General features: G+C 30.6%; 6 protein-coding genes across 8 annotated transcripts; 4 read left to right on the top strand and 2 right to left on the bottom strand.

Annotated features, from left to right (window-relative positions):
* The first annotated feature begins 2,657 nt into the window (after positions 1-2,657).
* PUB38 (plant U-box 38) lies at positions 2,658-4,978 on the top strand. The gene has a single exon (XM_068625031.2). The coding sequence runs from the start codon at positions 3,092-3,094 to the stop codon at positions 4,691-4,693; it is 1,602 nt and encodes a 533-aa protein (XP_068481132.1). The 5' UTR covers positions 2,658-3,091; the 3' UTR covers positions 4,694-4,978.
* Positions 4,979-32,461: 27,483 nt separating this feature from the next.
* LOC137822490 (snakin-2) lies at positions 32,462-33,659 on the top strand. Its single transcript, XM_068627387.2, has 4 exons — positions 32,462-32,618; positions 32,776-32,841; positions 33,064-33,106; positions 33,242-33,659. Exons 1-4 carry the CDS (start codon positions 32,562-32,564, stop codon positions 33,424-33,426), a joined length of 351 nt encoding a protein of 116 aa, XP_068483488.1. The 5' UTR covers positions 32,462-32,561; the 3' UTR covers positions 33,427-33,659.
* A 1,937-nt stretch (positions 33,660-35,596) lies between these two features.
* On the bottom strand, positions 35,597-39,022 carry LOC137821959 (Putative thiol-disulfide oxidoreductase DCC). Its single transcript, XM_068626783.2, has 7 exons — positions 38,611-39,022; positions 38,402-38,509; positions 37,946-38,002; positions 37,395-37,460; positions 37,192-37,252; positions 36,530-36,573; positions 35,597-35,980 (listed from the first exon to the last, which is right to left on the bottom strand). The coding sequence occupies exons 1-7, from the start codon at positions 38,899-38,901 to the stop codon at positions 35,942-35,944; spliced, it is 666 nt and encodes a 221-aa protein (XP_068482884.1). The 5' UTR covers positions 38,902-39,022; the 3' UTR covers positions 35,597-35,941.
* Positions 39,023-41,857: 2,835 nt separating this feature from the next.
* On the top strand, positions 41,858-44,608 carry LOC137820941 (succinate dehydrogenase subunit 7B, mitochondrial). Of its 2 annotated transcripts, none has more exons than XM_068625287.2 (4): positions 41,858-42,003; positions 42,113-42,181; positions 42,661-42,763; positions 44,211-44,608. In XM_068625287.2, exons 1-4 carry the CDS (start codon positions 41,947-41,949, stop codon positions 44,267-44,269), a joined length of 288 nt encoding a protein of 95 aa, XP_068481388.1. In that variant the 5' UTR covers positions 41,858-41,946; the 3' UTR covers positions 44,270-44,608. The 2 variants fall into 2 exon arrangements, with proteins under 2 accessions (XP_068481388.1, XP_068481389.1); XM_068625288.2 differs by having other exon boundaries at positions 41,866-42,003; positions 42,116-42,181.
* Positions 44,609-50,010: 5,402 nt separating this feature from the next.
* Positions 50,011-53,915, top strand: LOC137820939 (LIM domain-containing protein WLIM1). 2 transcript variants are annotated; one of them, XM_068625285.2, is made up of 5 exons: positions 50,011-50,548; positions 51,733-51,829; positions 51,949-51,989; positions 52,122-52,211; positions 53,470-53,915. In XM_068625285.2, exons 1-5 carry the CDS (start codon positions 50,411-50,413, stop codon positions 53,677-53,679), a joined length of 576 nt encoding a protein of 191 aa, XP_068481386.1. In that variant the 5' UTR covers positions 50,011-50,410; the 3' UTR covers positions 53,680-53,915. The 2 variants fall into 2 exon arrangements, with proteins under 2 accessions (XP_068481386.1, XP_068481387.1); XM_068625286.2 differs by having other exon boundaries at positions 50,094-50,548; positions 53,511-53,915.
* Positions 53,916-66,406: 12,491 nt separating this feature from the next.
* LOC137822690 (uncharacterized) lies at positions 66,407-67,972 on the bottom strand. The gene is made up of 3 exons (XM_068627635.1): positions 67,497-67,972; positions 67,272-67,396; positions 66,407-66,782 (listed from the first exon to the last, which is right to left on the bottom strand). Exons 1-3 carry the CDS (start codon positions 67,792-67,794, stop codon positions 66,657-66,659), a joined length of 549 nt encoding a protein of 182 aa, XP_068483736.1. The 5' UTR covers positions 67,795-67,972; the 3' UTR covers positions 66,407-66,656.
* Between the last annotated feature and the right edge of the window lie 4,117 nt (positions 67,973-72,089).

The raw sequence follows: 72,089 nt of genomic DNA, 5'->3' as shown, positions 1-72,089 counted from the left end.
TTGAAAAGAAAAAAAAAAATTAGGTTTGATAATAACAAATATATAGGTTTAATTTGACAATTTTTTAATAACAAAATGTAAAAATTAAATATTTAATTTAAAAAAAAAGAACGCGGACTGACCCGCAAACCTGCGGGCCAGCTCTTATGCGGGGCGGGTCGAGAATTCTAGCCCGCAATAACTTTGCGGGGCGAGCCAACCCGTCCCGCATTTTTGCGGGCCAAACGCGGGACGGACCATTGCGAAACGGGCTGGCCCGCTTTGTCATCCCTAATTTTAAATTACTATTATGCAAAAGAAAAAAAATTTATATTTCCTCGTATATAGTATTGTTTTTAGTTATGTCATGAATAATAATAATAATAATAATAATAATAATAATAATAATAATAATAATAATAATAATAATAATAATAATAATAATAATAATAATAATAATAATAATAATAATAATAATAATAATAATAATAATAATAATAATAATAATAATAATAATAATAATAATAATAATAATAATAATAATAATAATAATAATAATAATAATAATAATAATAATAATAATAATAATAATAATTTTATTATTTTTTATCTTTTTATTAATATTATTATTATTATTTTATTATTATTATTATTATTATCAGAGTTACTCCATTGGTTTAATTTATGTTATTCTTATCTCATCACATTTTTCTACGACGAGATTTTCCTTTTAAATTAATATGTTTGGAAAATAATCATTTCTCTCTTTGAATATTCCTTTATTCTAATATTGACCGGCTTTTTACTTATCTATCTAGAAGCTTTAAGAATCAAGATTCTACAGTAGCCTGTGTTCGGACCAATGAAACCGTTTCGTTAACAATTTATGTGAGATATGATCGCACGCCTGAGCGAATTTTTTTTTTTTTTTTGTCTAATTATGAAATATAATGAAGATCAATATACAGCTAAGAAATCACTGGATAATACACAGTGGGTGTTGAGTTCATTTTGAAGGGTAAAACCTAAAATGCTCACTCATAAAAAATGGGGTACGCACGAGGAGCATTTGAAATAATAATTTGAGTAAGTGACACGCCAAGAGGATTGTTTTTGCCAAGAACTTTGTCTTCACCAAAAGTTAAATACTCTCATTTGCCACATCTTCATCTAATTCTTTTCTAACTTGTTTAATATTCTTTTTTCTGCACAATCATAGGAAGTTCACCTTTACACCATTCACCTCTTCACCATAAGTTGCATAATGCAATCAAGTACTCTAATATGGTATAATACCGGACATGTAGGAAGATGGTAAAAGGTAATTTAAGTGTCGAAGAAGAATGAGTTCTTTTTGACATGACATTGTGGGTCTGACTATGAGTGATAAATTTTGTTTTGTATTAGTTTTGTGTTTTGTAATGGTATTTGTAGATTTTAGTTGTAGTAAAATTTGTTTTGTGTGTATTTTTTAGATTAAATAGTGGTTGTATGAATTTAAATAAGATAATAAGTGTTGACTGTTTGGTGTGATTTGTCATTCATTTCCTTTTAGATTTGTATTGGAAGTTTGTAGAGTCGGTATGGTTAATTATTGAGCAAATTGACTTTGATAATATTGAATATAAGGGTTGAGATATCTTTAAAATGTTTATATAAGAGTTGGAATACCTAAAATATTTATATAAAGGTTAAAACACTCCTAAAATATTTATTTTTTATTGATAAAAAAATTATAATTAATAGATTACAATCATTCTTAAATGTTTATAAAAGGGGTTCATTCACAATTTCTTACGTGTCAATGAGTGTTTGTTAAAAATGTAATTAAATTGTAACTCTCATCTACAACGTGAAGATATATCTGTTAGAAAAAGAATACAATAACGTACAGAATATTACTTCTCCGAAAAATACAACGGACGTGGAAAAATAAATGGAGATTTTTTTTAAAGTTCACACTACGCAATAATTTAATTCATAAAAGAATGAGAATTGCGATTATGTCATCAACGTGATAGAAGTATAAAATTTTACTGCATATTAAATCATTTATTAAGGTGTGTTTGATTTTAAATAGAAAAAAGACAGAAACAAAAACAGAAAATAAATTAAGAAAATAGAAAAATAAAAAAAATATAATTAAATTTTTGATTATTTAGTAGAGTAAAAATAAATAAAAAATGGAAAAATTTATCTTGAAAATTATATAATATGATTGATTGGATAGAACATAAATTATTCAGATAATAGAATACTCATTATACCTTTCAATTTATATAATACAGAGAAAAAGTATAGAAATAAAATAGTAATTTTAATTTTAATTTCTTTTATTGAAAGTAAAAATATAAATTCTGATTCTCTTCCTATTCATTCATCCTCCTTACGAAATAGAAGGCAAATTTTGTAACAGTGTATTTGTCTTGAATTTATAATAATCTTCCCACATGGGCGAGTATCTTGATTTGGGAGTTTGGGTGAGTTGACTGGTGAAGGTCTTGAGCTAGATGTCAAAGACAGATAGAGACGATTTCATCGCCCTCCAAAAGAAAAACAAAGATCTCTTAAGGACTCGCCAATTAATTTAATTGCTACTGTTAGCACTTGGTTAGGCACTGACTTTTCTCGTTCAGAATTCTGGAAGACAACATAATTAGTACTGTAACTTTCAATAAAGTATCTACGTAAATTCCTTAAATACCCTCCTTATAGAGGAAACAAAGAGAACAAAGTTAACAAAACAAAAACCTAATCCGTTTTAATTTAATATATTAATTAACATATATATACACAAGCCCCTCTCTGATTTGTTTTGGTGAGTTTAGATGACTGTGTAATTTATCCATGTAATTTATTTAAGTTAAAAAGCAGTAAATGAGTGTGAAAGTGAAAGTAGCGCAACGGTTCACGCTGTTTGGAAGACTGAGTCAGTGAGTGGCGATTGCAATTGCAATTGCAATCGCAGTCGAATGGCCTGAGCAGATAGATAAGCGAGGAGAGATCCTGAGATCCAGTCTAAGAACATGCGCAACAACCTCAGACATCATCAAAACTTGATTCATTATAAAAAACCCAATTGACGACAATAAACAAACCCACTGCACACAACATGGGTGGCAATGGAAAGCACAGATGGAAAATCTCTTTCCACCGTTCCTCTTCCCAATCCTCAAAGATGGATCCTAAGCTCCCTCCCAAGGAATTTACGTGCCCCATTTCCGGCTCCTTAATGTCCGACCCGGTTGTCGTCGCTTCGGGCCAAACCTTCGAACGCCTCGCCGTTCAAGTCTGCAAGGACCTCAACTTCTCCCCCAAGCAAGAAGACGGGACTCGACCCGATTTCTCAACAGTAATCCCTAACTTAGCCCTCAGAACCACAATCCTCAACTGGTGCGACAAATTAAACACCCAACACCCGCGCCCACCCGATTTCGCCTCCCTCCAGCGCCACGTCACACAAGCAATGGCCGTTTCAGGGGAACAAAACCGACAGGAAGAACAACAACAACGAATTAGGGTTTCGGAAAAGGTGCTTCTCGACGCGGTCGCGGATAACCCCCCCGTCATTTTCTCCCACGCCGCCACTGAGTTAGGTCCCCGTGCCAACCACTTCAACTCGGGATCCTCCGAGGAATCGGTCATCATTCCGCACAGTCCGGGAACGCCGTTGCCGTTTACCATTCGTCCAACCTGCTTCTCCTCCTCCTCCTCCTCGTGCGAGATCGAAATTGAAAACCCTAGCGCGCCGGTTACAGAGGAAGAAGAAGGAGTATTGAAGAAATTGAAGAGCAGCGAGGTGTTTGAGCAAGAAGAAGGCGTAATCGCGCTGAGGAGGATGACGAGGAGCAAAGAGGAGTCTAGGTCCTTGCTCTGCACGCCTCGGGTTCTGCTGGCGCTGCGCGGTTTGATCGCTTCGCGGTACGGCGTTGTTCAGGTAAACGCGGTGGCGTCGCTGGTCAACCTCTCGCTGGAGAAGCAGAACAAGGTGAAGATCGTGAGGTCAGGGTTTGTTCCGTTTTTAATCGATGTTTTGAAGGGGGGTTTGGATGAGTCACAGGAGCACGCTGCGGGCGCGCTTTTCAGTTTAGCCTTGGATGATGATAATAAAATGGCCATTGGCGTTCTGGGCGCGCTGCAACCGCTGATGCACGCGCTGCGTGCTGAGTCCGAGAGGACTCGTCATGACTCGGCGCTCGCGTTGTATCATCTGAGCCTTGTTCAGAGTAACCGGGTGAAGCTGGTGAAACTCGGGGCGGTTCCGACGCTTCTGTCCATGGTGGTGGCGGGGAATTTGGCGAGCCGGGTGCTGCTGATTCTGTGCAATCTGGCGGTGTGCACGGAGGGGCGCACGACAATGCTGGACGCGAACGCGGTAGAGTGTCTGGTGGGGCTATTGAGGGCGAACGAGTTGGACTCGGAGGCGACTCGGGAGAATTGCGTGGCGGCACTGTTCGCACTTAGCCATAGGAGCTTGAGGTTCAAAGGGTTGGCGAAGGACGCGAGGGTTGTGGAGGTTTTGAAGAAGGTTGAACAAACAGGAACGGAGAGGGCCAGGGAGAAGGCTAGGAAGGTATTGCACATGTTGAGAACTTTGGGCGATGGAGATGATGATGAAGGTGACGACTTTTACGACTCGGCCGGGTTGACGCGGAATCGTTACCGACTTGGTGCTGCCAGGAACCACAACATCGTCAACACGACCACGTTTTAGGTTTTGATTTCTTTCTGGTTTAGTTTTTCCACAAAATTTATTTGTTGGTTTAGGTTCTGTAGGAAAATGCTGTGAAAAAAGGATGAATAGGAAACTAGTATATGTGGTGTTGCTGGGTGTAAATCATGGAGGTGTTAAACTTGCAATCTCGAACTCAATCTGTTTTATTTTATTTTTTATTTTTTATTTTTGGCTTTTGTTGATGGGTGTTATATTATAATCTGTATGTAATCAGGGTTTAGGTGAATTTTCGGTTGGATATTAATGTGTACAAAATTATACTCACTGTCTAGTGTCTTCTTTAGTCCACAGAAATGAGAAAACAGAGAGAGATCTGTAGAATGATTTGTGAATTCACTGGATTGGTTGTGTTTGTATGTAAAGGTGGATGTTACCTTGCATATAAACTATGAGGACCAACAGCTTCAGTTTCTTTTCCTCATTATGCACATGTCATTCCTTTTTAGTAGCTGTTTTCATTTCAAAAATCAAATGGCAAATTACATGCAAATTAGCATATGGCAAATGAAAAAGAATTTTACCAAATTCGTTTTATCTGAAATTTATATAGGATTCTTGTCTCTGGCAAATGATTTTCTGTTTATGAGCTAAATCTTTTGTGTTTCACTAAATAATAATCAAAGTTAATGCTTCTATATGGAAGAACCTAAACTCCTACAGTCATGGAGAGGCCAAACTATCTTGGCCTTGCTTCTCTCCCTCAACCCAATACCTGGACTCGGGCTATTTTTGTCCAACTGTACTGCACATTTACCAAGGTTCTTCGGGTTCCCTTTTTGTCAAGAATCTAAGGGGCATGACATGTGTGCTTGAAACTCCCTTCAATGTACTCAAAGTTTTGCTTTATACTACATGGTTACTTCACTTACCTTAATCCAATGTAGTCAATTTTGTCTATTATTATTGGTTTTGTTCTCCTGTAAACACCCAGTATAATGTTGGTATTATGCATGACAGGCCTTAATCTGATAACAAGTCAGCAGAATCGAGTCATACTCCAAATGCCTGTTCTTGTTTTTTATCAAAGGCCCTAACCTGTAATGTTGGTATTACTAGAAGTATGCTCACACCTTTGGCTAGTTTGGTTATATTTTTCAACAACTGTTTAAAGTGTGAAGAAAATAAAAAAGTAAAGAGATAAATTAATTAAATTTCTTCCTAGAATTAAAATTAACTCGAACACCTCAACTTGTAAAAAATTTAGATAAGAACTTATAAAAAAGTTGAGGTTTGTAAGTTAGTTTTAATTTGAGGGAAGTTTAATAAACTAACATATATGATTTGTTTTATATTATTGAGAAGCTTACTTTGAAGTGGCCCTTGATTTTATACAAACAAGCTCTTATCAAAGCATCCATCTTGCAATTATATATTTGATTGTCAACTGTCACTGTAGACTTTCACTTTATTGAATTATATATTAGATTGTGACAAATTGCAAAATTTGATGATTTTGGTGGAGGGTTTGGTGCAATTATGTTGTAAACTATCTCTTTTTAAATCATTCCTGGACAACGATTGTTTGTTGTTGGTGCTGATTGCAAGGAAGGACGTAGAAAATGTCGTTAGACAAGGAATACTTCCTTTCTTGCCTTAAACTAATTATGCTAAAGAGTATTTGTATGCCAAACTTTCTCTATATGTAGTTTGTTTATTTTTTTTTGAGAGAAGGTTGTGTTTGCTTCAAGGTTTATTCGGTTCACGACGACGGATTTAAGCAAATGTTTTATTCGGTTCACGACGACGGATTTGAGCAAATGTTGTGTGTTTGCATAACACTATAAAAAAATTATTAAATAAAAATTAAATTTAGATATCAAAATAATTAATTACTATTTGATTAAATTAGATAATATTTTGTACCGCCCTGGTAGTCGGAAGTGATGACGTGGCATCCAGCTACAGTATAAGCGTGTTGACAAGGCGCCAGGTTGGCAGAAGGGAAGGAAGTCGGGGGGCTCGTGAAGTCGCCAGTTATTAAGTTGGCGCGTTCCGATCTCCAGCATACCAGAATCGGCGATCATCGGGTTAAAGATGAAGTCGCCAGATGTAAACTCAGGCGACCAAGCGATGGGAGATCGCCAGAGCAAGCACATTGCCGGAGATGGAGGTAAAGCAGATTATGAAGGCGGCCGGCGAGACCACAGGGAAGGTGTATGAAGGCACCCTAACTCGCCAGTTCCAGTAGAGATCGCACTCCCAAGTTAGCTATGTACTGGGCCGCGCCATGCATAAATAACTTAGCCAAAAAGAGAGTCAGAAGCAGCGCCCAAGTCAAGGAGGCTCCAGATGAAGGCACGTGTACGACTAGATGCGAGCCACGTGTCCAAGTCTGTAACTGCCAGGAGAGAGAAAGTAACCAGGTATATAAGAGTTCTCAACGAACTTTCTGAGGTACGCGCGTTCAGATTACACTCTTTACGCTTGCGAGTTGTAGAGCTTACTGTGAGAGAGAATTTGCACGGTTCCTGTTCTCTTAGTATTTGGTGATTCGGTCACTGACTTGGGCGTTGGAGTGCGATCGGCCGCAGCGGCGCCGCTCTGTTCCTTTGCAGGTTCTTGAGGTGGATCTCGAAGAAGAACGGAGGTTTGAAGCGGTGCGCACGTCGATCCTTTGACGAGGCAGTTTCCAGCGTTCCGGTCAACAGGCAGGATCATATTTTATAAACTAAAAAATGTATTGATATCTAAAGTAATTTTTATTATTAATAAAAATTTATAAAATAATTTTTAAATTAGTATCTAACCATTAACTAACAAGGTTTTATCTACTTACTACTTTATATTCTAAATTAGTCTCTTTTAGTCTTTTAGAGACTAATTTATAATCTAAAATAATAATAGCTAAAACTTAGATAACTAATATAGATATCAATTTAGAAACCATTTTATTGGAAGGTGCATGAAGGTGTATGCAGCAAGTCACCCATTTCCAAAGTTCCATAACACACAAAAAGACACCACAACAAAGACATGATTTATTTTGCCTTTCACATAATTGATTTTTCCTTGCACATAATCGATTAGAGGATAAATTTTAGTGCATATAAAAAATAAGGGATAATAGATTATCCCACTTTGGTAATCGATTATGGTTCTCTATGACACTTTGTGCTTATTTTTCCAACATAACTTGTTTGTTTTTGGCTTTTTTTTTTGTTGAGTAAAATTGATAAAAACATGGTTGCGTGGTTCATAATGGTTGATATGTGTTAACTAAGTAATATGGTTTTGTAGTTCATTGGAGTTGAAGTTTGTGGTTAGTTGTGGGATGTGCATACCTGGTGATATGTTTAGTGATTGGTCATAGTGTGGTTAGCTGATGTGGTGGTGTGGTTAGTAGTTGGTGGTGGTGTGTTTAGTAGTTAGTTGGTAGTCGTGTCCAACAAATTTGAAGGAGTCTCATAATCTAAATCAGAGTCTTCGTCTTCTTCCAACTAGTGTTTAACTTTGTCTTCTTCTGGTTAGTGTTTAACTTTGTTGAATTTGTGTTAAGCATGTACACAAAAGCAAGATATAGAAAATAATTTTGTTTATTTGATTCGTATGCATGTCAAAATTTGTCATGTTTAATTGAATTGAAAATTTTATTTTTTATAAGTTAATATGTGTTTAATAATGTCATTGTGTATTTAATTGATTTATGTTATAGAATTGGTTTTAATAAATGTATTTTTTATTTTAGTTTATATTTAAAATATGTAATTGTTGAGTGTAACTGTAGCACTAATCTCAACCTTTTTATACATGTCTTTTGTCTATTTATTCTCTATCCATTCCAAAATCTATAGGTGATGTCTTAGCTCATCTTGGTTAGCGGCAGGCCATGCTTGAGGAAATGAATGCGCTTTAGAATGGGAACTTGTTGCTTTCCCTTCTAGGAAATTTGTTGTTGATTGCAGGTGGATTTTTTCTATCAAAGTTGGTCCTTATGGTATTAATGATCGTCTCAAATCTCGTCCTGTGGCTAACAGTTATACTCAAATTTTTGGTATAAACTATGGTGATACTTTTTCTCCAATGAAAAAAATGGCTTTTGTTCGCTTATTCAAAGCCATAACTGCTTTTCAACGATGACCTCTTTATCAACTGCATGTAAAAAATGTCTTTCTTAATAAGGTTTTGTAAGAAGAAATTTATGGAGCAACCACCCGGTTTTGTTGCTCAAAAGGAATCTTCTGGATTGGTATGTCGTCTTCTCAAATCCTTATATGGCCGCAAGTAGTCTCCTAAGCCTTGGTTTGGAAAATTTAGCAATGTAGCTCAACAATTTGGTATGACTCGCAGTGAAGTAGATCATTCAGTTTTTATTGTCACTTGAGTGCTGGGTGTATCTATCTTGTAGTATATGTTAATGACATTATTTTTACAGGCAGTGATCACCATGGTATCTCATAAGTAAAACAACACATTTTGTGAAAGTGTGAAAACATATTTGAGTTTTCAAGATTTGCATTCAAGCTTTTGGGTTTTCTCAAAGAAGTGGAATAGGATTGCTGTAATATTTTGATTTGATCTTCATCAGGTGTAATCCTTTCTGAATCTATTGTATTTCTAAATACTGGTGTGTAAGTGCAGAATCAGATGGTGTTATAATTTTTGTGGTGTTTGTGTGTGAATTGAGGTGTTCAAGGTCACTTCTTTGGTGGTGTGTTTGTAATGTGGATTTTGATTGCATAGTAGATACCCAGTGGTTTCTAGGGACTAGATGTAGCTCTTGGAATAAGAGTGAATCAATATAAATTGTCTGTGTGCTTTTCTCTTATCCTGAACTCATTTAAATTATGTTTTTAAGTTGTTTTCAATTCTGCTGATATAAACAACCGGTTGAATCGCAAAAACAACCGGTTGATTTTCTGCAAATCAACTTAAACAATTTTAATTGACTGCTTTCTGGATTTATATATCTATGATTTTGCTTTAAACTTCATTATACCTTCAAAGTTTGCGAAAATCTTTCATAAACAATCTCCCCATTTTATTTAAGGTCATATATTCTAACATTACCCCAAAAGCAAACACAGTGTTAGCGTTGTTTAGAAAAGGAGACAAGATTTACACGAGAATGAGAAACAATTGCACAAAGCACAGTAGCAAAACAGACGCCGAGTTGGAGGAATGGCATGCTTATATATCAGCTCAACTATGGTCTGAAATGAAGCAAACTTCATCATAGTGTATGGAACCCGACGTCCCCACAAAGGCATATTATGTAAGAAATTCTTTGATTTGTTTGATCTTAGAACTATATGATTTTCACAATATTATTAACATAAATATGCGTACCTTGATCCATGAAGATTTGTTCTTCAATATGTTGATAAAAGATGATCATAAAACTGGTTTTCTCCTTCTTGACCCTTTTCTCACTTTTACAAGACTTTCTGATGGAGAGGAAAATGTCTCACGTACTTGGTAGAAGGAGGACCAATTTCTTCCTCTTAAAAAAACCATCAGCACATCCCATCAATGTGCTTAAATATAGAAACAAAACCTTTTTCAAAATACCTTTTCAAATTACAAATTTCAAAAGTAACTATCTTTCAAATTTCAAATTTCAAAAGTAACTACTTTTCAAATTTCAAAAGTAACTACTTTTAAAATTTCACGTAGGACATATATACATATTTTATATTCTCCCACTTGGCCAATGTGGCAGAACTACATTAATTTGTAAGGTTGAAATATCTTAAGCATTGGTTATATCATTATATCATCATTAAGTATAGGCTAATATGAGTCTTAGCGGTTTTATGTCATTAGATCAACATAATTCCTTCTAAGTACTACAATATTAGTTTTCTACTTAATATGACCTATAAATGAAAGGCTCATGATGGTCCAACAATAATGTATATACAACAACTAATTAAATAAACAGGATGCAATAAATATCAGAAACAATAATTTAATGAGCTCAAAGTGTCAATTCATAATGAACATAATACTTAATCATAATGTCAATAAGGGTTTTTCGATACACCCATTCTTTCAACATGCTCATTAAATGTCTTTGGTGGCAGACCTTTCGTCAAAGGATCTGCAACCATAAAATTAGTGCTAATGTGTTCAATTGACACCCTTTGTTTTTGAACTTCTTCTTTAACGGCAAGGTATTTTAATTCCATGTGTTTAGCACCCTTTGAATACTTGTCGTTTTTAGAAAAGAAGACTGTTGTGATATTATCACAATAAATTTTCAGCGGCTTGGCAATACTATCGACAATTCCAAGTCCTGAAATAAAGTTTCGAGTCATAATCCCTGAACAGTGGCCTCAAAACATGCCACAAACTCAGCCTCCATAGTGGATGCAGCAATGACAGATTACTTCGCACTCTTCCATGAGATTGCTCCTTCAGCTAAAAGAAACAAATAGCCAAATGTAGATTTTCTGGTATCCACACATCCAGCATAATCTGAATCTGAATATCCTATCACCTCAAGGTGATTGGATCTCCTATAAGTGAGCATGTAATTTTTTGTTCCTTGCAAATATCTCAATACTTTCTTTGCAGCTTTCCAATGATCTAATCCTGGATTACCTTGATACCTGCCCAGCATTCCAACAACAAAACTGATATCTGGTCTGGTACAAGTTTGAGCATACATCAAGCTGCAAACGACAGATGCATAAGGAATCCGTTCCATTTCTTTGCGTTCCAACTCATTATTTGGACATTGCATAAGACTAACTTATCCCCTTTCTGAATTGGAACGACACTTGCAGAGCATTTTTCCATCTTAAATCTCTCTAGAACTTTATTAATATATGCTTTATGAGACAAACCTAATAATCCTTGTGATCTATCACGAATAATTTCAATTCCAATCACATAGGATGCCTCGCCCATATCTTTCATTTCAAAGTTCTTTGAGAGAAATTTCTTGGTCTCATGTAATAAGTCAAGATCATTAGTAGCAAGCAAAATATCATCAACATACAGAATTAGAATTATAAACCTGCTCCCACTGACCTTTAGATATATACATCGATCAACAATGTTTTCCGTAAATCCAAAGGAAGTGATAGTATCATTAAACTTAAGACACCATTGTCGGGAAGCTTGTTTAAGTCCATATATTGACTTCTTAAGCTTACACACCATGTGTTCCTTTTCTTTAATTGCAAAACCTTCAGGTTGATCCATGTAGACTTCTTCCTTTAAATTCCCATTCAGAAAAGCGGTTTTCACATCCATTTGATGAAGTTCTAAATCTTACTGAGCTACCAATGCCATGATAATTCTAAATGAATCCTTTTTAGAAACTGGAGAAAAGGTCTCTTTGTAATTAACACCATCTATCTGAGTGAAACCTTTAGCAACAAGTCTAGCCTTGTGTCTTTCAACATTGCCCTTAGAGTCACGCTTGGTCTTAAAGACCCACTTACACCCAACTCTTTTACATCCTTTAGGCAATTCCACAAGGTCCCAAACTTCATTATGATCCATTGATTTCATCTCTTCTTTCATGGCGTCTAACCATTTAATAGAATTATTGCTTTTCATGGCTTCTGAAAATGAAACTGGATCTTCATCAATACCTAAGTCAAAATCTAACTCTTGTAAATAAACAACATAATCATCAGAAATAGCAGGTCTTCTCTGCCTTTCAGATCTTCTCAATATTACCCCATATGGTTCATTTGTTACAGGTTCATTGGTGACAACTTCATTTTGAGGTGTTTCATCATTTATTTGTTGTTCTTGTATGTTGTCAAATGTTTCAACAAATGTAGGAACAACAACTTGAGAAGAAGTTTTAGGTAAAGGAATCTTCACCCTAACTTCTTTAATTTCCACCTTACGTGGTTCGACACTCCTACTGGTTTCACCATTTTCAATGAACCTGACATTTCCAATTTCAACAATTCTCGTACTATGGCCAGGACAATAAAATCTATACCCTTTAGATTTTTCTGGATAACCAATGAAAAAACCACTAGTTGTTCTTGAATCCAATTTCTTTTCTTGTGGATTATATATTTTTACTTCTGACGGGCAACCCCAAACATGCAAGTGCCTCAAACTAGGTTTTCTTCCTGTCCACAGTTCAAAAGGTGTCGTTAGAACTGCCTTACTGGGAACCCTGTTCAACAAATACAAGGCGGTTTTCAAAGCATACATCCACGATGACAAGGGTAAAGAAGAATAACTCAACATACTCCTAACCATATCCATTAAAGTACGATTGTGCCTTTCTGCAACACCATTTTGTTGTGGTTTTCCTGGCATTGTATATTGGGCACATATGTCGCGCTTTTCAAGGAACTTAGCAAATGGACCAGGATGTTGTCCCATTTCATCATACCTTCCATAGTATTCACCACCTCTATCAGACCTGACAATTTTTGCTTTTCTATCTAATTGTCTTTCAACCTCATTAATAAATACCTTTAAGCCATCTACTGACTGAGATTTTTCATGCAACAAATAGATGTATCCATAACGTGAAAAATCGTCAATGAATGTGATAAAATACTTTTCTTTACCAAAAGCCGAAGCTTCAAAAGGTCCACATATATCAATGTGTATAAGTCCAAGGAGTTGTGTGCTTCTTGTGGCTGCTTTCTTAATTGTGTGTTTTGTATGTTTTCCCTTAATACAATCTACACAAATACCAAGATCAGTAAAATCCAAATCAGGTAGGATTTCATTCTTTACCAATCTTTGTATTCTTTCTTTGGATATGTGACCCAAACGTTTATGCCACAAATAAGATGAACTTTCATTCACTAAACTGCGTTTAGTACCAATATTATGATGCAAGGTTAACAGAGTCTCAGCAAACAGATTATTAAGTTTTAATTTGTATAAACCATCACAAAGAACACCAGAACCAATAAAATGATTATGTTTAAACAAGCTGCAGCATCCATTTCCAAACTTAAAAGAATATCCAACTGTATCAAGTTTAGACAAAGAAATTAAATTTCTAGAAATAGAAGGAACATAAAGAGTTTGGAAAAGATCTAAATGATGTCCAGTATCTAAAATTAAACGATAAGTTCTGATGGCTTCAACTGAAGCTTTGACTCGATTTCCCATAAACACAAATCTTTCATTTGGACTTGTGGTCTGGGTCATAAGAAATCCCTACATCGTATTAGAAACATGAGTGGTACAATCAGAATCAATCCACCAAGTATTATAAGGAACTTCTGCCAAATTTGTTTCGAAACATACGAAAGCACTAGGCTTACCTTTCTTTTCGAACCATATCTTACGTTTCAGGCAATCTTTCTTATAGTGTCCAATTTTCTTACAAAAATGACACACGTCCTTCTTTTGTTCTTTGTGGATTTTGGCAGATGACTCATTAACCTTTAATGGTCCTTTATTGCCCCTTTAATTCTTCATTTCTAGTTTCTTCTTAACTCCTGACTTACCCACAAGATTGACAAAGTGATTCCCTTGCTTCTTGAGTCTTGCTTCCTCTTGAATAAGTAAACTTTGCAATTTTGTCACATTCCATTTATCTTTAATAGTGTTGTAATTTATTTGGAATGGACCATACTGAGGAGGCAAGGAATTCATGATGAATTGTACAAGGAAATTTTCATTCACTTCCAATCCCATGGATTTCAATCTTGTTGCTATGTTTTTCATTTCAGTGAGGTGCTCATACATTGTACGACCACCATCAAACTTCATGGTAGTTAACGTACCCATTAATGTCCCAGCAATTGACTTATCAGCCGTATCAGATTGAGACATACTTTCCACAGATTCCAAAAATTTCTTAGCATCATCAGTTTTAGGAGTTGTTGACCTAATGCTCTCAGTCATTGTCATTCGCATCAATGTTAAACTTAGTCTATTTGATCTTTCCCAAGTCTTAAGGAAAGATCTTTGTTCAACATTGCTAGTTTCAGTAATAGCAGCGGGCTTATCAGTTAAGAGTGCCAAATCAAGATCCAGAACACCTAAGTGAAACTGAACTTGTTCAGACCATTCAGGAAAATTAAGCCCATTGAACTTCACAATAGACAAGGCTTGCGAATGAAAAGAGACGAAATCAAATGCTGCATCAAACATATAATACAGATTCAGATAACATTCATATAGACAATAAATGTACATTGAAGTTCTCCTTTGGGTGATCCAACAATGCATTTCAATAAACATAATTGATGCTAATAAAATATATACACATATATTTTCTTACGTAAATGATAATTAAATATACTTCAATTAGACATGTTTGCAATTTTTGGATATACTGAACATACCTGATCAAATATATTAATTAACTACTATCATGTTCATGATTTTATAATACAATTAATCAACCTTTGGGTGATCCTTAAACATTTTATAATCAATGAACTTCAATATACCCATTATAAAATATAAACATGTATGAATCATCATGTCATCGCATTAATAGCATCACATAATCATGGGTAATTGAATTTTATTTAATTTTACATTTATCAAAACATTCTAATTTGGCCACTTTGGTGACTAACAAATTATTTGTAATGTACACATAATTTAATGAAGGACAATGTTCTTCATTGTGGAGTTTGTTTGTGTTACTTTCATCCTACTACCATGATTTTGAGAAAACAATACTAATTATTAACAAAATTTACGTAGTATGGCTTTAATTTCATGTCACTGTTTGCAATAACAAATTATAATTTGTTATGCTTCCACTTCTATGATTGTACTTTAGTCTTTAGTGCTATTATGTATAACTTGTTCATACTATACTATTGAAGAATAATTTATTACTTTTATATCTATGCAATCAAATAAATCTTGAATCATCATAAAGAAGAATAATCTACTTTTCAAATGCAATAAATTATTAATTTGACGAACCCTTAAAGGCGTTAAGCAGCGGAAATATATAATTGATAAAATTATCAATTTTCTCATCAACAAAATTAGGGTTATCAATTAGTGGAAATAATTGACAAAAATAATGGAAAATCATACGTTCTTAAACCTTGCTTTGATACCACAGGTAAGAAATTCTTTGATTTGTTTGATCTTAGAACTATATGATTTTCACAATATTATTAACATAATATGCGTACCTTGATCCATGAAGATTTGTTCTTCAATATGTTGATAAAAGATTATCACAAAACTGGTTTTCTCACCCCTTTTCTCACTTTTACAAGATGCAGAGGAAAATGTCTTACGTACTTAGTAGAAGGAGGACCGATTTCTTTCTCTTAAAATAACCATCAGCACATCCTATCAATGTGCTTAAATATAAAAACAAAAACTTTTTCAAAATACCTTTTCAAATTTCAAATTTCAAAAATAACTACCTTTCAAATTTCAAATTTTAGAAGTAACTACTTTTTAAATTTCACATATTAGTCCCTTTTAGAGCCCAATTCCTTCGGATTTCACAAACTTTGGGAGCCCATCAGCAAATCCTTAGCAAAACCAGCAATAACTTCAACAGACAGCGAGGCAGATCAAGGTCTTGTACTTGCTCGCATACTCTAGTCCAATATCAGAGTAATACTTCTTAAAGAACCCACAGAATCCGAATTTGCAAGCACCCTGAGCACTGTAACCAAGCAAGGTAGCCACCCAACCACGGAAAAAGCAAGGTGGCGATCATGTGAGTGAGGCCACAGCTGAGGATTCCACCGGTGGAGTGCAACGGTGATCTCGGCTCAGAAGTCTACGCATCCACCACTAACATCTTCCCCTGTCATCTTCACCATTTTGACTACTACATTTTATATTCAATAATTTAATTTATATTTTAATTAAATAACTTTAATAATTCATATATTATTATTCTTTAGGGCTGTTATAAGAATATGAAATAGTGATTTCATAACATCTTTATAAAAAAATTGATGAATTTAAAATTAAAATATATAATAAAAGATAAATTTAGAATTAAATGATATAAAAAATATAAAAAATAATAATACTGAGAGTTATAATATGATTGTATAAAAAAAATAGAAATTGTGGATGTATCAAATTTAAAGTATGTTTTTAGATTTTTCTTGATGTTTTGGCCTCTCCCTTCACGTGCCCCTGTTTTTATTTTATTTATTATTTTTTTTCCTGTTTTTGTTTTTTTAGGTTAAGCGCACTGTCTTTTTGTGTTTTCGCTTTTTTAATTTTTATTATAAATAAAAATAAATCATTTACAAGAAAAAAAGTGTCTTTCTTTTTTCAGTTTTGTAATATATATATATATATATTGTATTATTTTAATTTTCTCTTTTTTTATTTTCTATTTTATAAATTTTATTTTTTTTATTTTTTATTTTCCAAATTAATTAAACACGTATATTTAATTTGTATTAGAAATAAATTTTATTTATCTAGATGAAATTGAGTATTGTAATTTGTAATAGACTCGAAGAAAAGTATCAAAATCACCCGGTTTTCATTCTCCAATGCTTTCTCAAAACATTCAAGTGATAACTCCCTTTACTGGTTAGTAGATGATTTAGCAAAATCAGCATATATTAGTCATCCCATCACTCTTTTATTTTCCTATTCAAACCTTTTCATTTTTCGAAATATTTTCCCTTAGGTTTTTGACATATTTCATATTTTTATCCCAAGGTATTATGTTAGAATGAGTCTTTTGACATTTCAAATTATAAGGAGTTATAGTTTGACGTCTAGGAATTTCATCAAAAAACTTTTTTCTTTGGTCTTAGTTTTAAGAATCAGTCAATAAGTACATTTCTTTGTCCATTATCTTAGCATAAATAAGAAAGGTCTTCACTTGTCTTAGTTTTTGACCAATCGACATGTGTTGTTTGTTTACCCTTGAATTTGTAGTCTTGTTGATGATTCGTTGTGTTTATGGCTTTTTGCAACTCAAAAGCATTAGTTATCATGCGATCAACGATTACATTGTACCTTAGACATCTTCATCACATCATTTCTTTCAATTAAGAAAAATGACTAATGTTTCACCTTCCTTTTGATAAATCTCTTTCAGCTTGCTCATACTCTTCAATTTCCTGCTAAAGATTTTCCTCTAATAAGTTTAGCTTCATATTGAAATGAGCCAACACCTTTAGTAATAATATAGGTCACCATAACAGGCTTGATGAAGTTCACTTGTGTTTTGAAAAAAAGTCATCATCAACCTTCATAGTTTCTTCTTCAAATTTCACTTGTATTTACTCAATGACCTCCTTTGTATGTTTCTTGCAATAAATACAATTATTAGTTTTCAATGAGCATAAAAATTATAATATTTCTTATCTTTCCTTTCTTCTAAAGAAGGAAATTTATGACCATCATTTATTTTGATTTTTCTTATCCTTTAATAACATGTAGAAAAAATTTATCAATTTTTTGTAACATCCAAACTGTAAGTTTGATCAATCCTTTTATCTTTAACTTCACCTTGTTGCCAAGGTTTGCACTTATGGTGGGCGGTTTTAAGCTCTAGAGCAGTTACATCATTGCTTTCCTACATAACATGCCTTACTCAATAAATTGAATTCACGTTCCAAGCGCCTATCTCCATAAACAAAAAACTCACTTTCTGAATACCTTTCTGAATCCTTGCTTCTTTTTCAATTTCAAGTGGAGATATTCTGGATTTTTGAATCTGGAATATAAATTTACATTATATTCTCATCAGAATATAATTTTATAATTTTGTATTACAATATAATTACAATCAGAAAGGATTTTATGTATTTTGAATCGGGTACTGTTGCAAAACTATTTGGGGAAGATTTTTAAGGTTACTGTTCTAAATGATTTGTGTACTTAAAGAGATCACTACGACTCTCTTTGGATTGAGGAGGAAATTTTGTGAGGAGGGGAGGGAGTGGATTTGTGAGGATGTGTGAGGATATGTGAGGTTGTTTGAATTAAGGGATGATAGAGTTGATTTGTAAGGATAGTTTATTGTAAGTTTACAAATTTATCCTTGTTATTTAAAAATATTTGAATAATGAATTATGATTTTTTTTAAGTTTGAACTAATTAAATATTTTTAATATATAATATTCATAATTATTTATATTTTTTAATAAAAAATATAATGAAAATATTTTTGTGTTAAATTGAAATAAATTTATTAAATACATTAAAATTTATAAAAATAATATTTATTATTATATTCATTTGTTACTTTATATAATTATATATTGTTGATATTATAATTTTATTTTTTTATTTATAATTATATGTTGTTATTAATAGTATAATTAAATATTTTTGAAATTATAAATAATAAATAAATTTATATAATATTTAATTTTATATATTGTAATAAAATGAATGCAAAAGGATATTTTGGTAAAAATATAATAATCCACACCTAAATTCACTTCTCCACTCTCAAAATCCTTGAAACAAACACACAAATTACTCATTCCCTTCTTCCTCCTCTCTCGTGGAAATAAACACATCCTACAAAAGATCCTTAAATATCAACTAATTTAAAAATAAAAAATAATTAGTTATTATGTTGACTAAGGTAGATACTACTTTAGAATTGCGGTTGGGAGCAGAACTAGGGAAAACTTGAAAAGGTTTCCTTGGCCTGGGAAGATGAAAAGGGGGGTGTTGTGGATTTTTTTATTTTTTATTAGTGGTAAAATGAAAATTTCACCATGCAGGAAGAAATTATTTGAGTGCAGGAAGAATATCTCTTCTGCCTATTCACCTTATTGTCCCTGTCCCAACCATGCATTTATTTGTTGGGCCGGTTACCGCGAAAGGACCATACAGATCTGAATTTAATAATCAAATTTTAACTTTATTTTCCCTTGAAAGTTATTGAGTTTATTTGTTTTCTAAATTTTTATAATTTCACTTTAATTCTGTAACATTTTTCTTTCAAAATTCAAATGATCCAAATGAAAATAAAATAAAATATAATAATAGATAGATAGAGTTTTAGGGGACAAAAATACAAATTACAAAATTAATTCAAAGCATTATTGCTTTATTTTTAATTAAAACAACATAATTAGAATGGACATCAATATTTCATGTATTTTTAAGTATAAGTTCAATCATAGTATTATAATATTTTTAAATATTATCAACCATTAAAAATAATATGATCTAATAATACACATTATTTGTTATAAATTTAAAATAGATCCAGATGTGTAATATATTTTAAATATTGTAAATTTATTCATAATAAAATTTATATATGATAACTTTTCATGGAATAAAATAATCTTTATTCTGGGCTTTATTTTATAATGGTGTCCCAGTTATACCCAAGTTCAATGATTCAAATGGTTTATTGAAAAGAATATGAATGATGCTACTGTAAGCAATGATATGCTTTTTCTGAAGAATGCTTCCATCACTTTCATTTCATTATAGAATCCTATGTGTTCCTTTGGGAAATACTAGTATTTTTATTTATTTATATTATTTTTACAATAAAAAATGTGAAAACTGTGCTGGATAAATTGAGAATACCAGCCATTGGAAATTAATAAATTATACCAGATGGTAAAATTGAGTTGAATAAACTATTCTCACATATATAGAAAATGTGTTTAAATGAGCTTAAATTCTAGTTTTTTCTAAGTTAATATCAGAATTTGAATGTCCATTATTAGAAGACAAGTGAAGTGTTTTTTTTTCTCATGACAAAACCAATTAAAAAAAGTTATAAAGTAGACGCCTCACACTTTATTTTTCAAACTAAACATGTTTAGTGTACAAGTTTAGAATACCACTTTTGAAAGTCAAATTATTAATTTTGTATTCTGACATGTTTTTCCTTTTGCAATTTTTTTTTAACAAAAAAGGAAATATTTTATAAATAAAACATAAAACTTGTAATAAAGGAAAATTTAAAATAATTAATTAAAAAATTAAGATTGATTTTAGTTTAGTCTGACAGAAAGAATAAAATAAAAAATAATTTTAAGTATAAATAAATTTTAGAAAAAATAAATATAATCATAATTTTCATTTTGTAATATAAAAGGGAATAAAATTTGTTGTTATTATAATAATTTTTATAAATACTCAATGAAAGATAGAAGAAAAATATAAAATTTAATAAAATATTATTATAGCATTAATGCATTGAGGAACTAAATTATTTAACAATTTTATTGTAATAAATTAAAAATGTGAGGATCTAAAAGATAATGTAGAAGTAGTAAAACTAAAATCACACAATAAAAAAAATCATTTAAATTAAAAAAAAATAGTTATTCAAGATAATCATCTTTTTAGAAAATATCTTTTTATTAAATAAAACTAATTTTAAAAAATACTAATTACTATATTTTGACTAAATTAAATATTATTTTATATACTAAAAATTTAGATTAATGAAGTAGTAACATACTCTATCTATTAAACTACACTAACATTATGATATAATATTCCCTACTAAATGTAATTTTAATATTTTAGAGATTAATGTGTTATTCTCTCATACATTGATGGATATATGTGAATTTCATATAAAAAATCATAAGCTGCAAAAAGCATTTTATGTAGGGTAATTTTTTTTACCATGAAAGTGTAGGACATCTAACCTAAACACCTTAACTCACATGTATTCCATCAATGGTACTCAAACTAATGAAAACTTACAACTTAACTTGAAAGATGTACATAATTTATTATTTGTAAGACTATGTAAGAACCGAACGATCAATACCATGTCTCGGTCTTCATGGATAGGCCGACCGAAGGTTCCACGACTGTGTGGGCCAACCGACACCTTTGGTCCAATACGCTTAATCAAGGTCAGTGAAGCTAAGCCATAATTAAGAACTAGGTAATACACCTCTAAGCACGATCCACCTCACTAATTCGGCCAAACAAGGTAGGCCCATTAAAATAATATAAATAGCGTACATTCCAAGAAACAAGTACGTCATTTATTATTGTACTCTGACACCTGAGTGTCAAACCCCCTTTGTTGACTTGAGCGTCAGAGTACCTTCTGCAGATACCCCTCCATTCGGTATTCACTAAAAGATCGAGTGATCAAGCAACTAAGATTGAAAGGAGTAGCGAGAAGTTTGGAAGAGGAAACTGAAGTATAGACCGACCGCCCGACAAGAAGAATGAAGATGAAGTTTTTCAATATTTCTCTAAGTCTCAACCTCATAGCAAGAACCATAAATGATTTATGGATGTACTTCCTTACTTGGTGGTCAAACTAAAAATTTATCTTCTAATGCAATCACATTAATACATATTAATGAAAATGGTGACTAATAATAGTTTCTTGAGATATATGAAAAAAAAAAAATACAACTCAATTTTTTACATTATTTCCTATCATAAGAAAAAAAAAATTGCAACTTATTCTTGCATAGTATACCGCATGTTATGCTTCACCATACTCGTGCCTCGTACCTCTTATGTCTCGTGCCAATTATATAGAGATACTAATTAATATGCAAATTATATAGAGATACTAATTAATATAAATATAAACAAAATACCTCATCAACTCACCATAATATTATTATTTATGATAGTTATAAGATTAAGCAAATGTAATCCATGTGCTACAAGCACAACACATGCTACTTCAAACACCTTTTCAACTCTTGTTCAGCATTGGCTTGATTTGTTATTCTTGAAAAACATTATTCATACATAAAAAAAATGTTTCAATAATAAATTTTTACACTAAACAATTCACAATTAAACTATATATTTTACACATCAATTATAATATTTAGAATATTTGTTATTAATATTAGTTATATTTTATATAACAATGCAATGAACAATATAAAAGCAATGGGCCATAATATCAAAGCAATCAGTAATCATATTTTTTTTCAACAATGCAATTTTAGCCATTGTTCAGCTAATCCCGCAACCAACAAAGAAATTTCAGTTTGCAATGAAGACAAATTTGTTATTAAAATCAATTATTTACCAACCCAAAACTGATTATCGATATTAATAGTGTTGCTTTTTTTTCTTTTTTTCCTTTTTTTATCAGCAATTAATAGTGTTGCTTATACAAATGTTTAATGAAATTTCTTCTTATTATGCATTTGTGTATTTTAGGTAGGAAGTTATGTTTATGGTTAGTGTTAGGATTAAGCCTATGAATGTATGGTTACAGTTAGGGTTAGAGATTAGGTTTGTGGTAATGATTAGTGTTATGTAGTAGTGTTAGGATTAGGATTAGGGGTTGGGGTTTCCAATAGGTTAGAAATAATTTTGAAATATAAATTTAAATAAATAATTTATTTATTAAAACTAATTCTATAATAAAAATGAATTATACACAAAAACATTATTCTAAACATATTTTAAGGTACAATAAAACAAATTTTCACATATTTTTTTTATATGTATATCACTGTAATAACCAAATTATTTTTCCAGAACATTATTTTTAACATCTTTAATCCTTAAATTGATCAATTTTTTTCATTTGACAAAATAAAACCAAAATTCATTTCCATTTTATTCATCAACAAACTAAATCCCCAAAATCATTTCCACACAAACCAAACACATATACATCAAAGTTTAAGACTCACTCGAAGGAAGCTCAAATTTGGATTACGAAACACACTCAGATTCTTTCCACACCAGCACCACCATAAGAGGATCAACTTACCACCAATACTAAAAATACAAACCACTTACAAAACCACAATAAACAATTTGATGGAAACAAAACAATATAAACTTATATCTATCATGCAAAGAACACTATAAACATGTTATTATAACTTATACACAACAAACAAACCAAATAAACTAAAAACTAGAACCAAACAAATCACAAAACAATGACCAATATAAATTATCTACTAAGCATAATCGATTATGCTTGAAAACCACGTCCATAATCGATTATGACAACCATATAATTGATTGCCCTTCAATATTAAATACATAATCGATTAAGGGTCACATATAATCGATTACCTTCGAGAAAAACACATGTAATCGATGGACACATGATAATGATTATCCTTTACAATAACACAGGATATCGATTATGTTTGGTTTATGTCTTCCATATTGGATTATGGACTTATGTTGGGTAACGAAATGTGGTTGCAATTTCATAATACCTTCATCCATTGTCCACCATGAAAGCTTACCTCAAAGCACCAGAACACGAGTTCCACACCACCACAAAACAAGTTCCACACCACTACAACACCAAATCACACACCCTAACTAATGCGAGTTGATTTTAGGATTGCTCACTTTAGAGGATTCCACTTTGTTTAGGATTTTTGGATAGCAATTATGGTGATAAGCTAAAAAAAGATTGTCACTGGATACGAAATTAACCAAGTCGTTAAGTAAGTGTGAATGTTCTCTTCTAGAGAACAAAAGAGAAAACACAATTATATGGTGATGATGATGATGATGATGAGGTGCGGAATTTAAGAAGCAAAAGATAAAGAAACAATATAGACCAAATGGAAAATAAGAGAAAACAAGCAATAGAACAATGAAGATGGCGTAAGGAATGGAAGAATAAAAGAAAGATGAGATGAAGAAAGCTTATGGAAAGAGGAGGGTGGTCATGCCACTTAGAGGGGTGGGAGACTCCAAGATGAGTGGTGAAGAGCCACCACTTGAAGTGCACTACACTCACAAGATAAGACCCAAGAACCTTTAGAAGACAAAGCTCACTAATCACTCAAGCAGAGTTTCCCTTCTATTCAAAATTCAAGTGTCAAATACGTGAGACAAGACACTCTATTTATAGGAAAGAGTGTCTTGGAGAACAAGATAGAGGGGTAGGGTGTCATTTGTGAGAAACCTTCTAGAAGGTAGGTCAAAGAAATCCTAAACGTATAAGCACTTATCATGAAAGGTGGGCTTGGCATATGCCCAATTTATGCTAAGTACACCCCAATTTATGTTAAGTGAACCTTACTCTAGCTTATTCTTCTATTTTGACCCCCAAAGTGAGCCTAATTTATTTACATAAACTTGTCTTTTAAAAATACCAGAAGAAAGAACATTTGATGCTCTGGCTTATGTCCAGTTCTTCTTCTGCTAAGGTTCTTCTGAAGTTTGGTAGGGCCTTGTCTTGGATGTTGAGATGACTGACTTAATTGTGAAGTGTCTATTGTGTCATTGGTTATCTTCTTGTCTAATTGGGTTGTATCACTAACACCCTCTTTCAAGAAGATCCTCACACACAAACAACTCACGCCAAGAAATTACACACAAAAACTCATAAGCAAACCTTAGAAGGAACCAAACAAGTAAGTGTGACAATGGATATGCACAATAGACCTATTTATTTCAATTTTTCAAATTCCATTAATCCCAGCTAACACAGTCAAGGAATAATTATGTGTGCTCAGGAATCTTTGCATGAAATCTCTTAGCTTCATTAATGCAAAAGTTTGTTGCCATGCACAGATAGAGGGATGGTATACTAGTATTTTGGCACATGCATATGTGGCTTTTGTAGCCTATCTTCGCAATTGAGCGAGCATGTCAATAGTACCCTCCCTTGCATTCACTCGTTCTCATTTTGCAGCATCATAGTGGATCCACACGTGTGCACCCCACTTTTCAACGGTCGTGAATAGTCCATCAGTTGAACCAAACACAGGGTAAAACTAAAGTGGTTATACTAAACAAAGGCTAACATTTTAATATTTGAACATGAAGTTTGTAATTAGATAATAGTTCTAAAAAAAAAATACTTTACTAAGTTCAATAATTGAAACATATGAGTGATAAAATGGGTCAGTTTGACCCGTTTTGACTCGACTTGCTACTGATCTATTAGAAGTGGATTGGCGGGCCAAAATAGTGAGCCCACCTCGCGTTTTTTTAGCGGGCTAGCTCGCACGACTCACCCTGCATTGCCACCCTTAAGTTATATGGAATGAAATTGGTAATTCGTCTCGTTATAAGATCGGTAGGCGGGTTGACCTGTCCCTTTTCAATATTTTTTTTATAAAAAAATCTCTATCTTATTTTGCGATTTTTATTTATTTTAGACCTATTTATTTGGTTATAATTATTGATATCATTTTTTGGACAAAAAAATATAAATAAAACCAATACAAGTTTTTTTGGTACCCCCAATAGTCGCACATCACTAAGGAGTCGAGGTCAATGATAGTTTATATACACATTCCTCCCTTAACCTACCGAAGCGCCTTTCAAGGACAAAACCGTGACGAAGCTCCAAGTGGAGAATACCTCGGATGTGACGATTGATCCTAGCGATGCTCAAAACGAACTTGAGGTCAAAACATTGATGTTGCATGTCGAATGTGTAAGATCTATTTTCCTGGTGTTATTGATTGAACGATTCTAAAGTCGTCTGAAGCGCCTATTTATGGTTTTCTTTTCCTGCAAAGTGTGTTTAGGCACCTTTGATTATGATTTCGAGTAATGTCTTCATTGAGATATTTTGCTACTTAAGACCAAATAGTCAGATAGCTTACTGAGACCAAACGATCATCGGATCAACAATACTTATCCGAGTTCAGACACAATCGAAAAACCTTTATCAATTTTAAACCAATTAACAAACATTACTCAAAATTGAAATTAATGGTTGACCTAAACTAAATCAAAACGGGTTCAAGCCGAACTCATTCGTCCTTCAAATTGATCAACCTGAGAATCTTCTTGGATTCCAAGCTAGGAGAACTTATTTATATAGCCCCAATTACAACCAGATACATTGAGACCAATAACCGTTTGTTTAATATTATATTTAAGGCACATAATTAAACCATATTGGTTATAGATCATTATTATTTATATCTCATAATAACTATTTAATGTCTCTTAATGATCTAAGTCTAAAAAGACCTATAAATATGTGATGTCTCTATGAGAAAGGACACGATCACTCCTTATTTTATATTTCTACTAACTTAAGCGTTAAAAAGTCTTTTGCAAGTGAATTTTTCTTCTCTCCTTGTGATTAGTCAAAACTACAAAGTTTAGTCTAGAGAAAAGTCATCTTTTCTCTACCTCAAAACCCTCTTACTTCATTTTTAGTAGGAACAAAACTAAATTAAATTTTAATATTATAATCAAATAAAATTTAATACAACTAAAAACAAAATAAATATAAATATTACTTCAATAAATCAAATAATATAAATAATTTTTTATATAAAATATTAACAACCATCAATTTTATTTTAAAAATATATTTCTTTAATATTACAAATAACTCCTATTATTATAAACATATTCTAAAATCATGTCAAAAATTAATTCCTCTCACCTAATTGAAGACGGATGAGTGACTGACCCGCTCAACCTGACGAGTTTGCTACCCGTATTGAAACCAGAGTCGGAAGAGAGAGAAATGTTTTGTTTTTTTTTTAATCATTTAGTGGAAGGGATGGGCATAGGCGTAGCATAGAAATAGAATGAATGAACGAACAATAATAACGCACTGTCGTTTTGTTCAGTCACAAATATAGTATCGAATGATTGCATCACAACGTACGGAAGGTACATTCCCTTTCAATCAAATTAAATGAAATTATTGATTCACAACTCATATCCTTCATTTCCCCACTCACCACACACTGTCATATCTTTATCTATTCAAAACACTAACTTTTACACATATGGAACATTTTTATTCTATAAGTTATGTTTCTAACATTAATTAACTATAAACTATTTTATAACATAATAAAATAGAGCTTATTCCTAATTATTTAATTTTAATTTAAGATGTTTAGTCAACATGTGTGACTTCTGTTTAAAATATTTTATAAAAGTGAGTATTTATGTAGGTTTTATTTGTTTTCTTCTTATCACCGATATTATTAAAATGTTTAAAATTAATAAATAACATAAATATAAAACAATAATTTATTTATTTTATTAATATTATTTTTATCACATTCTTATAATCTTATATGAGATTCATTTATTTTTTTATCTATAAAACATTGCAATTATATAATTCCAATCCTTCAAATTCCAGTTTTCCAAATTTGGAAAGTTTCTTTACGTAACTATTTGATTTCTTTTTTCATACGTATGGTGTGAAACGAAACATATTTATAGATAACACATTTTTAAATGAAACGTACGGTACTAAAACAACACATTTTAAAAGTTTATTTACATGCATATTAATTAGGAGTCTTATTATAATAATAATAATTAAAATTATTTTATATTTTAATTGAATTCTTTTCACTCCGTAATTATTTTCAATGGCGGGCTATTCCACGAAAAAAGTAAGCTTATAAATATTTTCTTTCTTTCCGCCGGACCTTCACCTTCGTCTCTGTTCCTTTTCTTTCTTTGACATGAAATATAATATTATTATAAAATATTAAGTGTTTTTAAATGCATTTGTAATCGATTGAGTATGACTTACTCCTAATCCATTATAAATATTTTTGTCTTTTCATTTTTCTATTATAATAATAAATAATATGAAAAGTGATAAATAAATTTATCAATAATAAATAAAGTGATCACACGTTTTACTTATGTTTATTATTTTTTATTTAATTTATAAAATTATTTTTCTTTTTTTATTGCTTTACCTCCATTTTTCATTATGATCCTGAAATAAAAGAGTATGAAAGATATGAGAGGAGAGAAGAGTGTGTACGGAAGTGTACAAGTATTTGAGTTTCTTGTTTTGAACAGGGATGGGTGATGAGTCAGAATGGGTCAGCTATTTTTTTGTTTGAAATGCGATATGATGAATTGGGGTTGAGTGAAAAGCACTTCTCCAGCTTTTCTCCAGCTGTCTGCAATCAATGCCATCTCCTTCATATCAATGTCACCATCCTACCACTCTATACCCTTTTTATTTTTCATTCATTACTTCAAATTCTTTTACAACTTTAATCTTATTTTAATTGAAGTAACAAAATGACTTCAGAGTTTAGGTTAATTTGGTTGATCATATGAAGTTGAGTTGGAAGAAAAATCCTTTTTAAATATAGGTTCATATTTTAAGTGTATTGCTGTAAATAAGGGAGCTAAGTCAATACACTTTGACTATATTACAATAAATATATGATATAAGTTAGAGGAATAAAAAATAATCAAACTTAGCTAACTTATTAATTTATATTACAATAAATATATATAAGTTGGAGGAATAAAACATAAGCAAACTTAGCTAACTTATTGACCTATTATATGACTGACTTACAAAAATTTTAACATATGAAAAGACATTAAGTTAAGTTGTGTGATTAAAGATGCAAATAATAACAGAGAACTATTCAAAGTTCATATAATTTTGCTATAGATTTAATAAATGAGGAGGTTGTGACAAATGAAAAAAATATAAAAAAGATAAAAAATAAAATAAAATAAAGTATAAAAGAGGAAATAGTAGATGAAGAATATATGACGAAACTTTTATATATATATATATATATATCAGTTAAGGTATGGTAAGACTTGTTTATTATGATTTAATTTTTTTGGGAAGACGTGTTATATTTATATGGTTGAATTTGAGTTTATAATACAATAAAATAATATTATATACATGATGATTACAATAAAATAATATTATATTTAAATTTTATTAGCTTACTTATAGGTTAATTAGGATGATTAAATTTGATATTACAATAAATGTTATTGCACATGAGAATGAAAGTAAGCAAATTTTTGAATAATAATGATACTGATTCATGATATCTTGACACTCCCACGTGATAAATTCTCTCTTGACACCTATCAATGTGAGAAAAAAAAATAATTTTTTAATGAATTATGAGGTCTGAATGATTTTTAAAAATTAGAAATATTTGCATTGGAAAATTTGAAATTGGGTTTGCTCCATTAGGGTTGTTTTTGGTTTCATTGTCCAAGTCTTCTCAGCCTTCAATTTTTCGATTTCATTTCAACAATGTTGAAGGCAATTGGCGTGTGTTGGCGTTGTAGACGTAGTGATGGGTTATTTGTGGAGTTTAGTTTAATGTCGTGAGATGTATTCGTGGTCGATTTTGGACGGTTCATTAATTGTGATCACTATAATGATAGGATGAAACTAGATATATGTCAACCCGAATAATCATATCTTTATTTTATTGTTATAACAATTAAATACACATAAAATATAAACACTTTATATTATTCTCTATCAACTCTTTACAGGATGTCACATTAATGTTGTTATTGTCTAGGTCAAATTCCTATTAGTGTCAACAAAATGTTTTTCTAATAATATACATGTTATTTTAGAATTTTTGTGAATGCAAGTATTGAGGATCTTTGAGTCCCGAGTATAATGTTGCGTTAGAGATTCGATATCAACTAGAGATAAAGACATTTCGTTGTATATAAATGGATGCAAATCTCATCTTATAAGCTGATTTTATGAGGTTGAGTTAGGCTTGAAAATTTCTAGGATCCTTGATAGTGGTGCTACTAACCACATTTGTTCATCCTTAACTCATTTTACTTCATTTCCACAAATTAATCCTATTTATGTCAAATTACCAAATGAAAACCAAGTTATTGTCAATTATTCTAGAATTGTTTTTCTCAATCAAAATCATGTCATAAACAATGTTCTATATATTCCTTGTTTCAATTTTAATCTTTTTCTGTAGCAAAATTGATTGATAATTTATCTTGTGTTATTACCTTTGACTCTAATGGTTGTCATATTCAAGACAAGAACTCATTGAAAATAATTGGATCAGCTAAGATGCAAGATAAACTTTATATGCTCGGGATCCCATCCTATCAAAAATTTCAAATCAAATCTATCAAATATGCACATATACCATCAATATTGTTAATGTTAATGCTAGTGATCTAAAAACCCTTTGCAATTTTCGATTAGAACATGTTTCTAACAAATGTATTGATGTTATAATGACTAAATTTTCTTTTGTTAAATATAACAAATCAATTGTTTGTGTTGTTTGTCATTTTGCAAAACAAAAAAGACTTTCATTTCCTATAAGTACATCTAAATCTAAATATGTTTTGAATTGATTCATGTAGATGTATGAGGACCATACTCAATACCATCAATTCATGGTCATAAATATTTCTTGACCATAGTTGATGACTATTCGAGATACATGTAAATTTTTCTTTTAAAACAAAAATACGAAGTTGTCAAGATTTTGGAAAATTTTGTTGTTTTTGTTCAAACACAATTTGAGACAGCAATAAAAATAATAAGTGATAATGAGACTGAATTTTTCATGACTAATTTATTTGTTAATAAATGAATAGTGCATCATACATCATGTGTCAATACTTCACAAAAAAATAGCATAGTTGAAAGGAAGCATGATCATATATTAAATGTAACAAGAGCGCTCTCATGATACGATCTCATTTACCCAAAATTTATTGGTCATACCCTGTGATACATGTTGCACATGTTATAAACATGCTTCCAACACCTGTTTTAAATTATTCTCCTCCTTATGAAATGTTTTACGAAACTACAGCAAATTTTAATGAATTAAAGGTGTTTGGATCTTTGTGCTATGCTAACACTTTGTCAATAAACATAAAAAAATTTAATCCAATCAAAAAGTGTTTTTATTGGTTTTAAAAGGGGGACAAAAGGATGTGTTCGGTTGAATATTCAATCTAGAGAACTTTTTGTGTCTAGAGATGTTGTCTTTTATGAAAATGTTTTTCAATATCAAATGGTTCAAAATACTAGCAATGAAACTAACAGTCCTAACATTTATGATCAAATTTTGTTTACTAAAGATCATTCTTGTGCATTGTGATAATGTTGAAAATAACAATAATAATAATTATGAGCCAGACATGGATATTCCAAAAAAAATTTATTATCATATAAAAAAAAAAACTCAATAAAGATCATGACACCAAACAAAATTCTGAATTAAATAAGTCTGTTCAAATGAGTACCGGAATAAAAAAATACCTAAATATCTAAAAGACTAATTGTAATCCTAAGGCTTAAGTATATCTTCAAGAGTCCACTTCTTAATTATATGTCTTAATGTTATATTTAGATGTTGGATACAGCTTAGTGTTAGCCTAATAGTAATAAACAATAATTGTTTTGTGGGGGCTTTACACAATCTAGAATTTTATCATGTACATTAGATCATACTGTTCCCTAAGAGTTCATAAAATTTGTAATTATGATTGATTGATTGTATTTTAAATACTTCTAAACAGTATTTTCGTCCTTTCTTTTTTTTACCCGCATGATATGTATATTTAGTATTTATTCTTCTTTTTCTTTTTTCTGTCTCTCGAAAAATGTAAACTAAAAATTAATATTTTTATAAAATTTATAAAAGATTATTGATAATTAGATTTATTCGCATAAAGTTAATAAATTTATATTAAAATGATTGTAAATTAACATATATCTTATTAAGTAAAAGGTATGCAAACCTAATCCTAGTACCCACTCCCACAATACATGGCTATGGCCTTTCGTAAAATAAAACTGAAAAATATATTTTGATACCTCTGTCAAATAAAAAAACAACTTTATTTTAACAATATAATAAAATGGAAGAAACACAATTTAAAAATTTAAGATAACGTTCAAAATTCCAAGACAACATCATTATTTAATACAAAATTTGACATTTAGAATACTCAATATAAATATTAAAAAATGTAAAGGTATCAATTAAAAATTTAATATAATTATCATGATTTTAATATAATAACTTTTCCTTACATCACTCTTCCAAAATGAATCCCCATTCTATACATCTTATACCCCTGTCTGTCATACAATTTATGAGGAAAATAACGTGAGATATTAATGCTAGATATCTTGGTCATTTGGTAATTTCACTGATCATTGCTGTTTTTGCTTCCTCTATATAATGCTATAGTAATGGGTGAACTATAACGTGTATTATTGTTCATTGAGCTCTCTTCATAGAGATTTGAAGTTTAAACTCCAAACCCCATTCCCTTCAGATTCTGAGTTGCTATGGCGTCACGCGTATTTCTTGTCTTGGGGATGTTGCTGTTGGTGTGCCTTGTTAAGGTACCCCAACACATCAGTGTTAGCTCACACTAATTCATTAGTAAAAGAATATAGTTCCAACAATTTTGTTATGCATGGTTTAGTTTATCAGCTTCTGTCAGTTGAGGATTATTTTATAAACATACATAGTTTTCATCTTCTGTGGTTTGTCATGCAGGTTTCATCTGATCCAAAGATTGAAGAGGAAACAGCAGAAGAAGAACTGCAGTTTCGCAATGAGCCAGTATGCTTTATATAATAAATTATATTCTGTATTTTTCAGCTTTTATCACGTGCTTTTCCCTTATAAATATGGTTTTTTATATTTGAGAAAAAAAGATGTATCACAGTATACTTTTAAGGATACAAAAATATCATTTTTGTTATTTTCAATGATAAAAGATTATATGAACTGAAAGTCTCATTTCATTACTATAAATTGTGGCTCTTGTTTGATTTTCTGCAGCTTATCGTGAGAGATGGGAACAGAAGGCTAATGCAAGACATAGGTAATTAAGCTGAGTCAATAACAAAAATAGTGGTAGTTTGGTTTTTCTAGATACCCTTTAAACTGTGAAGCCAAGAGCAACAATGAAATGAGGGAAAAGAAAAATGAAGTTTGATGCTGTTGGCTTACTTTTCAGATTGTGGTGGGTTGTGCAAATCAAGATGCAGTGCTCATTCAAGGCCGAACGTGTGCACTAGGGCATGTGGCACGTGCTGTGTGAGGTGCAAGTGTGTCCCACCTGGTACCTCTGGAAATAGGGAACTCTGTGGAACTTGCTACACTGGCATGACCACCCATGGCAACAAGACTAAGTGCCCTTAGATAACCAAATCTCATTGCCCATTCTTCTTCTTCATTCATTATGCACTATGTGGGTGCATCTCTGTTTACTATGGCAATCAATGTGTCTGCACTACCTTGGCTCTATTATTAGACTACTAGAAGTGTTTTATTTAGAGGATGTGTTCTAGTTTGTGCATGTATGATTACTGTGATGGGTCATATAAAGTTTCTACCTTTCTTCTGGTTAATATAAAGAGAGTTGTTACCATTCATGTCATAGCTACTGTAGTAACTGTACCAAGAGACATTGATTTGATTGAGTTTTACATATTTTGAAACAAACTTCAAATATAAACAAAATAATTAGTTTAGCCTTTGTTAATAATCATTCCTGAGATCTGCTTAGGGTGATAACAGAAATGGGACCAAACAGTGCAAAAGAGTGTGATGGACCACTCCTTTTGGCAAATACCATAGATTCCTATTTTGTTCATTTTCGTGAGTCTAGTTTCAAAAGCTTGTTTTGTGGTCCTTGACTACTTGGCACCAGCGCATCAGCGATTGTGACGTTTATTTTTGTGCTGTTGCTGCTCTCTGATTTTGTTTTCATTGATACACTATTATGTTTGATCACTGATCAACAATATATAAATATATATACACATACTTTCGAGTAATGGGATAGCCAATGAAGAAAACCTTTAGCAGAACTTGTTTAAATGTTTAAGGCTAATCTCTTATATCTTTTCACAACATGAACAAAAGGAGAAATTTCAGAACTAGGCCAATTATGGCAAAGTCCATAAGCCAAATAAGCATTAGACACATTCTTTTTCTGGTAATAGACTCACTTGGTCTATGATTTGGATGAACTGAGTAACATAACATTGTTATCTATAGTGAGAAAAGAATATGAAAGCAAAACTAACAAAGACTAAATTAGTTATAATTATTTTGGTCTTTATTTCTAGCTAGATGAACTTATGAGAAAAAAATATTAAATCATTATTTATTGAGCACTTTCGGTTCGGTGCGATCGAGTTTCAACAAGGTTAATGAGTTGTTAAATCCAAATATCTTAAAGAGTAAATATACTGACAAAAATATTGAGATACATTTATCTTAAAACATATATCGTGTCACAAGGTCCCTAATAAATTATACGACGAGATATTAATTGTGCTTTGTTACACTTATTATAGGTATAGATATGTACTATATTACATAGCATACATACTTCGATGAAAAATTTTAAAAAAAATGAAGCCAACTTTCTTATAAGTTAAAATTAACATTTTGTAAAAATTCTTTCATATAACTTCTCTACATTTCTGTTCTTGACATAAAATTAATTTTAGCATATCAAGAAATATATTTTATTTCTGCCATCCTTAACAGTGCTTATGGAGAATATCTTTCAAATCTGTGTTTAATTTAATGATTTACCAAAAGTAACCTAACACTGTTCAAATAAGTCTTTAATTTGTAATGATTTGTCAAAAGTAAACCTAACAGCCATTTGTTAAACCTGATTTCCTTTGTTATAGTCGTAGTCTAATCCATTTTTTAAGTTTCCGTGTAATTTCTGACCCATTTTTTAAGTTTAGCCATTCAATATTCCATAGTGTTATATTTCTGTTGCTTCAGATAGAACATGACAAGTTCAATAAGTTAAATTTTTGTGAATAGTTTCCCCGTGAAAACGATGAATGATTTTATGAACTTGCTAAAAATTTTCACGGCAAGTCAAAAGAGTAAAATAAATAGTTTGGTTCAGATTTAAAGTAAACGATCACTTAATAGAACCAATTCGACCCAATTTTACAGTTTTTGTTTGATTTTTATTGCTGGGTTTATCTGGCCAATCCAATACCATGAACACCCTAGAAGGGTTACAAAGTGATCCAGGTGAAGGTTTGGTGGTGAGTTGGTGCCGAACGGCAAAGATAAAAAAGTGAATGTATTAAGAGAAAAGCCTTTAAGTGGATTTAAGGTACTACAAAAGCTGGTAGTCCAGAGGAAAATTTCAGGCGAGTTATAGAGGTTTTGATGACGGGTATTGGTAAATATAATTGATTCCCCTGGCAGAGGTAAGGGAATTTCCAACAGTAAAACACTATCTGCCAACCTCATTAGTTAAATGAATGCACACGATATGAATTTGTATGCTTATATACATGTATGTGTAGGCAAAATAAAATTCTTAATATGTCCCAGCAATGTCTGTTGTGATAACTGATAAGTACACCAGAGCAAAGATGCTGGTGTCATGTAACTTGTACAATGTTGAAGAGTTTGCTCAGACTTAATGGAGACTACAGGTAAACACAAATATATTTTATTTACACCACTATTTCTATGCCAGATGCATTGCAGCAAAATTTGAAAACGGTAATCAAATGCATATGCAGACAGACATAAAATGTTGCTACATAATCTATATGTTGGTTTCTTCTTGTAAATGAGATCATACAAAACCCTGCTTCAGAGGATGACGATCAAATTTGGAAACAAGTCACATAGCGAGCATTCTGGAATCTGATATTAAGGAAATTTACATCTTGCAAGCATTGCTGTCTTTGCATACTTCACCCTACGAAGAAAAAATGATAGATAAACACTTAGTCACAAACTTCATATTATCAAGCATATCAAAGTTATACTATAAGGACACAAAAAACAAGGGTCCAGAACAAATACTTAAAAGTCAAAATTATTCAAGAACTATATTACATTCTCATCCATGTATACCATATTTTAGTGTTTTGTTGTAGTGTTATGAAGCAATAGATTAGCATCATATATAATTTTTCTCAACTAGGTTATCCATTAAGTGCTATTATGTTCGTTGTAACCGGTAAAGGCATAATTTGTCGTTAATTTTTGCAGCCTAATTTCAGGTATAATTAAATAAAAGGGATACAGACTCTAATAAAGGCAATGGATCATAAGTTCAATCTGAATCATTAAATGTTTAAGATGGCAAAGAATCCCATTCTTTCAAAATTCATACTGTTCTCTAACTTCGAAAAATTTCTTTCCTATTAAAATTTCCTTTCCATCTCTATTTTTTATGTTTTATTCTGCAGAGATGTTCTATGCTGAATTTAACATGATACTTTTACGTTGAGTCTATCTCTACCTTCTTCTTTCGAGCTTCTAATATTTCTTCTATAGGAGGTCGTCCTGGAAACAAAAAATGGACAATAGAGACTTGTTAGCATAATCATACTTGTTAGCATAATAACCATAGAGACATGCATGTCTTACTTTCAGGGAGTGGAAACTATTACCATATAAATAGTTAGAAATGAATAATACAACTAAAAGTGATAGTCTTTACGCACTGATGGATTGGTTCAGCCATCAAATGTTAAATTGGAGAATAGCCTATCACAATAATTCTAAGCTTCCGAGGCTTATAACATGACCAGATTATTCCAACTAAATAAAGACTCACAAGTACATCCTCATCCCAACTAAAGTCAAAACCCATGTAAGGTGTTACAAGTAGACTTATAACAATGTGATAGGCTAATAATCATAATGAGGAAGTCGTCTGATAGTACTCAAATTGAGAGGTGCAGCTCTAAGTCTGAGGGATTGAGGTCATGTGCATTTCTGGTTTTATTTTATCCCGTTTGACTACAATTCTGTTTTAGGTGTGTTGTTTGAGTAGTTCTGTGAATAGTAAAACAATAGCTTTTTCCTTTCATTTTGTGTGTTTGATTTGAGTTTATAACAATGGAAATATAACTGAAAGGAATATTTTGGTGAAAAATTATTAATGCTCATTTTTTTTACCTGTAACTTGAAGACGGTATTTAGCCCAGACACCATATACAGAATCAGCAATTTTAGCAATCTGCAAATGTTTTTTCTCCATTAATAACATAATATATAAAGAAATAAGCTATGTTATTCTTCAGTAAGCAGTAGAGAAAGGATTTGGCCATAGTAGATGAACAAGAGAACTAGTCCTTCAAAACTATGAAAGGAAGACTTACTGGTTCATATTTTGTAATTGCATAAACCCAACCAAGTCCAACATGCTCATATAATCTCCTAAAAGCCTGCAGAATGCCCGTCATAGTTAAACACATGCATATATAAATATATACATCTTTATTGCACAGAAAAGTAAGTAACAAATTTCACTCAACAAAAACAGATTCATATTTCACTATTATATATCCTTCTGCAATTTGGGATGTCTTCTTGTTATTGAATGAAGCTAACTAATCAATCATTTATTGTACAAAAATTTCATATTTCAGCAGCAGGGTGTATTTATCTTGAAACTGGATAGATATTTAAGTCATACTGATATTACACTATAATGCATATCGACAATGAACTATGAGAGTCATTCAACTGTCAGCAGTAATGTTCTAATCTCTGAATCCTCTGCAATTCCATAAAATTTCTGAACTTTGACTCATGTGAATATTCCAAAGCACTTGTATCCAGATCAATGATATTAATAATGAAGTAGGATTACAGAGAAAAGGTAAGACTTCTCCAAGGCTAGAAATGAAGATTAGGAAAGAAGCCATACCTCAACATCTGTAACCACAGTTCCATCTGAGAGAATAGCATGAATTCTTCCCATAGCCTAACAAGCAGAAACAAAGAGTCATTATATTGTATCTTGAAGCACCTGCAAGAGATGCTCTGAACTACATAACATCTATCAATTAGCACATGAGAAAGAAAATGTCTTAGTATAATAAGAGTCTTCAAATAAAACAACCAATTTTATCGAACGTTGTTAACAATTTAATGAATGAATCAAAGGCGCAGTAATTGCACTTCAAATCCCAAAAGCAAATAAAAATATCAAGTCTGCAAGTAAAGTTTACACTCCATCATAGAACAGTTTGTTACCTTTTGTAATAGCTAAATACAAATTATGATTGATTGTGAAAGTAAAAACCTTTCCACTCTTGTTAAAAACTTGTTAACTAAATTTAAGATGAGAAAGAAGAGTAGAAAACGTAGAGCAAAGACTAACAGTTCCGTAGTCAAGGTTTTGATTCTCGTCGGGAGAGTAATCATCAGAACCTATATCAACAAACTTGATTGTGCCGTAACTCTTATTCCTCTCTCTTAGCATATTCACCTGATCATAACAACATGCAAAACAGTACTCTGTCAATGCCAAAACTCAAAGAAACGAATTACGAGCATCAAACGATATGGTTGGAACAAATAAAGGAGAACCTCTCGCATGCAGAGGGGACAATCTCCATCGTAGAGCATTTTAATCTTCCAATCTTTTGGTGAATCATTTTTTTGTTTCTTAGAAATTTCAGGTTCCACAGTTGCCTCGCTTATGGCTCGAATGAAGAGGTGAGAGCGCGTGGGAAGAGCGTTGGGGCGTGGACGAAGAGAAGGTGAGTTGTGGAATTTGAGAGTGCAGTTGGAGTGTAGAAGTGAAATGAACGTTGGGTTTTTGGGCATTGTAATGCGTGAAACAGAAGCAGCAGTTGCGACTCTCAGAGGGAGAGCCATTGTTGCTTTGTTTTGTGGTTGTGTCGTTGAAAGAAAGAAAGAACGAAAGCAGAGGAAGGGTCCATAGCAAGTTAGCAACTACCGAATATCATTCTTAACCGCAAATACTTTGGACTGCGTGGCAACTTCGGGGTCACCTGTGTTAATCATATAACCTTTTTTATATTATTATTTTTTACTTATATATAAACTAATTTTTAATTTAAAACAAAACATTTAATTATTTTTATCTTTGAAAAATGATGTTTATGGGTGTCAAATTATTATCTTTTTTATTACTCAGATTTTTATTTCAAACATTTTTTAAGAGTTGTAAAATCACGATATGCTAGACAAATGGTAAGCAAAAAGAAAGAAAATATTTTTAAGATTATGAATTGATAATTAAATGTAGCAATAAATTAGAGTGAGTGGTAAGTAAAATTAACTAAGATAAACATCTAACTAAACAGTTAAACTAACTAAGATAAACATTACTAAATCAAAAACAAATAATCATAATGCCATAAGTACTTTAAAATAGAAGAAGGTTAGACAAACTAACAATATAAAATATTACATACATTAAGCTTACAACCATATAGTAGCAAATTTATTTCCTCCTTTTTTATAGCTTCCTCCAATAACATATGCTAAGAAAAATCCTATGGTAGATACTCACATGATCTTTATCTTTTTATCATCATCTTCTATTGTGTTTATTATTGAAGGATGTTAATAAATTTTGAAATTTAGTCAATCAACTTTGAGTATCATTATTGTCAAAATTAAATTGGAGCCGTTGGTTTAATGGGAATTGATGATCTATTTTTTTTTTCTAAAAAAAGTGGGATTTAATTTGAACCGGATAAAACCAGCAACTTAAGAAACCGATTCACTCTAAAAACATTTATCTTTTTGTTAGTGTTTTTTAAGAGATTTGTAGTTAATAAATTTTAATTTTTATTGTTGAACTTGGATCAATATATTACACTTGCTTGTGGTCATATAAAGATTTAGTTATATGCTATGGCCTATGTCACTTTAACGAAAGTTTGAATTTTAATTTTATAAATTTATATGAATATTTTTATTTATTTATTTTAATTTTTTTATTGTATTACTATATTAAAATATAATAATAATAAGAATAATAAAATAAAATAAAAATTTATTGAAACCAATTTATTCCTATTTGAACTTCTAGTTAAATAAAAATAAATACTTGTCTTTACTTTGTTTTGGTGATAAGTTTGATTCTCACAACTTTGCCTTGTATTCAATCTTTAACATCTCCATAGTGGACAAATGTTCCAGCTAAAGAGGAATGAAGGGGAAAGATGATGAGTTCACATTGCAATGGAAACTTGAAACATGCTTTTCTTTGGAGATGATAAGTAGCTCAAAGTAGATGAAGCATACCACTTGCTTATTTTGGGTTTGTGTGAACTTCAATCATGTTTGCTCTACAAATGTTCCTCTTTATGGAATATTTTGGGGACCAACATCATTAGTGGCACTGACCAAATCTTAACCATGGGTAGCCTTTTGATCATTCATTATTTGTTAAATAAAATTTACATCAAATAAGTCCTTCACCTTTTCTAAATCACAAGAAAACAACTTCTCCATCACACAAAAATGCTTTTTTTATTGGAAATTGTTTCTCTCAAATATCTCATTAATTAATTTACTGAATATTTATTTTACTTTATTCTTTAACTTGTCACTTGAACTCTTTATCACTAGAACTCTCAAAATTTAACCGTGAGTTTTTACTAAAATGATAATGTATTATTTTCATTTTCACAGTTGTGAAACTTATTACATCCTATCACAACTCAACACCTTATTCCAAAATTGTTATTTTAAATGATTATTTTCATAAATCAATATGTGGTCATCAAATATATGAAGATTAACTTCTAAATAAATTTCTTTATTGAGTTTTCTTTTATAAATCAATGTGAGATCTCACACCTTTCACTTGTGACATAATTCACAAAGATTAACCTTTTCCCAACTCTATAGGGTCATTTTAGTTTTTTTTTTTCCTCGCACTTCTCTCTATTTGTAATAGTTCACGATCCTTCTTGACTCTTTTGCACTATAAACACATCATAATAATGATATTATCATAACATGTTAAAGAGGTTGTTATTAAGGCACATACGAATCTAATAATAATAATAAAACATAAGTATTAGTTATGTTAATGACATCCGTGTTTTGGTACGTGTAACATGAAATAGGTAGTAGACAAAAGTTAAAGATGATAAAAAATATATATTGCACCTAGAACAAAAAGTTCACAAAATGCAAGACACACTTCAAGTGCAAGATGTAATTGATTAGACGAGCTCACATAAAGACATATCATGAAAGCTAGATGTAAACTCACTTTGTTCTAAACGAAGTTCAAATCATTAGACATGACTATGAAGTTTGGTGAAGACAAGGCATAACTATCAAAGTGTCAGATGGAAAGATCACAAGACACAAGTGCTATCAACATCAAATGAGTATTAGAAGTGTAAGGGCAAGTATGAAAACACCATTAGATGACATGTTACAAGATTAGAAATCTTACAAGTGTTAAGACAAAGTACAAACACTAAACGAAGTATACACCAATTAAGGCAAAAAACAAGTTATAAATGTTGATGGAGATTTAGACACAAGGGATGTAGTTTAGATGCAACTTTCAACAACTCAACATAAGATACATTTGTAACATTATCAATTAATTACAATTTTATCTCAAAATAACTTTAAAAAAATTTAAATATGATTATAATATTAGAACACATAATATATAGGACAAAAATTTTATATTATAAAAAATTGGATCCATAATAACAATAAAATTATGAATACATAATAATAACAAAATAAAGATATAGATTAAAAACAAAAATAAAAAATTGCGGATACAAAATTTAATAATTTAAAAGACATTTTTTAACGGAAAATTCCCATCTCAAGGGTTGTTTTATTGGTTGGGTAATTTCTTCCTTCACCTATCTCAGCTTTTCCGACGTCGTTTCATATCAAAACGCTTAAACAATGGCGTTCTTGTTGAACAAAACAACAATTGCTTCCCATTTTCGATCTCACTCCCAGGTATCATTATGCTTTTTTCTATAACAAATTGAATCATAATCATTACCAATTTCATGTAACATTTCGGTTTTCTTTTTTCTTATACTGAAAATTCATTTTGAGAAATCAGAAGACTCAAGATTCCGCTTCTTTTCCACGCCGTCGATTCCACGTTGAACCTGGGTCTCGTGAAAAAGCTGTAAGGTTTAATTTTGTTTATTATTAGATTTGTTATTATTTTTCACGATCAAGTAATTTTGTGCATCTATATCACCTATTTCTACTCATAATTACTTAATTTAAATTGGCAAAAAAAGTCGGGTTTGAAAAAGACCCCCTTCATGAAGTTAGTGAATAAAACTGGAAGTTTTTTTTTTTTTTATATAGATTCATTTTTTAAACAAATATTGGCATTGGGGTTAGGCAAATTTGTGAAATTGATTTTGGTTATGTCTCCACAAATCTGTTTTTTGACTTAGGTATTGCAATGAATAGGTAGAGCATTTGCTGCTTGTGAAGGAAGTAAAACAAGTATTTGTATATTTTTTAATATTATTTTTTTTGACCTTTTGCGAATTCCTTGTAGAAAGTCACATTTTTACTGCTTAGCAGACATAAGTTTTGTGATTTCTTTTGTTTGCTTGTTTATTCATTTTTACTGCTTGGATTTTGATGCAGCTCTTGGCGGAAGATTCAACTCTGAAACCATTCAAATCATATAAGAAGAGTGTAAAACAGCTCAAAAGAATTGGAGATGTTCTGACAGTTGTTGTTGTCGCAGGTATGCTGTCTTTAAACTCTGATTTTGATTTGTGAATGGAAGTTGAAAGACTTAGATGTCAAAAAATGAAACTGTGAGGATAAGTACTTTATTATCTCTTAAGGATTGAAATCGCTTGTTAATGAGCTAAAATATTTTATGCTTGTTTGAGCTGGACTTTGTTGTGACAGTTTACATACTTGTGAAGAAATCTGGAATCTTAAGTCTGGTAGTTGCTAAATCATTTGAACGGGCTTATGATTTTTCTGTGAATGTTGTTATTGTTTCATTTCAAATTTGTTGGCCTTACGGTCATTCACACATCATTCTAAATGTTAAATTTGTCCTTGTAGTCTCAATAAACTATAAAAACCATAATTTGGAGCAAAACTTAGAGATCATGGTTTTTATATTCTTTCTATCAAGTTCTCAAAGCAGGTAATGACTTGTGAATTTTGTTTTCCAACATCAATAGCTTCCGTTGATTCTAAGTTGCACAGTTTTAGAGAGAAAAAAACCATGTAATTGCTTAAATTAAGAATTTGATCTAAGTTTTGTCTGACTGATAAGATACTGTCAATATTTTTATGATTTAATCTTACCGGGTTGTTAGAGGAGGACATGTGAGATGAACCGGTCTTGGTGGTGTTTTCCAAATTAATTAACCAGATAAATGAACACATAAGGGAGTCTTTTTTTGGTAAGCTTCAAAGGAAAATTAAATTGTTCAAATCTGTTTTCTCTTAGGTCAAACTTATGAACAACTTGGATGGAAATGGTCTGAGCCGGATTTTTTTTTTTGGCTTAGGCAAAGCTCTCGTTGATTTGGAACTATACTATGCCTTATCGCTTCTGCAGTTTGATGCTGAAACATGATTACTTCAAAAGTAAATTTGGATTACTGAGTATGATAGATTATAAAAAGTTTATTTTGAAGAAAATTTCTGAAAACATTGGAAAAGAGGACATGGTACTCTTTAATCCTGAGTGTGTAACTTTTGGTTTTTAGATATTGTCATTTTTACAGGGCTTGTTTGTGATAGAGACAATAGGACATACTTCCTCAGTAATATTCTGTGTACAGGCTTCCTTTCTAGCATTGAACAAATATGGTTACTAGCATAATTGTTTGAAGGTTTATATAATACTTTCAGAAGTGAAAAGAATATAATAGTATTTGCTAACATGTTTCAGATTTTTGTAAGAATATTTTAGCTTGTTGAAATCTTGATTTCTCAGTTATTTCTTTTCATGGACCCCTTTTACTGCGTTTTGGCATTGTGTGAATATCATGACAGCACTTATTAATTGACGACTCTGCATACACTAAATATTCTGCGTTACCTATCTGTGTGTATTTGAATATACGCTAGTTTGTACTATGTTACTCCTCCTGAAACAATCATACTAATTTCTCATCCTGTTCCATCTTTTCAATGTTCTTGTTGTCTTATTTCTGATGTTTCAGGTTGCTGTTACGAAATATATGTTAGAGCTGTTGACCGAGAGGAAGTACAGAACCAGTAACATTCTGAAAGTTCTTGATAAAGCGAATATTGGGAGTTAGTTTTGTGTTTTGTTGTACATTGGTGGCAACAATTTGGACTATTATTGGCCATTTTAGAATAAGTAGAAAAGCATTTGAACCAAATTGCATGTGAATTAGTAGTTTTTTTCACCATTCCAGAATGCTGTCTGATGATTACAATTTCGTGGCTTTTGTGTGAGAAACAGATAGTACTCGTTCAACCAAGTTTGAGGGCGAGCAGTTGTCTGAGGGGTTGGTTGTGATGATCTATGAGATGTTTAAGGCAATTCTATAATCAGGCTTTGCCTGAAATGTTGGTGAATCAATATTGATGAGAATTGTAATGTGTTGGCCAATTAAATAATGTATATTAGTCTTAAATATGTTAGTGGTCTTTTAATATACTCTAATTTTATTATTTTGGACTCTAATTTTTTTGTAAATTTATATCTATTTAATATAAAAAATTTACTGATATAATTCCTGTTATCAGGGTTTTGTCATTAAATAATGATTTGACAAATAAAAAATTACTGATCAATACATGTCGTGTCATATCTCAAAGTAACATTATATTTCATATCCAAAAGTTTTCATTAAAAAGTAACACCTTGCCAATGAGAATTAAAGCAATAAAATTTTACATCACAGCTAAGATCATTCTAAATTATAATTATCGTATGGTGTCTAGATTTAAACAAAACAATATTTTTAAATTAATAACATTAAGCCAGTTGTTCATAATATTTTGTGTGGCTTCATCAACAAGACTCTACCAACATATATTAAAATAATAAAATTTAAATTTTTGGGAACAAATTGATAAAAAAACTTAGAGAATAAAACTATAAAATAAATGGATATTTCCAAACGACCTAAAAAATAATTTTAGAATATAAGTAGTATAATTAAAATGATATATGAATATTTTATTATTAAAGTGAAAAATGTATATAAATAAAAAAAATCAATTATTCAAGTTTCATTTTATTATAATCACGGTCTTTCTAAAAATTATTCTTTTTTTTTATTTCTATGTTTTCTCTCTAAGATTTTGACTACCTTCTTCATTAGACTGACGATCGGAGGTCATCACTAGGTTCTTGAAAGTGAGTGAAGTAATATTGTCCAATCAGAATTTTGATTAGTGTAAGTTTATTTTTACTCATTCTTTTCCTTTAAGTCATTTTTAAGTTGTATTGTTTTCCTGGGTAGATGTGTTTGCATGTGGTACTTGAGATTTCATGATGAGTCTCTCTTAGTTCAAAGTCTTAGTGATATGTTTGGATCATCGATCAAGACTCTATGGTGCAAGCTAGATTATCACTGCTTTCTTTAGGAGTTAAAGCTCTTTGTGAGTAGGCATATTTCTAATTAAATCTGAATATGAAGGTGACGTGGTTACAAACTTTAAATTTTCTTGTAAGGCTTGTTGTTGAGTAAATTAAAGTGTTTTGATTGAGATTGAATGTTAAATTATAGAGATGATAGATTTTGTTGATTATGTAAATTTCATGTTGATTGTTATGAGATGAAATTCTTGAATATGTTTGAATTGTAGTATGAATCAATTGAAGGGTAAACATTGATGATTGTTGTTTGTTTGAGTTTTGAATTTAAATTTAAACGAATTTGGTTTAGAGTTATAAATGTAGTGATATATAAACATAAAAGTTCAAAGACAATAACTCTCAAATTTTGAGCAAGGTTGTATCATTTTAATCTTGTATGTTTTGTAAAAATATAGATTTGGGTATTGATTTTTGAGAGAAAGCTTGAAAAGATAGTTAACTTTATAAAGTTTCTTATAATATTTTCACTTCAGTGAAAGATTTTCGCTTAAGCAAAAAATCCTTGCTCAAGCTAGAATGTAAAACTTGACATCAAGAGCTGGTTCTTGAAAGATATTCAAGATTTGATCCTTTTTTCTAAAAATGGCTAAGAACAAGCATGCCAACTACATTACTGTTTGGAATTGAGGGAGCACGAGCTAGAGAAGAACAAACTTAGAGAATAAAAGAGTAGTGATAAGAAGAACAAGAGCATTGCACTAAAAGTTGTTTTTTAGAATAAAGAACTGAAGGAAGAGGAATTAAAGGAATGTAGTGATTCTGAAAATTCAAGTCCGTTGGTCACAAAATTTGGAAAATTTATGAAGAAAGGAACTAAGGATAGAAACTTTCAATAGAAGGTATGTAAATAGAAAACCTTATTCAAGTTCCTCTAATTTTGCATGTTTTGGATGTGGAAAAAAGGATACATCAAAATTGAATGTCCAAATAGTCAAAAAATAACTTTGACAGGAAATTTGAGAAAGGCAGTAAGATTAGGAAAACCTTGCATGACAAGACAATGAAAAGACCTCTTCTAGTGCTTCTTCAAAGAAGGATGAAGAGGCGAATCTTTGTTTGATGTCTGGTTATGAGCCCTCTTCAAGCAATGTAAGTACTATAATTTCTAAGAATGAAAACAACTAAAGTCAGCTTGTAAATCTCTTTAATGAGATGCACGCAGAAGATAATAGATTGACCACTTCCAATAATAGAATCAAGAGATTGAATATCTAGCTAGAAAATAAAGTCACCACATTAGAAGAAGAATTGAGTAATGTTAAAATTGATTTGGAAACCTTTGAGTTTATTTATTAAACTTCTTCTTGTGGTTGTTTTGAATCAGGTCAGCCAATTCAAAAGGATTGTGAAAATTGTAAATCTTTGCAAGATAAAATTCACAATCTTATTAAAACTTAGTCAAAGTTTTATATGCGAGGAGGAAATCTTGAAGCATCATTAGGTTTACAAAATTGTGTTTTTGATAAAGTTGGGATAGGTTATAAACCTGTTTTTCAAAATAAAGTGAAAGAATACAAAATTTTATTTTCTTATAGAAAACTAAGTGTTTCACCTTTCATCACTTGTTCCTATTGTTTGAGAAAATATCATATTGTTAGAAACTGCAAAAACATAAAATATGATATTCCTAATGAAAAAGTAAAATGGATTCCGAAAACGAGCCAATGAGGAAATTAACACGGTTGGGCCTAAATTAATAAGGATCGATATCTTGTATAAATTATTTTGCAAATGCACTTGAAGCCAATAAAGAACTGTGGTACTTAAAAAATGGCTTTTCAAGGCATATTATTAGTGATACTAAGATATTTATGAATCTAAAGCTTAAAAAGGAAGGTTATGTCACTTAAGGTGATAATAATAAAGGAAAAGTCTTTGATTGTGGTGATATAGGAAATGGTTCCTCCGTTACCATACAAAATGAACTCTTTGTTGATGGTTTGAAACATAATATGTTGAGTATTAGTTAGTTGTGTGACAAAGGTCATAAATTAATATTTGAAACTAATCATTGCCTAGATTGCGAGTCAAAAATAGACAAAGTTATGTTAGTTGGTAAGCGGGTTGACAATATTTATAAGTTAGATTTTCATCAAGCATCATCTAGGATTAAATGTTTGTTAACTAAAAATGAGGATTCATGGTTGTGGCATAAAAGGATTGCTCACATTCATATGAATCATCTAAATAAATTGATTACTAAGGAATTGATAAATGGTCTTCCAAAGCTTAAGTTTGAAAAGGATAAAGTTTATAAAGATTGTCAAAAGAGAAGTAAAAAATTCTTTTAAATAGAATAATTATATTTCAACAAATAAGTCCTTTTGAACTGTTACACATGGACTTGTTTGGTCCCTCAATAACTATGAGCCTTAGGGGATTTTGTAATACACTTGCCATTGTATATGATTATTCTAGATTCACATGAATCCTATTCATTGTGTCTAAGAATGATGATTTTATTGCTTTTTAAAAAGCTTGCCAAACTTTTTCAAAATGAAAAAGGTTGTTGCATGGGTGACCACCACAATAGAATAGAGTTGTAGAAAGGAAATATAGGTTTTTGGAGAAATTAGTTAGAACCATGTTAAATGAAACTTCTCTTCCTAAATATTTTTGGTTGATGTTGTTAGTATTGTTTGTTGTGTGCAAAGAGAGTACTAATTAGGCCAATTTTTAAGAAGACTTCTTATGAATTATATAAGGATAGAAAACCTAATATAGACCATTTTAGAGTTTTTGGATGCAAATGTTTTTGTATGAAATAATGGTAAAGAAAATATTGGCAAGTTTAATGCCAAAGCAAGTTAATGTATCTTCTTAGGTTATTCTTTGAATAGTCATTCATATAGAATTTATAATCAAAAGCTTATGACTATAGAAGAATTTGTTCATATGGTATTTGATGAATCTAATCATGGACTACAAGTGTTACTTAAGAATGATGTAGGTAAGGAAGACCTGTTGGATATCTTCACCAAATTTAATTTGAACAAATTAAGCAATCAAGTTTATTCAGGCAAATCTGCTACTGGACAAGAATCTCATAAAGATTTTCCCAAAGAATGGAGAATTCCTAAAGATCTCTCATTTGACAATGTAATTGGACAAATTGAAAAGAGAATATCTACCATGCATTATTTAAATAATTTCTCCAATACAATGAATTTTTTTTTCATAAGACTAAACTTAAGAATATATGTGATGCTTTAAAGGATGAACATTATATTTTCTACTATGCATATGGAGTTAAATTAATTTGTTAGAAAAGATGCTTGGATACTTGTACCTAGAACTAAACACGTGAATGTAATAGGTACAAAATGAGTTTTCGAAAATAAAATTATCACTGGAAATAAAGTCAGACTTATAGCTAAAGGGTACAATCAAGAAGAAGGGATAGATTTTGATGAAACTTATACACCTATAACTAGGTTAGAGGCAATAACGATACTTCTAACACATGCTTGTATGCGTGGCTTTAAGCTTTTTCATATGGATATCAAGAATTCCTTTCTAAATACTTCATTAATATGAAGAAGTTTATGTATCTCAACTTCCTGAATTTGAGGATCATTAATATTCAAACCATGTATATAAGCTGAAGAAAACTCTTTACGAACTAAAGCAAACCTTAAGACATTGATATGAGAGGCTTAATAACTTTATTTTATCTTAAAATTACAAGAGGGAAAAAGTTTATAAGACTTTTTTCATAAGAAAATTTCAAAATGATATTATTCTTGTACAAATCTATGTAGATGACAATTTTTTGTGCCACTAATAGTTGTAATAGTTGTTAGTGTAAAAAAAATTGTATAAACTATGTAGTCGAGTTTGAGATGTCTAGAATGAGACAATTAAATTACTTTTTGGATCTCTATGTCAATCAATTCAAACATAATACCTCCATTACAACAACAACAGTTACAACAGTCACGTGATAAGTTTAAATTCAAGTTTTATATAACTTTTTTATAAGAATATTTTGATATGATATAAAATTTAAAATTCTTAGACTTTAAACAAAAAATCCAAATTATAAAAATAAAATAAAATATTAATTAAAGTATAGATCTTATAATATTTGAATACTAAGCATAATAAAAAGATAAATTAAGATATCATATAATAACTCTAGTAAGAAAGATATTAGTTGTTCAATTAACTATTTTTATATTTTTAATTGTTAAAAATGTTTTAATATAACATATTTTTAATTTTGAATTAAATTAAGTGAAATATTACATTTTTTATAAAAAATAAATTTTATTACTGTTAGAAGCTAAAATTACAATATCTTACATTTTGCAGTATAACCCAATTATTATGATTATTTTGAGAGAAGCAAATTCCAAATAAGTGCTGCAGACATCCATTGCGGTCAGTGGAAACACGACAACTTTCTTAAATATCGCGATATGTTCGAATCTTGGTAGAAAATAGAAAGAAAAGTGTCAGTACTGAATTTGAGATACCTGCTGTGAACGTCATCAATGGCACTATTGTCATTTAAGTGCTATGATTATGATTTACTACTGAAACTTTTTACTTTTTTATTTTATTTTTGTCTCTAGTAAGTTTGAAAATTAGGTGCATCATATGCAGGACCAGCATTTTCAACTGCTCCTCTGAATTTGTCTGAGTCTGAGCCGTTAATTTTACCAACATACAACTTTGTGAGTGTGAAAAAGAAAAAGGAAAAGAAGAAATTGGGAGTGTAGGAGGAAAGCAAGGAAAAAAAGGTATTCTCTTCCTTCAGTGAGGTTCTGAATTGTTCAACTTGAGATGGCATCATTTGCAGGGACTACCCAGAAGTGCAAAGCATGTGAGAAGACAGTGTATTTGGTGGATCAGCTCACTGCTGACAACAAGATCTATCACAAATCCTGTTTCAGATGCTACCACTGCAAGGGTACCCTCAAGGTTTGATGATCGCAATTTTTTCTCTTGCTTCAGAACTTACCAAGATCAAACTCGAGTCCATGCTCTAAACTTGAGTTTTCTCTTCATACATGAGCGAGGAGGATGCATTGTGTTTCATCCCCACATGTTTTATTAGAAAACCTTCATCTTTTTGTTAGTTTTGCTATATCTATGGTTTTTTATTCACTTGTTTTTTTTCTTCGATTAATGATGATTTAATCTGCATGTCATTGCTTCAGTGAATGGTGAGTGCTTCATACCGAAACTTGATTTTGATTGCCTAGTAGAAAATTTGTTCTACTTTCTAGCAGTTACAACACAGGGTTTTGTGCATAATTTCAATCTAATTGTTAGAGAAAGTAAGTAGTTTAGTCATAAAATTGAGGATGGGTGATGGAGGGGGGAAGATCAAGATTGAATAGGATGAAGTAAATGCATGATTTTGAGAAGGATTTGGAGGATTTTATGATCCTAAGTAGTTGAAGGCTCTTGATTGATCTAAAGAAATGGAATTTATATTTTTATTGATTGAAGCTCAGGTTATATAGCTGCTATTCGCCCCTATTCTTCTTTTCTTAAACAAAATACATTACACTTTTCTCTATATGTCATTTGCCATCCAAATTCTTGTTCTTATACGATCATGCATCTGTACGCTTTTTGGCGTGATCCAATGAAATTTCGTGTTCAGCTATTCTTTGACAAAGGAAAATGATGAATTTACCTTTGCACCTGCAAAACATGTCATTAATCTGAATGCTTTCTTATCCAGGGGTTTCCTTCAAATTTGATCAGTTTATTTTTTTAATTAGACTCTGTTAGCTAGTCATGAAATAGAAAACAATGTCTATTTGGATGAAAATATGCCATTGTGTTGTAACTTTTTGGTTGAACCTGCAAGCACACCGTGACATTAGTGTAAATGCTGTCTTATTCAATGTGACATTTGAGCTTGGAACTCATTCAATGAATTTGAAAAGAAAAAACTCATTCCCATAGTGTCCCTTTGACTCAATGATTTCAGATGTTCTGATTCTGAATGATAGAATCTGTAATCCGGTCACATGAAATAGGACATAGTGTCAGTTTAGATGGTTGTTTTTCTTTGAAGCCTAAAGATTGAAATTGTTAAAGATCAAGTTGGTTGATACATCTAATCCTCTTTGCTTCATGCATCCCTGCAGTTAAGTAACTATTGTTCCTTTGAGGGTGTTTTATACTGTAAGCCACATTTTGATCAACTCTTTAAGAAGACTGGCAGCTTGGACAAAAGTTTTGAAGGTGAGTTGCTGTTATTTTGCTGTTTCCAACACATAATACTCAAAATTTCTATCATTCAGATCATCCTGCTTCTAATTTTATTTCTTGTTTTTTCTCACGTTTATATTTATTACTTGTAGGTATTCCAAGAACTGCTAGACTTGAAAGATCTGCTGATCAGGTTTCACACATCTTTTTAACTTCAAAAATATTTCTTTTCATCTTAGAATTCTTATTCAGTCATCTTAAATGAAGTTTCTTTTTACACATTGCTGTTTAATTCTTATATGTAAATTCTCTGGGGGGTTTTCAGGTCCACACCAATAGCAAGGTTTCAAATTTATTTGCTGGAACTCAGGAAAAATGTGTTGCTTGCAAGAAAACAGTGTACCCAATTGAAAAGGTACATGACTATATTTATCAAATTTTCTTCATATCAAGCAAAACTGATCGATCCAAATTATTATAAAGTCCCAAAATCTCTGAATTCAAGTTCTCTGTATGCTTTCATCAAAGGTACCTTTATACTTGTGAAGAAGACACGAGACACCTAATTTCTTTGCTTTACATTATTAGTGTTTGGTTCCCCTCTCCAACACCATCTGATTTGTGTTCCTTATTGAAATCTAGATCTAGAATCTGTGCAAGAACTTATTTAGACTTAAATTCGGCTCATGCAGAAATGAAAAAAAAATGAGCCAAACCTCTGATACTCACCAGACAGCCAATGTAGCAAATGGTTTCTTAGAACCATAGGAAATCTGAGCAATGCTTCAGCTTTGCCTTTGACCACCTACTGTATTCAATGTTTTTAAGTCAAATATTGAATTGGTACAAAAGACTAGCCCTTAGCAAAATGTTTGCATCTAAGGTGACTTCTAATTGTTTGACAGTGTAAAATCTTTACACTAATAATGTATTAACACTAACTGTTCAACAAAATGGAATTAATATACTAAATTAAAAAACTGTCTTGGAGCAAACTAGGGAAGACTGGCTTTGTCAACAGAGAATATATTTATTTGACTGCATTTATCACTGTATAGTCTCACAATAACTCCTCAAATTCATTTGTTTCCTTATAATCAAAGTCAGAATTATGTTATAAATGACATTCAAAGTCAGAATTATGTTATAAATAACATTCAAAACCAAAAATTAAAGATAATGATTATCGGTCATTCAAATTTTCCCTGAAAACAAAATCGATGGTTTTGAGTTTAATGTTTAACTGGCTTAAGTAACCTCTTTCACTACAATCAAGATATTATTAGAAGACCATATTCTCATTTTATAATTGTGTAAACCGATCATTCAAGAAAATGAATAGATAACCCAGACTTCTTTCTCTGACACCCTCTTTTTCTTGTAATTTGGGAAAAACCAAGAAGGAGTAAGATGCATTTAATATCTGTGTACTTACTGGAAAATAGCAATGTGCCCTTATTCTTCTGTTTGCGGGGAATGAGGCATAACAACAAACTTGTCTAAATTAATGTCTTTTTATCGTTATCATAAGGAGGGTGAACTTTTGCGACAGAAAGATGAGGAAGAGAGAGAGTGAAAGATCTATTTTAGATCATGAGTTGTTAACTTTGGCAACAAGTTTAGTGTTTTACATCATATTATGTCTTATATTAATATCCAGTTTTCGTTCTCAGGTAGCTGTTGATGGAACATCTTACCATAAGGCTTGTTTCAGGTGCACTCATGGAGGATGTGTAATTAGCCCCTCAAATTATGTTGCCCATGAACACCGCCTTTATTGTAGGCACCATCACACTCAGTTGTTCAAGCAGAAAGGTAACTTCAGCCAACTTGATAAGCAAGAAAATGACGAAGGGGTGACTGAGAACACAACAACTGAGTGATAGCATGCATGCAACTTTCAAATGACAGTGGCTGTACAAGTTCAGTTGACTCTTTTTCAGGAACATATGCCATTGTTTCAATCCATATTTCTCTCTTTTTATTTTGCATGTGAAAAATTTTGCTAGACAAATTTTGGGGTTAATAATTGAGAATTAATATGTAGATATTTCAGCATAATCATATGGCTGAAAATCTGTATTTTGCTTTGAAGGTTTATGAAGCTTCTACTTTTCATTACTGTGGCAAAATCTTTTCTGCTCTGTAAATTTCCTGTTGATTTTGGTTATTCACATGAAAAAATCTACCCGTTGTATCAACATGATGAATTTATTCATAACTTTTACTTTAATTGACAACTAGGAATACATTAGAAACAACTATTCCTGAAATTATCTAGGACTAGTTGAAGTATAACTTACAGTAGAAAAAAAAAGATAGAGCCTCACCACTAATTAAGTTTTTTTTTTGTGTGTACAGTGATTCCATCTATATTTTCATGCTTACTATGCAAACCAACCTTTCACCATTTTGTCCCTTGGACACAAGTACACACATTCAATGATAAAATCATGTCAAACAAGGGAAACAATGTAAAGTGATTTAATGCTTATTCTCTTTTCTCATAGGATTATTTATAGGTGCTTTTAAATTGACTTGATTAGTTGATGCAACGAGTAGAAAGAATTCATAATGCATGGCATGCTGGTTGACATTGTTACTTACATGCTTTTGCTTAGTGATGGCAAAAACAAAAAAGCAGTGATACATGTACAACTTGCTCCACTATATAATTCTTCATTTATGATATAAAAAAAGGGTATTTTTGTCATTTCATACAAAAGTTGAAATTTTAGTTAAGGATATACTGGAGAAGGTTATATCATTTTCCAAAAAGAAAATGAAAGATTTTGGATCAACTTTTTAAGTCTATCGGTTTCCACATTTTCGTGCTCTCTTGTAATGATTAGTCTTATTCACTGCTTCCATACTTTTTAGTCTGAGCTATGTTTGCTGAATTTGCTTTCAACCAAATTTCTCTTAGCAGAAGGCAAAAAGAAGAGAGAGCTTTTTTTTCATCCTTTATCTTTCCCTTTCTTGCAATATATATATTAAAGATGAAGAGAGTGAAACAAAGTATGAGAGACAAACCATACATCACCCCAAACTCACTTGTTATACCATGAATTAAAAATATTAGGTATGTATGACACATTATAACATATGAAGTATAGACACCGAGATATATCTAAATTAAAAATTACATTGACAGGAAACATGTTAATATATATATATATATATTTCATAATTTGAAAAGTAAATTATAATGTTTGAAAAATTTGCATTTGTTCATCCTCTAATTATGGTTCATTAAGAAATAAGCTAGTAATCTCAAGAATTATAATGTTATCCAATAAAAGATCTCTTACAATATCTCATAATTTAGTTTTTTCTTATTTGTATTTTGAGACATAGTGTTTTTAATTAATAAAAAAGATATTGATAGTGTCACTCTGATCAATTAAAAAAATCTATAAATTAAATAATAATATTAAATTTTAAATAAAAATACATTGTATTCAACACAAAAAAAATAATTCTATAAATTAAATAATAATATAAAAATGCACGTAGTCATTTGCATTGTATTTTCAATTGAAAAAAAAGTAATGAAAGTGTCACTGTGACCATTTCAAAACATAGTTTTGAACACGATATTTCAAATAAAATATTCAATGTGTATTATGTTATCTTTTCTTTTTTTCACTCTGGTGCTTCCGGTTGTTTCTTTTTTTTTTCTTCTTTCTTTTCTCTTCATCTCCAATGTGTCCAAAAGTTGACATGTGTCCGGCCCAAGTAAGTGTATTTGACATCGTGTCGTGTGTCTATGTCTGTCATGCGTTCGAAGCGCGAAAGCTAGGCTTCTGAACCGTGTCAGAGTTATATCTTGCATCCAAATAAATAAAAATTTGATTTTCATTAGATTAAGGGTGTACTATCTTCTTCAAATTTTTTGAATTTATTTTTATATTACCATAATTTAAATTTTGACCAGTTAAAAATCTTAAATTTTTATAGACCATGTATGAGTTATATTAGTAATTTATTAATATTATTAAGAAATTTGAGGGATAATCATATGTAATGTTTTATAAATCGTGTTATTAATAATTTGTTATTAATTAGTATAAATAAAAAAGTGACTAATTATTTACTATTGAATTGAGAGACGTATAAGATCAAATATTGGGTGGTTAGAAAGCCTTGACCTTCATGTCATCCTAGGGACCATTCACGCTAGAAATATATGAATACAATTGATATATTTAGTGAGATTTCACTCCACAAATCTAACTTAGAGGTTAAGATCTATGATCACGTAATGGATTATCTGGCTCATTATACTTGGAGAGAATTCAAAAAAAAAAATTGCTTTAGAACTTATACATTGGAGTCATAATTTCAAAGAATCTCATTTTTAAAGCTTTGCCTTAAAAGTAACTTTTTCACTTAAGTATTTTTTATAGAATATTTTGGTGTTCACCATGGTAGGTAGAATCGTTCCTACTCCACAAAATTCATATTTCCAAAGACCCATAACATATCAATGAGAGGATCAATAATGAATTTCCAACAAGATTAAGAAGATGACACTGTGACTTTGTAACATGTCATGTAGGTAGTAAAACAAAAGACAAATGAGGCTCAATAGAAAGTTGAGACGACTAAACAAGAGCAAGAACAAATCTTTAAAAAGAATAAGGAGTTGCGGCAAACACTCCAACACCAAATGGCTAATGGAAAGAGGATGAATACCAAAATGCATTCATGTTACGATGAGTTTTTCATGTAAGTCCTTTTTGCATATGGGGATCTTAAATATGGATATTACATTAAATTCACTCTGTAGCTTTAAATACTCTTCTTTTGTATGCAACATTCTCGATCGCTGACATTACTCATCTCCTTATGTAGCATAGCCTTTTGTACCAAATCATGGTAAAATTGCACACAATATAGGACATATAGTTGAGCCAGAGTTGAAATGTTCTTTATGACAGGAAGTTGTTGAAGAAAACAACTTTATCTTGTGCTCCAATATATCTTGGTGTTTACTTGTTATTAAACTTGAATAGATCTCATTTGTCAAAACAAGGCAATGGACATTTCCTTTAACATAGAGTAAGTGTGTGCATGTTCAAGTAATACGATGTTAGCTTAATATGTGTGTGTTCTGAGCATCAATGCTTATCAGATGTAAAGAAAAGACTACACGATGTTGTATCGTCTGTTAGATGAAATAATTGCGTCTTACATTATTTGTTATTTAAATAAACTATTTGTCTTACAAACAAAGTATGACAATGTTTTTTAATTAGTTGTTTTCAACACTTAATCAAAATTCTAAGGTGTTGGGCTTTTACCTTAACATATACATTTGTAATGTCCCAACTACCTTGTATTTAACCGTGAATACCACTTACATCCAATAAGATTTAACCGTAAAAAAAATCATTATATTTGGAAGAATTTCACCAAATAAATATAACTTAAAGACAAAAATTCTTAGTCACTTAAGTTAATTACCATAATAATATAAATAGAGAGATGTTCTAAAAAAGAGAAAGACTAAGATTATGGATCTCATTTTTTTTTAAGGCTAAGCTTATTTTATTAGATAATGTATAGGCAGTATTTTGTTAGGCTTCTATTTAGTTAGTTCATGTGCTTTCTTTCTCATCTTCCTTGCTATGTATATAATCCCTTGTGTAGCTTCACCACAGATCAATAATATTTTGTCTCTCATTCTCTTATATTCTAATATGGTATCTTGAGCCACAATTTTTTTTTCTCTGTCAACTCATGACCTCCCCTTCATCTTCTTCATCTTCCTCTTCTTCTTCTTCTACCTTTGACCTTTCTGCCACTGTGTTGTCCATGGCCACCTCCACCAACGTTCACCATTTTAATACCCTTATCTCCCTCAAACTCAATGATGACAATTTCCTTGTATGGAAACAACAGGTACTGGCTACCCTGCGAGGTCTTAAGTTAATGCATTTCTTGGATGGAAATGTTGTTCCTTATGAATTTCTGCAAAACCAAAACAACTAAAATCTGGAAAATCATACATATTTCTCTTATCACAAACAAGATCAACTTCTTGTGGCATGGCTCCTTGCTTCCATGTCTTCTTCTCTCTTGACCAATATGGTGGGTCTTGATTCGTCTACTCAAATCTAGAATTTGTTCCTCACCTACTTTGCCTCTCACACTCGCACAATGGTAAAGAAGTTTCGCCTTCTCCTAAAGACCCCAAAGAATGATCGCTCAATTTCCACTTACATTAATGACATTAAGAAAATAGTTGACTTTTGTTGGTTCTCCAATTTCCATTGTTGATCATGTTGATGCTATTCTCGATGGGTTATTTCCAGATTTTGATGGTTTCATCACCTCCATTCTCTCCCGCAGTGACCTATATACTATGGATGATCTTGAAGCTCTTCTTCTTACAAAAGGAACGATTTGACAAACACAAACTGGCTCAAGATCCTCTCCTTCAGGTTAACAATGTTTTTGCTCCATGATGTGTCAAGACTCAAGATCGTAGGAAATTCTCCACTTACACTCCTCGAGGAGGACGTTCATACACCCTTCCTAGTTCTCGTCCTCTTTCTCATCCTTCCTCCTATCAACCTTCTTCTTGGCATTCTGTCAAACAGTTTTTCCAAACGCATTTGGCATCGTTACGATCCTCCTCCCACCACCTTCTTCAATGTTAATGTATCACAACATGCTCTGATCTTTGATAATGACTTGACACCCTCCATTCTTAGTGTTTCTTCCACCATCGAAGACCCTCTATGGTACTCTGAAACTGGTGCAACACATCATGTTACAAAAGACTCCAAGATCTTCACTCACAAACAACCATATAACAGTAATGACGACCTCAAGCTAGGTAATGGTCAAGGTACGCATATTTTACATACTAGGTCTGCTTCCTACACTGTTCCTCACTCACACACTATTTTCACACTTCATAATCTACTACATGTTCCAGCTATTACAAAAAAATCTCACTAGTGTTTCTCAATTTGCCAAAGACAATAATGTTTACTTTGAATTTTTTCCTAACTTCTGCAACATTAAACATGAGGTAACTCATCAGATTTTACTTCGAGGAGTCATTAAAGATGGCCTTTATGTGTTTCCTCCCTCCCCTAATCTCACTGCTTGCATGTTATTAAACAATGTATAGGCAGTATTATGTTAGGGTTCTAGTTAGTTTGTGTGCTTTCTCTCTCGTCTTCCTTGCTCTGTATATAATTCCTTGTGTAACTTCACCACATATCAATAATATTTTCTCTCTAATACTCTTATATTCTAATATATTTCTTGCTAAAACAAAAGTTAAACCTTATATTAATCATGTTAAAAACAAATTGTTTGTTTATTTCTTAAAGAAAAAGAAATCTCTATACATATGAAATGCTAAGCTGAGACGGTAGTTGCATTGAGTCTTCATGTTGATCATTGGAAAAGAGAAAAAAAAAACATTTGTTGGATGAATTATGTATTCACATATTGCATGATTGTTCATCATATTTAAGGAAAAAAGAAGTGATATAGAGAAACAAAAGAGATGGAAGAAAGGACGAATTGCGTGATGTTGCTGAATTTTTAAACAAGAAGAAAGCAGTGAGGGAGAGAGAAAAGAAAAGAAAGTGAAAAAGCGAATGGTTGGTGGGGGCAATTGGAGGGAATTCTATGCATTTTGGGGTCTCCTCGTGCAGTGAAACGAACTTTTATGCTACGAACTGCACGAGTGGAGTGTATGTTATCCACAACTCTTGTTTCTTCTATCAAATAAATATCTCAACTTTAAACTTAAGTTCAATCATTTCAAGAGTTTTAATTTTAATATTCGTAAATAGTAATTTGAAAAAATATTTAAATTATAATTTTTCTCATTATATAATACCATCAGTTTTCTTAAAACATTTAAATTTATGTATAGAGTTTAATATCTAGACCGATTCTCAATTTTGTCATTTTTTATTATATATTTTGTGTTTTTAACGGAACAAATGTTCTTAGTTATGGTTAGTATTCAACCTCTTCGTCATTTCTAGATATTAATAATTATTTTAATAAAATATAATCATTAAAGTAACATCAATGGGTAGAACTGATTTAATTATTGTCTAAAACTATTGAAAATGAAGAACTTTTCTTATTTGTAGTTGTTATAGTAAAAAATACATTGGTATAATTTTTAGGGCTTTTAGCTAAAGCATCTTGAATTGTCCTTTTATTTATAATGAGAGTGTATTTTATAAGTTCTAATTAATTGTTCTATCATTCTAAATCTTAACTAATAATATTTTATCTTTAAAGTTTGAAACTTTCCTCAACTGATTTTAAGTATAACAAATAGATATCTCTTTATTTTTTTTTATTTAAGATTCTAGGTAGTTTTATCGAATTTCTATGTTCATAATTAGCATACCCTATAATCATTTTTTTTAGATAATTACAATCCCTTTTAATAGAAGATCATGCTAACTATCGATACAGAGTTTTCCGGATTCAAGCCTTTTAAGACGAAAAACCTAATTATAGTTACATTTTAGACGAGTTGAGTCTTAAAAATTCGTTAAGTTAAAAAATAGATTGACTCATAACTACCTACTTTATTTTAAACAAAAAACGATGAGATAAAACCCATTTTAAGAAAGTGACATTAAAACATATTAATATAGTTAATTGAAACATTTGAGTTAAAAATGTATTGAGGTCGAGGTCCATAATATTATTTTGGAGGGAAACTTGATTAAATAGAGTAGGTATTTGGTTTTTTATCTAGCTAGAAGAAAATTATATTTGACCAAGACATAACTTATCACAATTTTTTTTTAAATGGTTAATTTTAGAAATAATGTAACTAAGTGATACCTTTTTATTAGTGTGTGATATGTGCTAGTTGAAAACTTCATGATGGAATTCTCAAAAATGAGGTATATAAACCACGTGTGCATGTCTGGACTTGAAGCCGTAATGAGGAAAACAAAACTTGCATGCATGTCTTAGTGGTAATAAGGAATAAAATCTCGATCAAAGCCATAATCAGGTATACAAATCCCGTGTGCATGTCCAAGTCGTAATGAGGATTAAAATCCCGATCAGAGCTATAATAGGATGTCCAAACCTTGCAGGTATGTCTCGACTTGAAGTTGTAATCAGGTGTATCAACCTCATGTGCATGTCCCAACCGTAATGAGGATTAAAATCTCGATCAGATCCATAATGGCGTGTACAAACCTCGGGTGCATGTCCCGACTTGAAGTCGTAATGAGGTATACCAACCTTGCATACATGTGTTGGTCATAATGAGGATTAAAATCCCGATCAGAGCTGTAATGGGGTGTTAAAATCTCACATGTATGTTCTGGCTTGAAGTCGTAGTGAGGTATACAAATCTTGTGTGCATGTCCTAGTTACATTTGGAGACATCAATGACAACTTTCTTGGGTTTTCTGAAATTTTCAAGATCTGAATGGACAAGATTGGAGAGACCACATATGCAAAGGGAGTAAGTATAGGCTCAAGAGGCAAAAAAATCACATTAGCTAATGCTAATATTTTGGGCCTAAGACTTAACACTCTTTTGCGCTAATGCATCACAAAATGCTTTGATCATGATAAAACTATCCCTCCTAGAGAACAAGGTGCCATAATCGCATCAGTACTCTCTACTACCACAAGTTTTCATATGAGCCTTCCAATCGAACTATAGAACATATTTCTTATAGCAACATTTACATTTCCACTTTTTCTTGTTACGATTTTTGAATAAAGAACTTAAAGACATGAGTTAGAGCTAAAAGCCAAAGTTTACATTTTCAGTGTCTGATAGGAAAATGATGAAGCTAATAAGTGAGATTTGCACTAATCAAGAGTGAAGCAATATCAAGAGGATTCAAACAAAGGAACAAACGAAATACTTTGAAGATCCTTTAGGAGAAAAAAACTGAATTAAAGATGCACATCTGAACTTTCCTATTTAAGTGTCTAATACGAAAGAGAAAATGAACAATTTATAATTGGAAAGATCCAAGTCCATAAACAATCAAGCCCCAACAAATAGAGTTCATATATATGGAGAAAGTATTTGAAAAACAATTACATATTAAAGATACACAAATTCTATCAAAAGTCAATATTTTCATATTCAATGTTTAGCATGTAGAAGATGATGAATAGAACTGGAAAGAAAATATCCAAGGGCTAAATTGATTCAAGCCTCAACGTCCACATCAAATACATACAGTTAAAGAAACATTTTGAAATGTTTCATATGATTCAAGGACGCGCAAAGTGCATTATAACAAAGGTTTTCATATTTAGCATCTAGCGCATTGAGGAAGAAGAACAACAACATGACAGCTTGAGATAATACTCGAAGTTATGAATATTAAAGTGTCAACGTTTAATAGAGGAAGATAAAGAAAGTTTTTAAAAAGCCTTAATGCAAAAGATTAATCAGAGCAATAGTTTCCTTATCAAACGTCTAACGACTAAATAAAGATTGAAGAATCCTATAGAAAAGTTTTCAGTTGTGTTTATAATTGTGCATAGAATTTCTTATCTGCTAGAAAAGAGCAACCTATGAGAATTTTGGTAGTGTTCTTAATCATTGTAAATCATTCACTATTGTGACTTATACCTTATTATCCTGCATTGTTCTATATGAACAAGAGTATTTTCACATTGTATTGAGAGGTCTTGATCTGAAAGAGAGACTATAATAGTGTACCTGGAGAGGTTAAAATACTTGGTGAACTTGTAAAGGTTGAGAATATTGGGTGAACCTGTAGAGGTTGAGAATACTAGGTGAACTTGAAAATGGTGAGAATACTTGTATAACCTGAAGAGGTATAAGAATACTATAGTAGTGAAAGGTTCTTGAGTAGGTTGCTCAAAAGAACTAGACGTAACTCTTATTGAGTGGTGAACCAATATAAATTTGGTGTCCATTTTTATCTCTCTATCTTTAGCTATTATTTGTCGGACTTTGTATTTGTTTGTTCTTATGGTTTGCTATTAGTGTTTAGACTCCATTCAACCCCATTTAGAGTTTGTTTATTCATAGTAAGAGATATTTTATAAGTTCATATTAATTGTTCTATTATGATATTATCTAATTCTTAAAGTTTGAATTTTTCTGATTTAAAGTATAACACGCATATATTCCATTATTTATGTCTAAGATTTTAAATAATTTGATCGAATCTTTTTCTTAATGATTAATAAATCTTATAACAGGCTCTTTTAAATAAATTATATTTTCTTTTAATAAAAGATCATATCAACTAATACACTAGTCAACTTAAAAATGAAGATAATATATAATAATTAAACTTAATAAATAAGTTTATAATTTTTCTTAAAAAAAATAGCATATAGTAACAACCATTTTATATTAAATATTTTATAAGTCATGCCACAACCATTTTCAATTGCTTAACATAGTCATTAAAATTAATTATTTTTTTAATTTAATCAAAAGTTAAAGAAAAAATATTTAAAGAAATTTCTTCTTCAAATATTTTATGAGACTTTTAAAGTTATTAAATTAAAAATTCAATAACTTGACTCATAAAATTAACTTGGAAACATCCCATTGAATATTTGTGAATAATTTAATAAAAAAACTATATAATATCATCATAGTTCCAATAAATTTGACTAAAATATATCTAAAGAACTTGGATTCTGTAATAAATAAGGTTAACTTCATAAAATTAGTTTATAAAATTAGTTTATAAAATTATATATATATATATATATATATATTAACTTGAGATGCCAATACATATATACATTTGAAAAAAGATATGAAAAAAAATCCAAAAGAAAATATGAAAAGTTGTACTAATACAACCATTAAAGAAAATATTTTAAAAATAAATCTATAAAGATAACGTGGAAGTTTAATCTTGTATTTGTTGACTAAAAAAATAAACTTTTACAGATAATTATCATATTTTTTTATTTACCTTCTAGTTTTAAAGGGTTAATTTTAGTTTTTATTGACAGTAATGATATGAAGTAATACGTAATAATCTCTCTTTCATCATGTGGATTAGGAAAGTACTTGCTCTGGTGTACCTTTCCTGAATGTTTACTTTCTAAAACAAAAATAACTTTGTTTATACGATTTGGAACAAAATCTATCAACAACTAAGAAATAAAAAAACAAAAAAGCACAATAAAGAGGAAGAAATGATGTAGTTTTTATCGAATAAAGTTTGGTTCAGTCAATGTTTAACTACGTTCTTTAAATATATTAATTAATGTAAGTTGAATCTTTGACACTAATTATTTGAAATATTAAAATGTATTTAGAAAATTGACCCATTCCAATAGAGATTTTTTTATACACGCAAATTTTAAAATTAAATATTTGATTATAGAAGACATAATTATCCACCCACCATAATATGTTCGGTAGTACACAAGCCACTTTGATTGCAAGTGTCTTAAAAAGGTTGACTTGTTACGTCAGGATCCATATTCTTTAATATCATTTTAATTACTATTTTTAACCCAATGCAACAAAAAGTGAAAAATATTCCATCACATATTTATATTTATATTTATATTTATATTTATATATATATATATATATATATTTACTTTTCTAATTCATCATCCTTAAAAGAATATAGTATTTTCGCATCTTTCTTTATTTTATCAAACATGGCTATATTTTCCTTATATGTTTTATCATATAAAAAATCAAAATTAAAAGTTAATTAATGATTAGAAACCACTTTAACACTTATGTTAACATAGACGTTATTTGAGGCATGTTCGCAACTTGTGTGCTTTTATTTTTTTTAATTTTCATCATTCATATTTAAGTTGTATGATCTAGATTTACAATTTTTATTTATTACGTAACAAGTGTTTTCACTCAAATTTTTTTATTTTCCTAATATTTATATATATTTTTCTAATACACAAAGTAAATACTCACTACAAGAAAATCATGAAATAAAAACTAATTTTTAGATACCAAAATAATTAGTTGTCATAGTAACTAAATTAGAGAACATTTTAGAAATTAAAAAAAATTGGTTTCTAAATTAATTTATATTATTGTTAAATAGTTTCTAAATTTGTATCTAATTAGCAACCAAGGTTTTTCTACCAAATTTAGAAACTAAATAATTGGTAGTTAAAACTTGGGTTGCTAATTAGATACCAATTTAAAAACTATTTAACAATAATAGAAACTAATTTTTTTTAGTTTATAAAATGATCTTTAATTTAATTTAGTTATTATTATAATTAATTATTTTAATCTCTAAAAATTAATTTTTATTTAATGATTTTGTTGTAGTTATTTACCATTATAATTTTGTATGTGCCTGATTTAGTCTGTAAACATGAATGTATAGTTTGTTAAGAGTTCTATAATAAAATTTTAAAGAGAATTTAAAGATTAAACTGCGAATAAAAGATAATTTTTTGAACAAGCTTGCGTACCTGTTATATAGAAAACAAATATATTGGTGTTTAAACTAAAATATTCAAATATTCTTGGCGATATTATTCTTCTCGGTGAATTTAAAAAAAAATGTAAGATTATTCAATGAATCGTAAAATTAATGATTAAGATTAGCCAATAATCGTCGCCACATATATTCTTCACAACTGCACAAGATCTTCGCAACATACATAATTTTTCATAATTTCACTACATCTTCGTGAGTAAGAATGGACTCGTTATATATTATAAACATAATATTTAAATAATTTGTAGAAAAAGATAATAAAATGCCGTCCTTGGATTAAATTATACCTTTATGCTGATATATTTTAATCGCAAACGACTCCATTCGATGTTTTTCGCTATGGCCAAATTTATGCCAATAATTGTAATGAACAATGTTATGCAAATAATATTATAAATTTATATCAGCAATCACATTAATTAATTTTAATAATTTAATTCGATATCAATGCCAACATTAAAAGTTATAAGAAAAAAATAATCATAGTAAATATTCTTAAATATAGTTTTTCAGTAATTTTGAGTTGACCTATCTATTATAATAGAGGATTATTATTGTCGCTTATTTTATTGTCGCTTATGATCAATACGCATCTCTCATCTGAATTTGGTATACATATTAGATAAGTTCTTATTGTAAACTTAGGAAATAAATTTTAAACTGAATTTAATTAACTCTATGATATTTATTTATATGTATTGAATTCAAGATCAAATTGTTCAAACAGAGTTCAATCTTTAACAAAAACATCATTGTTTAAACTTTACTTGTTTTCTAAAATTTTAGAACATTGGTAAACCATGTATTATTGGTAAAATTTACTTATTTAACTATTCTTGCGTAAATTATTAAGTTTTGTTTTGTTATATCTATTAGTTAAAAGTTAAAAAGATGAATTCAGATATTTTGATAACTCTATACCAAATTAAAACTCTAAAAAGATAAATATTTTTTTTACTAAAAATGAATCTTATATAAAGAAATGAAGTAATTTTAACAGTTGTAAAAAGATGTTTTTTTACTGTATTGTTATAAAAAATAACATTTTCTTAAAAGATACACAACTCTCCAATCAATTTTGAAAACGGAAAAAAATTGAGTTAGGTCCATTAGAAAACCAAGAGAGTAGAAACAATCATAGAAAAGTGGTGATGCCCATGGAAGGTTGATTTCAATGGAGAGTAAAAGCTAATTACACTAAGATAAAATATGTCCAACTTTACTATACACATTTATGCCTCAACTGGGGAGAATTTATCATCTGGGCTGGTTCTGGGCTCCCCTGAACTATGATTAATTTCCACATGACTAAGCAATCATGGAGTTTTTTTTTTCTCAGTTGCTTCTCTGTCCCTCACACCACATGTGGGTAACATAAAAAACACAGATCAGCTGGCAGACTCTGAGATACTTTGTAAAGAGGGTTGCCAAAATCTTGTCTTAGCTGTGGCACCAGCACCATTATTAGTTGGTGCTGTTATCCTTGCTCCACCTCTTTCAGCTTTGCTCTTTACCTGAAAAAACAACACAACTGTTAATTATATGAATGACATCACCAATTACGAATAAGCATACCATGAACCTCTATAAAAATCCAGTAATTTGGCATACAATAACTATGATGATGAGGTTTGAACTCAAGTAAATTTTCTAACTTTTCCTACTGAACAAACTATATTGACTAATTGTTTGCATTATGAACCAACACTTGTTTGTTCATGTAAATTTTGTGATATACATGTGCAAAGGGGAAATTGGCAAGTGAAAAATAATTTTGAATACATTTACAAACACCTAGAAAACACTCCAATAATGAAATTTACTGTTTAGAAAAAAAACGATGTTTCGTGATGAAAAATGGATTGGCATAACGAGAGAGACTACACATCAAGCACCACTCAATTATCAAATCTCTGGCTGAATGATGATGAACTATAATTGGAAGAGAAAATAGCAAAATTTAAATGGAAAAAAAGGAAAAAGCATTTTGGTTGGGGTTTTACCTTATTGTCCTTGATATCAGACCTCCTTGTCAGTTTCTCCTTCTCCAAATCTGGCTTGTGAACTGACTCTGACACGTTTTGCCTCATCTTTGCCTTTTGCTTTTCCCTGAGACCCTTCATGACTTCTGAACCCAACAAGAACCACTTTCAATTAAAGGCTCAAACTTGGAATACACAAAGAAAAAGTAAAAACTTTTTGAACTTGTTGAACTAGTTGCAACTAACCTTGAGTTGTGATGAGCCTATAAACTTGGCCAAGAAGAAGGTTGTCGGTGGGCTTGAGAAGCTTGATTCGAGTTAGGCGAACTGGGTTGTTGTTGGGTTTGTGGTCACTCTTCTTATTGGGGCAATTTTGAATGTGTTTGGTTGGACACAATGTGGTGGAGATGAGAAGAGCAACGTAGTGACCAGGGTTGGTTTTCATTACATGTGTGGCACTCACAGGTGCATAAAACTTGTCCACTTTCCCATTTGGGTGCTGAATCACCAGTGTTGCAGCATCGATGGCTTGGCAATTTCCCATCTCTTCGTTTCTTCCTTGCACACAAAATGAGAGAAGGTGGATGGGAACGATCAACACTCACTACTCTTTATAGCACCCACTCACTCGCACACTTTTTCATGCTATGGACTATGACTATGACTGCTTAAATACTTCATTCAATACATTACTAATAAAAGCCTTTCATATTAAAAACTATACCTTTTTCTGTTCATATAACTTTTTCAAGTATAAAACCTACAAGTAAAACAAATGGAATGTAAGTGAAAACAGGGAGGGAGAATTTGGAGGAAAGAGAGAGAAGAAAAGTGGTAAACTATGGAATGGGATACACGTGGCAAGCAATGATTGGATGCATGAGGTCGTGAGCAAACACAATGGGACCGTGGCAGCTTATGTGATGAAACGTTACATTCCCTTGGGTCTACCATGTTTGGGTAAATAACATGTTCCTATTCACAAAGTAATTGCCATGCATGTGACCACCTAAACCCAATTACCCTAGCCCTGCCTCTTGTCGGTTATACCTTTTCTTTTTTCCAAGAAGACTTAATTATCTCATTTAGTACATGATTATGTCGTAAGCATGTTATAATTTTTGCTAGATCTAGTTTAGTACTTTCGTAATACATAATAATTTCCTTAATCGGCACATCCAACACAGGTTGTTGTTGCTGTTGGTGCACGTAGATTGAAAGACGGGGAAGGATTACACATGAGGCTGGTTTTGATTTGAGTCGGTTTTTTCAGTGACAGTTTATATTTTTAATACATGGTTCAGTCTTTCCACGGATCCACAAGGGTGCATAAAACATGGACATTATCAATTACTCACTGCTTTTGGTCTCGTTTACTTAGGAACAAGAATGGTGCATCAGTGGTCAAATAGCTATGATCAACCCTCAGTTGCATCCCATGTTTGACAACCACGACCACCTATGCCAATCATTATCGTCAAATCTTGGATTGCATGAGAACTTCATCACTCCTGTTCAGACTTTAGAGACTATTCTTCATGTTCTTTCATCATCATGCTTCAATCGGAATCCATAACATAACACTACAGTCAAAAAATATAATTATATCTTGCTGTATGGCATATCAAAAAATTATGATAATGTAACTAAGGAATAATGATTATTTATCTTTTAAATGAAATTATTTTTATTTTTATTTCACTTTCTATTCAAATTCTAGCTGTTTGAAATATTACTCTTTTGAATTAATTTCATTTTAAATGTTAAGACTCCTTACAACAAAAAATGACTTTATCATATATTAGTGATTAAAAGACAAATCAATAACATGCATGGAACCCATTTTAAAAAATGAGCACAAAAATCCAGAATTTGTTGAGTTTTCAAACATATTGTATGTACCTAACTGTAAGTGTTTAGAATAAAATAGAAAGAGAACAAATGAATTTCATGAGTGCAATATTTAGAGACTTCATGTTTGATAGGTGTTCGAAGGAAAAAAATTGGTCTTGAGCACTACAATTTTAAGTTAAATATTGTTACAATAAATGCCCAATAAATGATTCACTCGTGTTGCTAGATTTTTAGATTGCTAAAGATTTTTCTTATATTCCTTTTGCCATGGGAATAACCCTAAACTAGGAAGAACCTTTTTTATATATATCATGAGTATTTATAACATTCCTTAAAGTTTAACATATATGTTGTTTGTGATACTATAATTTTCATTAGTTTATGTTTACCTTCATTGACCAATATCACAAGTCAAATAATAAATAGAATACTGAAATTCAATTAAATATTTTTTTGTGTAATTTTCAGCAGTGAATTCAACTGATTTTTAGTTGTGTTAAAAATCAAACAGCAAAAGTTTTTTTTTTTTTGTGAGTGGAGAAATAGAAGTTTAAAGATATCGATATAAGTAAACATTATTGTTGGAGTTGGGTATGCAGAGTACGTATGTTATTTAGGTATTTTAAACACTAAAAAAATCACTTGTCCATAGTTCACATTTTAAACGAGTTTTAATTTGAATAAACTTCATATGTTCTGCAAAATCCGTGAGTTATACGACTCAACTTACACCCGCACTGCAATAAATATACTTAACAAAATTAACACATACAATTTATACATTTCACGTAGTCACAAATCAAGTCTAGATTCAACAAAATTCAAATTATTTTTTAAATCATAATACAAGCAATAAATAATTAGATTTCTTTATTCAGTAATGTTTGATCTAATTACATTTCAAACTGAAGTTGTTTATTATTTTGTTATATATGCAGTCGGAGGATTATACGAGCGGGATACATAGTTCCCCAATTTTTTTTTAAATTTCTTGTATATTATAATAAAAATTAAATTACCATAATGTTAAATACCAATTTATAAATTAGTTTATAAATTTTATTATAATTTTTTATTAATAATAAAAATTAATAACATAATTTTTTAAATTATAAAATAATATTTCACTTAATAAATATAACTTTTTTTAATTTTAAATTTTAAAATTAGTTATTATTTAATTATTTTATTTATTCAATTTATTTTCTTTTTTTATAGTAAAATATAAAGTCCTTGTTTGTTCTCATTTCTCACTTATTAAATGTTTGAGTTCTACAATAAAAAGAGTAAAAGAAAAAGTCATTTTTTACCGTTTTTCATTTATTTTGTTCCATTTCTAAAAACAGAGACAATTCCCTCTTACAAAATTTGACAGTAAAATATCGGTTTTATATTTCTTTTACATGAGTTTTTACTATTTCTTAATTTTTATTTATTTATTTATTTGTAGAGAAGGCTTGAAATACAAAGATCTAAATAATTATATCTTGTATTTTTTTGTATTTTTTCTATTGGATATATGGGTTAGGACTCCATTAGTTAATGTATAGATTGGGGATAATGTGGGTCAGATATAAAAATGTTTACCTTCAAAATTTTGCTAAAAAATAAAATACAAATCTACACCCATAAATTATGGGCGACGTGACATACAAACTTTTATTTCAATATCGAACTTGAATTATTGTTCACTGTAAAAAATTATTTTGTCTTATCTCAAATGTGTTAATAAGGAAAAACTCTTCTAGAATAGAAAAAAAAAATCCAAAAACTTATTCCCACCTATATATAATGACTAATACCTAAGATTTTCCATTTTAATAACATGTTATTTGAATAATAAAAAACAATAAACACAATTAGTTAAAGGACTAAGACCTAAAACACTAATCTGAAACCATAAAATGCCTACTCATTTTCCCACCCGTCACCTACTTTATCTCTAAATATCATCTCCTTTGAAAACTTTAAGCACTTTCATCTTCTCTCCACATTTTCTTTCTTACCATAGAAGCTTGGAACTTCAAGGTTTCCCTCACAACAAGGTCATAGATATTCAAAAAATTAAAATGCTTAGTTTGGTAAATTCTTTCTCCTGCTTGGTGCTCCCAGTCTCTACCTTTTTCTCATATATTTTTTTTTCATTTTCTTTCCATTGGGTTCAAGAGTTTTTAAGATGATTTGGTCCAAGAAAGGTCTTATAGGAACTCAAAGTTTAAACCTCTCAAGACCCTCTTCTTTGTGCATGCTTTAAAGGTATGAGAAGCTTATCATATTTTCTTTAATTTTATTTGAATATGTAATTGCTTATTTACTAAGAAAATGCTTGGAAGGAATTAATACACCTTATTAGTAGGTTATTGAACTTACATTTAAGTAATACAAAGTAATTAGTCCTTATTAATGTAGGAAAATTGTTGTCATAAAAGGGGCTTAATTTAGATTGATCTACCTAAAACAATTTGATAATCATGTTAGAAAGGGGTAACATAGTAATTTAAAATTATACGATTAAATTACAATAAAATAAATAAATTTCCTTATAAATGAATTATCTATGTATGTAAGACTTCGTATTGTTATGGTTTTTCGAATTAATGAGTTAAATATAAGGTTTAATGAAATTCAACATGAGAGAAAAATTATATTTTAAAACTATTTAAATTAATTTAAGAACTAATTATGTTAATTTATCATAAATAAACTAATTAATTCATAATTGAAATTATTTTCAATTTTAAAGTTAATTTTGATTCAGTTAAAATATTTAATTATTTAAATAATTAAGTTCTAGGTATAAAAATGTGTTTTTTTACCAAAATATGTCCTGCGAAAATTCTAAACAATCCTAGTAGATAGAAAGTATTACTAGTATTAGACTTGTATAAAAATTTCAGTCAAAAAAGTGTAAGAATCACTATATATAAGAAACATTAGGTTTAATAAAATATAGTTGTCAAAATATATAATCACTATATATAGTTG

The sequence above is a fragment of the Phaseolus vulgaris genome, chromosome 9 (genome assembly GCF_051622355.1).
Source record: "Phaseolus vulgaris cultivar YP4 chromosome 9, ASM5162235v1, whole genome shotgun sequence".
Classification (NCBI taxonomy): domain Eukaryota; kingdom Viridiplantae; phylum Streptophyta; class Magnoliopsida; order Fabales; family Fabaceae; genus Phaseolus; species Phaseolus vulgaris.
Note: the sequence above shows the minus strand (reverse complement) of the source record. Positions and strands in the feature narration are given on the sequence as shown.

Bases quoted from the DNA above. Each gene is read 5' to 3' on its own strand.
- LOC137822690 (XM_068627635.1), bottom strand. From the start codon at position 67,794: ATGGGAAATTGCCAAGCCATCGATGCTGCAACACTGGTGATTCAGCAC. The intron at 67,397-67,496 runs GTTAGTTGCAAC...TGTTGGGTTCAG, and splicing joins TAGGCTCATCACAACTCAAG to AAGTCATGAAGGGTCTCAGG. The intron at 66,783-67,271 runs GTAAAACCCCAA...TTGTTTTTTCAG, and splicing joins CTGATATCAAGGACAATAAG to GTAAAGAGCAAAGCTGAAAG.
- LOC137820941 (XM_068625287.2), top strand. From the start codon at position 41,947: ATGGCGTTCTTGTTGAACAAAACAACAATTGCTTCCCATTTTCGATCT. The intron at 42,004-42,112 runs GTATCATTATGC...TTGAGAAATCAG, and splicing joins ATTTTCGATCTCACTCCCAG to AAGACTCAAGATTCCGCTTC. The intron at 42,182-42,660 runs GTAAGGTTTAAT...ATTTTGATGCAG, and splicing joins CTGGGTCTCGTGAAAAAGCT to CTCTTGGCGGAAGATTCAAC.
- PUB38 (XM_068625031.2), top strand. From the start codon at position 3,092: ATGGGTGGCAATGGAAAGCACAGATGGAAAATCTCTTTCCACCGTTCC.
- LOC137822490 (XM_068627387.2), top strand. From the start codon at position 32,562: ATGGCGTCACGCGTATTTCTTGTCTTGGGGATGTTGCTGTTGGTGTGC. The intron at 32,619-32,775 runs GTACCCCAACAC...TTTGTCATGCAG, and splicing joins TGTTGGTGTGCCTTGTTAAG to GTTTCATCTGATCCAAAGAT. The intron at 32,842-33,063 runs GTATGCTTTATA...GATTTTCTGCAG, and splicing joins TGCAGTTTCGCAATGAGCCA to CTTATCGTGAGAGATGGGAA.
- LOC137820939 (XM_068625285.2), top strand. From the start codon at position 50,411: ATGGCATCATTTGCAGGGACTACCCAGAAGTGCAAAGCATGTGAGAAG. The intron at 51,830-51,948 runs GTGAGTTGCTGT...TATTACTTGTAG, and splicing joins CTTGGACAAAAGTTTTGAAG to GTATTCCAAGAACTGCTAGA. The intron at 51,990-52,121 runs GTTTCACACATC...GGGGGTTTTCAG, and splicing joins TTGAAAGATCTGCTGATCAG to GTCCACACCAATAGCAAGGT.
- LOC137821959 (XM_068626783.2), bottom strand. From the start codon at position 38,901: ATGGCTCTCCCTCTGAGAGTCGCAACTGCTGCTTCTGTTTCACGCATT. The intron at 37,253-37,394 runs GTAAGTCTTCCT...AAACATTTGCAG, and splicing joins CAATTACAAAATATGAACCA to ATTGCTAAAATTGCTGATTC. The intron at 35,981-36,529 runs GTAGAGATAGAC...TTTTCTTCGTAG, and splicing joins TAGAAGCTCGAAAGAAGAAG to GGTGAAGTATGCAAAGACAG.